Source organism: Pinus tabuliformis, chromosome 4_1 (assembly GCF_031772625.1).
Source record: "Pinus tabuliformis cultivar Carrire ecotype Pingquan chromosome 4_1, CPIR1, whole genome shotgun sequence".
NCBI classification, from domain to species: Eukaryota; Viridiplantae; Streptophyta; class Pinopsida; order Pinales; family Pinaceae; genus Pinus; species Pinus tabuliformis.
In genome coordinates this window covers 156,789,518-156,861,606 of record NC_142303.1, presented here as the reverse complement: position 1 = coordinate 156,861,606, position 72,089 = coordinate 156,789,518, and positions in this window count along the sequence as shown.

Sequence of the window (72,089 nt, the reverse complement as noted above, 5' to 3'; positions counted from 1 at the left end):
AATAGGCTATATCCTTTATCCATAGGAAGTCGTGTTTGCCGCCCTATTGATCGCAATGCACTAAACACATCATTCGGGAAGATTGACTGCCGTACCGTAAAATGTATTCTGCAGTTTTGCGATTGGTTTGGTAATCCCTCTATCTAGATTTCCAGAGTAGTCTCTTTCTTTCCTTTTCAAACTCCTTAAAGGAAAAGGTCCATCTGAGCACTTGTCACTTCAAGCTCATTAAAAATCGAAGGCGACTAGAGTTATCTTTTGTTTTTTCTCGACTCTTAAAAATTGAAAAAACAAGTTGTGTCAAAGCGTCTAAAATTCATCTAATTCAGAAACATTTTTCCCCTTGATTTTTAGTTGGTCGAGTAATCTGCAATCGTGGAAGAAGGTCAATTGAAACCCTGTTGTTCGCGGAGGCTTACGAGTCAACCGTCTTTGTCTCTAGAATCAAAACTGTTACGGACGAAGCGAACTCGTTTAACCGGTTTGAAATCCCCTGGTAAAGTTGGAACAAGTGTTCCGACATCATCGGAGACTCCGGTTACTCCAAACATTTCTGGTATCTCTACCTTTATAGAAGAAGTTCCGCAGCCACCAAAGGACAGTAGGGCTAATCCTAGTGTGAAGGTAAACACTTGTATTACTGAACCAGCTCCATCTACAGCTGATTCGAAAGATGTTATTCCCCAAACATCTGTCGCTGCAGAATCTATACCTTCTTCGACATCGGAAATATTTTACGGACCTGACGGTCTACCTCTTCCACCTGGTCTGATTGCTATAGAAGAGATTGTGGAGGATCCTCCATCTAGTACTCCATCGCAATTTGGAGTCGGGATCACCCTATATCCTTCTTCATCAGAAATTAGTCTACCGTTATCAGAAGCTCCTGTAGAATCGCTAGGAAATCTTTTGGATAGACTAGAAATGTCTGAACAACCGTCAACATCTAGGACTGTGTCATTTGACACAGCGACGACAGAACTTCCTGCTGTCACTCCAACAATGTTCGCCGGCATACCATCTGTCCCAACTAGCTCTCAATCGCTAGATGGGGCCCACTCAGGGGCTATTTCGGTAGTATGGTCCGTTTCCATTTGTTCATCCGGAATAATATCTAGGTACTCTTATGTTGAGTCTCAACAAATTGATCCTTCACGGTGTCAAGTTGGGCAGTCCAGTCCTCGAGGGCATACCATTCCTTTAAGTACCGGATTACCGCCATATGGGGGACAATATACCCTTTCATTGTCTCCTCTGGGAGGACAACCATACGAGAGTTCACAAAAAAATTCAGGTTATGCTAGAATTACATCTAGCGGTTGGGTGCCAATACTGCCTCAACAACCAAGAGTTGTATACTCGATGCAACAATGTTTACCTATGTCAAATATATCAACTACGCCGGCTATTGTGACGGTGTCGCAAGTACAAGCGTTGCCTGTTGTATGCCAACCTCAGGTTTCTAAGGTTGTAATGCAACAACCTCTTATCCCTGCGACTCAACCACAATCGCCAACTAGTGGAATGACACAGGCCCAAACGGGTACAATTACCCCTCATCTTGGTCAAACAGCTAGTATTGGACAACAGCACATGGCTTCACAACCATGGCTGGTGCAATATCAACAACCGCAATTCCAACAAGTTTACCAAGGATCTGAGCAACAAATCTTTGCAATTAATGGGCAACCGTATATTCAAAACGGTCAAAATCAACCATTCTACAATAGTTATGCCCATCAACCTTACCAAAGTTACCAGCATCAAATGCATTATGCTGGTATGCAAAGACCAACTGCTTAGGCAATTCCATCTTATCCTGGGTATGCTTCGACAAACCTGAATCAACTTTTACCCTTCGTGGCGACTTTAGAGTTACCGGATCTAAATCGGCTAACGAACGATCCAATTGCTTACGCCCCTTGGTGGCCAGCGATTTCGCATAAACTTCCATCAGATATTCCTAAATTTAATGGAAATCCTGGTGAAGACCCATCGAACCATGTGATGACCTTTCATCTATGGTGTTCATCAAACACCCTAAATGATGATTCGATTAGGCTTCGCCTTTTTCAGAGAAGGTTAACTGGTCCGGCAGCAAAATGGTATATCAAATTACCTAGAGCTTCGTTTGATAACTTCAGTACCCTAGCCACAACCTTTTTAACCCATTTTCAGTTACCCATAAGGTTCGAAACGGGAACAGAACTTCTTACCAATTTCAAGAAAACGATGGCCACTCACATATCCGATCATATTCATGAGTGGCGACGTCATCGTAGAATGGTAAAAACGTATGTTCCTGATCAGCTTTTAGCTGAATGGTTTATTAAGTCATTATTACCTTCCATTACAGAAGATGTGGCAAAGGGAGGAGTCGTCACTGAAGAGCAAGATATTTCTCGTGCACAATATTTAGACTTGATTTATACTCAGTCTGGCACGCTCTATTATAAAATCCCTGACGCTCCCAGACTAGAATTTTCCGTTCCTCCTCCTCCTAAATCGAACAATGACTCTCATGCCGGTGATGGCGTGATTGGTACGACAGACACGAAATCAACAAAGGCTACATCTAAAAAGGCCCGTAAGATTTCTAGTCAAAATGCAAAAGAAGAACTTCTCGCCTCGGAAGTAAATGCCGTCTCAACAGACAAAGGCAAAGAAACCAAGCAACAAGGAGGCAAGAAGAAAAACAAAGGGAAGAAGAAGAAAAACAAGGAATCGTCACCTAAAAAATCTTCTGCAAACCCTTCTGGAGATAAGAAACCAAGTCTTACATGTCTTATATGTGATGAGGATCATTGGGTAAAAGATTGCCCATATAAAGCTGAGCTCAAAAAATTCTTCAAGAATTCAAAAACCTCGGTGGTATTAACTGATCCATTTCCAAATCCAGGAACAAATCTGGTTGCCAGTGATAATGCTTCCCATCCAAAGTACTGATGTTGTCAGTTTCAAAACAACAAAATGATTCTTTGATAATGACAATAAATAAAGATTACGGGAATCCACAACTGCCGAACAACAAGGATAAAGATCAACCTAGTAGTTCGACAACAACTTCGACAGAAGTTGCGCTGCCCATCATTTCAGAGCTAACGATAAAACCACCAAAGGGAGTAGTACACAAGTCGACATTTAATCCTCATGCCAGAGCAACACAACATTATAATATAGTGGAAGATCTGGCCCAATCACCATCCGCTATGTCGACACTTGAGATACTACAAAATTGCCCCTCCCAAAAGCAGGCTTTATTATCAGCAATAGGTGGGATTGACCCAAAGGATTCTAATCTTGTGTCCTTTAATCACAAAGGATATGATCCTCAGTTACCAGCTCAACTAGCTTTCCTCATTCAAGTGAAAGCCCTCAACAAAACTGTTCATCAAACAATTATTGATGAGGGGGTATCTACATGTATTATGTCGATGAGTTTCTGGAAAACTTTAGGATCTCCAACCTTGTCGTGATCTTCGACGACATTAAAAGAATTTGATGGACGAACATATACCCCATATGGGATATTAAGTAACTTGCAAGTTGAACTGGGAGGGAAAACAGTAGAAATAGATGTTGAAGTAATCGACGGAAACCTCGATTACAACATCCTACTGGGAAGGCCCTGGATATATGCTATGGTTGTTGTTGTGTCGACCTATTTTAGGAAGATTACATTTCCCTTTCAAGGAGGAATTACAATCGTCGACCAACAAACATTTCTCCCCAATAGTTCCCAAGTTACGGGAAGCATTCCGATGATCCATGGAAGCCCCCATTCGCTTCAAAATATCGGAGTAGGCCTAGTAAAAGACCGTATATTAATGGGAACTTTTGCCCTCCCACCTCCAATGAATCTGGCGGAAGTGGCAACAATAGAAACCTGCAATATGATATCTATTATTCAAAAGATCTTAGAAATCGATATTAGCATGGATCATCTGCAGGTATTGCCTCCAAGCCCACTAGAAATATTGTAGCAATCAATGTTTTTGGCATGGGAGGCAAACCCAAATCAATGCTCATCAAGCATTTGGATAGATAGGTCTAAGGAATATGACACCCCTTCAGATCCTTGGTCGCAAGTGCATTACACCGACGAAGGAATTGTTAAGTCAATGATAATTGACGGGGCGCCATGGGAAGATTACCACCATCGTTCCCATCTTCCAGATTGTCGAGAAGATACTCCTGATGACCTTCATCATCCTTCAGTTTTTTATTTCCTATCAAATACTGTAAACACGGTGGATTCCGAGCAAAACTTGTCCAATATCGAAGAGACTATCGCCATAAATATCTCGACCAAAATAAATGTTGTAGAGAATATTTATGTTGGCAAATTTTGTTCTCCTTCAGAACTGGAAATATACAAAGTTCTTTTCCGCGAATTGAGAGATGTCTTTGCTTGGCCATATGATGAAATGCCAGGCATTGACTCGAGTATAGTTGAACATGAAATAAATATGTATCCGGATGTCAAACCAGTATGACAACGGCTACGGCAGGTGCACCCCAAGAAAGCCGCTGCCATCAAGGCAGAAGTTGAAAAACTTCTCCATGCTGGTTTTATTTACCCGGTTCCTCTAACCGATTGGGTATCGAACATTGTTCCTATAATGAAAAAACAAGGAATGATTAGAGTGTGCGTCGATTATAGGGATGTAAATCAAGCTTGTCCAAAAGAAAACTACCCTACACCCTTTATTGACCAGATAATTGATGAATGCACCGGATGTGAAATCTTTTCATTTATGGATGGATTCTCCAAGTATAATCAAATAAATATCCGCCCACAGGACCAGTCAAAGACTGCATTTATTTGTCCATGGGGCACATTTGCATATCGCAAGTTACCATTTGGTTTAAAGAACGCAGGGGCAACATTTCAGAGGGAAATGAATTATGCCTTCCATGACATCAAAAACATCGTTCAACCATATCTTGACGATCTTTCGGCTCATTCGCGAAAGCGGATCGACCATCCGCAGCATTTGAGAGCCATATTTCTACGTTGCTGACACTACAAGATACGACTCAATCCACACAAATGTGTGTTCTGTGTCAGTTTTGGTTGTTTTCTTGGCTTTGTAGTCTCAAAGGACGGGATTCGTCTTGACCCATTTAAGGTTTAGGCAATCATAAGACTACATGATCGTCGGTGATACGCTTTACCGCCGTGGTGTCGATACAGTTCTGAGGAGGTGCCTCACCCATGAGGAGGCCGAAAAAGTCCTGAATGATTGCCATTCAGGCACATGTGGGGTGCATCAATCTGGTTACGCTACGGCGCAATTTTTTTTTTATGAGCAGGATACTTTTGGCCAACAATGTTCAAAGATTGCATAACTACAGTCAGAAGTTGCCATGCATGTCAAATTTTCGATAGCAAAACCAGAAGACCACCCGCACCGCTGCAACCAATAGTTGCTATCGGGCCATTCGCCAAATGGGGCATAGATTTCATGACATGTAACCCCACCTCAATCGGGGGGCATGGGTATATCATAGTCGCGGTAGACTATTTTACCAAATGGGCCGAGGCGATGCCTACATTAAACAACATCGGCGAAACAACTGCCCTTTTCTTTTTCAATCATGTAGTCGCCAGATTCGGTGTTCCACAGGCCATAGTCACAGATCATGGATCGCATTTTCGCAATCACATGATGGTCGAATTGGCTGCCAAATTGGGGTTGTCCCACGACAGCTCTACTCCATATTACCCGCAAGCCAATGGACAAGTTGAAGCAATCAAAAAAGTCCTGAAGCGGATGCTGCAAAGGATGATTGGAGTCCACAAAAGGAGTTGGCACCTGATCCTGTACTCAGCCTTGTGGGCATACCAAACATCGGTAAGGAATGCAACCGGGTTTACACCCTTTCAACTGGTGTATGGCCTAGAAGCAATCTTACCAGTTCAGTGTGAAATCTCGTCCCTCAAACTCGCAATCGACCTTCTCCCTGGAACTTCAGAAGAGGAGGCTCGTTTCTTGGAACTAATCCAATTGGATGAAACCCGTCGTGATGCCGCTTTGGCTAACGAAGCCCATAAGAAACAAGTCAAGGCGCAGTTCGGCAAGAATGTCAAACCCCGTGTCTTGTCAGAAGGTGACTTGGTCTTACTTTATGACCAGGAATCCGATAAATTGGGAGCAGGTAAATTCAAGTCTTTGTGGATGGGCCCCTATATTGTTAAACGTGTATTAGAAAAAGGGGCCTACGAGTTAGTGGATTATGACGGGATTCCACTGGCGCAACCCCGTAACGGGTTGTACATTAAGCGTTACTACGCATGATTCAATGTAGTAACCCCTATGCTTTTGTTACATTTTTGTTTTTGCAAGGGTAATTGTTTTGGTCAAGTAATCCACTTTTTACATTTGTTGCAGATGTCAAATCTATTGGAATCATTTGTTGGATATGCTGACGGAGCAAGTCGTAGTTCGCGGAACCTATCTTCTGTAGCCTGGGCCATTTTTTATCCAAGCGGCGAGTTAATAAGTTTCAGAGGGGTATGTATTGGTCGGTCAACAAATAACATCGCTGAATATAGTGCGTTGATAGAACTCTTCTCTGATGCCATCACCCATGGCATACGCCGACTTGTCGTCAGGCTAGACTCACAACTCGTCATACTACAACTCACTGGTATCTACTCCGTCCGAAATCCAGCTATCTATCGCATGTTCCTAAGGGTCAAGATTTTGGAAAGACAGTTTGATTCTATTCGATATCAACATATTTCCAGAAACTTAAACACATTAATAGACTCATTGTCAAATTATGTGTTAGATAGACATTTGCAACATTTATAAAAAGAAGCATTTCATCAATATTTGCATTAGGATCATGTAACTTAACCAAAATAAAACTCCGAAAATCAAAAAAATATATATATATATATAATTGTTTATGGTTTACACATAATTTTCTGTAACCAAGACAAAATTGGTCAGATGATCAAAAACTCAAAACGTTAGGGGGCACCCTAGTCTAATGATGCTAGCGATAACAAGTCACCGCCTGCGCAATCATGCGTAAAAGCCTGGTCCATCGACTTGGCACGCCGGTAGTATGTCCCTGCAACCTCAGAGGCAGCTCATCAGTCCTCACCTCCGGAATACCAAGAGTGAGGCCTTCGACTTGATCCTGCAACGCTGAAAGAGTCTCGACCACATCAAGGTCGCGAAGGATAGCCCTTCCCACAGCCTCTCCTGCTGGAGCGGCAGCTGGCACTCTCAGGCGTACTACTGGTCGAATTGGTCCAACATCTGCATGAGCACATGAGTTTTGATTAGTCCTGATAGAAGAAAGCACAAGAAAATTATAAAAAGAAACGATAAACAGAGATATGGTCAGAGAATTTACCAATGGCACCGCACTGCTTGCCAGCCGGCAGCACCAAATCCGGGTCACCTCGGAAATCCATACCAGCATATGGATACTCGGAAAAAACCATCTCCTGACGATTGAACCACTCAAAGAAGGTATCAGAAAAGGAAGCCTGGGACTGACCAGCATGTCTGGCCACAAGGTCGACCCATCTCTGCATCCGTGGCTCAGTCGGTGGAGGTAAACCAAGTGAAATGTACTGCGGCTGCATCAGCGGGATCTTTTCCAAGGCAAAAGCGGTCAAAATAGAACCATATCCAAAGTTCTTCAATCTTCCGTTTTTTACCTTGGTCAGTTGTTCTTTTATCACAGAGAGTACTGCATCACACCAGTTGAACACCTTTGGTTCAAGGCATTCCAAGGCATACTGCATATAAGATATGTTGGCCACATGAAGAGCTGCACTACCAGCCAGTCTAGAAAAAGTGAACAGAATGGTCCTCAAGGACCTGTCAGTGACATCTCGAATGTTGATCTTGTCGTCCTTACTCGGCTGGGATCCCTCTCTGCAATACCGACGAATGTAATCTCTCACGGATTCACCCCCACGGGTCGAACCTGATAATGAGATAGGGGCACCACGCCTTGATAAGCCGGTCAAAAAATAGATGTCCACGATAGTCAAAGGGATGGATTTGCCCCTAATTTGGAATACCTGGTTGGTAGGATCCCATGCATCGAGAAAATATTGCAACAAGTTGATTTGTTGCCTCATGCTAGAAATACGGAAAAACTTGAACAGGCCACAGTTCCGCAGTGCATTTACCGTAACAGGATCATGTAAAGCAAGCATGTCCTCTTTTTCATGTTCATGTTCTCACCATGTAACAGGCATTTTTCTCCAATGAATATCTAAAAACAAACAAGAGAGAAGTCAGGATCCTGATTTGGTGAAAAACAGGGAAAATTTCCATGAAAAACTGTGCACAAGTTTCCCTCCTTGCGCCCATCGCACCCCTAGTAGTGTACCGGGTGGGATGCATGCTGACTGGCCAATGGCCAAGCCAGCATGCATCGCACCTTTCGATATAGGAAAGCTGCGATGGAGCCAGGGCGAATTCTTCAAACCCCAAGGGCTCAGAAAAACTAGGAAACATGCTCAGAATTTAAAAAGGAAAGAATGAAACCAAAGAGCTCAGGTTTAGCTCTTACCTGGTCCAGACGGCGCCAAGAATCGTCCACAGAATCTCCCAGAATCAACTGGTGAAAATCAAGGAGGAAAACACATCTAAAGCTCCAAAAAACCAAAGTTCAAATGAAATGGTAAAATGAGAGGTAAAAACCACTTTTAAATTACTTTTCACGTAATTCAAGTAAAATATTAGTGTTTTGACTCATTTTTCAAGCATATATTATTCGTTTCTAACTAGTTTGATGAAGCAATTGAATAGGCAGTACAACCTTTGAAGGAACAAAGTTGTCAATGGTAAAATCAAGGTAATCAATGATCATTATATGGAGCAGTTTTTATGTGGAGTTCAAGCTCGTTAAAAAATAAACGTAAGTAGTGAGAAAATGTTTCCCCCAGAGTTTAAGCTCATTCATTAAAAAATGAACCAATTTTCGGTAAATAACCATCGTGAATGCATTATCATCAGCCTTTGAAGCCTTGGTCATGTTCTCATCATCACCTCCACTCTGTATTGGCCGATCATTCACATCCGTTTGATTGTTTACCCTTTTTGAGGAACAGCTGCGAAGAGTGATCCTCTTAGCCATCCTTGTGACACTGCCGTGATTGAAAAATTCCAAACCTTACCTGGAATTAGTTGCTACCCAAATTTATCACTCGTTCCTCGAAAAACGAGTCTCCTTTAAGCTCTTTTCATCTGACTTGTAAAATATGAAAATATTGCCGAGAAATTGGCCTCTCCAGCTCGTTAAAGTGACCGGAAGTGCTATCCCTCCTTTAGATTTTAATCTTTTTGGACCTAAGGGATTATTACACAAAAAGATCGAGCGTTTGTTTTGTTCGGCTCGTTAAAACTACCGAAAATTCATCCCTTTTGTATTATTTTATACTTTTTTGGACTCAAGGGATTATATGACGAAAAAGGATTGTTGGAGGTTTCTTTACGTCCCTTTCAGACTCTCTAAAATTGAAAAGGACTGAGTTATATTTGTCGTTAAACTTGTTAAAACCGAATAGCGATAAACTTGTCCATACCGACAAGAACGAGTTTCACTATCGCTAGGCTCGTTAAAACATAGCGATGGGTTTGCCCGAAGGGAAAATTATAGAACAAGCATATGTTATCCTCCTCAATCTTGACAAAAATAAAGAGGTACTGGTCAGCAATGACTGGGAAAAAATTGGGAAGAAAACTTGAAGAAACTTTATTGGTAGCAAGTCGCTCTTGAACATGACACTTTCACTCTGCATCCGAGTCGGGTTGGGTTGTTCCGTTCACTGGTCATATCACCATTGGTCCATCACACCATCCACATTTGGGGTTAACGCTACCAATCCATCATGTCAGTGTCGCCGATATGTTCAAGAGAAGTCGCTCAGAGAATTCACCTGTGTCTCATCCACTGCAATACATTCACGCTCCATTCTTTCATGACCGCCACCCTGAACCCTGTATCATCAGATCGTTTTCACCTCCAAAATCATTTACTCCGTTCCGTGCCGTAGATGTGGGATTCATTAAGGCCCTCCTACGGCGGGTCGCTTCTTGTCGACATCAGCTCATTATCCAAGAAGTCGACTTAGGGACAACCCTTTCAGTACTTTGAAGCTTGCATGCCTCAATGGCAAGTTTCTCACTTCCGGTGACAGGTTTACATCAATGGCCTTCGATCGAAAGATTTTGCGTGGTGTTCGACGCCAAGTCCCTTATTCACACCACGTGAATTGTACTGTAGTACCTTGAGGGTCATCATCATTATCGGTGATTCCTCTCGTGCCTGTTAACAGCTTACATCATTGGCTGGTAATCAGGCGATGTCTTTCCATGTTCGACTTCAGAACATCTCTCACATGGATCGACTTGTACTTTGAGTGAAGATCGAACGAGATTGAAGACCTCGGATCTAATTTCATCCATCCGGGCTGCGATATATATTCAGGAAAATAAAGACATCAAATGTACATCATTGCTGCACAGATAATCATCCAACCTAAGGGATGATGGCTCCACCAGAATCATCAGTCTGCACACAAACGATTGTCTGTCTTATGTACATGAAAATGAATTTATAAAGCTGAGCATGGGAATGCCCGCCTCAGCTATATCATGAAAATATTATGAAGATAATGTCTTGTATTGTAGTGTATCTTATTACAGGCCGCCCTCCAGCTTGAAAAACTTCGAATCCTCATGATAAAGCATTTCACTCGACATCAAAAGATTAACGACCTCATGCTTTAGGGGGCAACTGTTATAGAAATTTTTGGGCACTGCAACCCCAATCATTTATGTCCATAAACCAAGGGCTCCTAAGTCCCTAAAAGTGTTGTTCCAACCCCTAAAAGAACAAGGTCAACTGATTACATCATCTCCCAGAAGTTCTCCATGAAAAACTACTCAGAACTGGTCAAAGTTGGACCATCTCACCTGCTCCATGGTCGAAGTGCACTACATCCCACCTAAATGCACACGAGAGGTGTGATGCATACTGAAAAGCCCTTCTATGGGGTGCGATGGGCGAGAGTGGACAAATGGCAGGGTCAATTTGCGAGGTGGAGGATCATGGAATCTTCCAGAAACTTCTCCTGTGACACTTGCCTCTCTGCATTCGCCTAGGGATGAGTAGGAGATCATCAATCTCCAAGTGGAATCAAGAACTATCAGAGAGAGGACACTAATAAAATCTCAGAGGCTGACTCACCTCCCTGCAATCATCTATATATGGATCCCTCATCCCAGAGATCCAGAGGCTGGAATTTTGTATCTTGTAAGGAAGTGCTGTTGGTTTCTTGGTGTAACATCATAGTGTTGGGTGATCTAAGCTTTTCATGAGGTGAAGAAGGGCTTTCTTGCTGAGAGGATGACGTTGGGTCAGAACAATTGGTTGTAATCCTCTTTGCTATTCTTGATATTAATAAAACTATTCAAGTTTTCCTCCACATTCTTGTATGATTGATGATATATGCATTTGTGTGGTCAATATATATCTGGTCCTATATTGTTTGTGATAGTAGATCTCTGTTCTTGGATAGTGTTATGCTGCTTTGATTCTACAGGTGCTCTTTGAAGTTGGGTAGATGAGGAAGTGAGTGGCAAAGATCTATCAGAAGGGAGAGGAATCAAGCAAGGAACCAAGCACAAGACAGAGGTTGGTCTCCTTTATTCCCCTCTTATCTACTTCTCATAAAGGGAAACGAAAGTAGTTTTAGTTTGTTTGTTTCTAAGATAACTACCAGTCTTAGTGGGACTAGCAGCTCTGCATAGACACTAGATTTCCTAATAACAAAATTTGAAAAGTGCATCTTTATTGGGTATAAGGAAGGTTTAAAGGGTTATAAGCTTTGGAACCTAGTAACAAGGAAGGTTGTGTACAACCGAGATGTGGTGTTCAGAGAGGTGAAAGATGTTATTAAACATGAAGTCCAACCAAAGGAACCTAAGAAGATAGAGTTTGAGCTTAAGAAGGAAGAATCAGACATCACAACAGAAGAGGAATTAGAAGATGAAGAGCTAAAAACTCCGGGTGTGAGAAGATCAGTTCGAGAAAGAAGGCAACTAGAAAGGTATAGTCCATCTGCTTTATGTTCAAATTTTTCTTTATCTATTACTGATGATGATCCCATAACTGTGAAGGAAGCAGTAGATTCAAAGGATGTCAAACTCTAGAAAGAGGCCGTGGTTGATGAAATGCATCTTTACACAAAAATGAGGCTTGGGATCTAGTGGAGTTTCTGATTGGAAGGAAACCCATTGGCAGCAAATGGGTGTTCAAGAAGAAAACAAATGCAGAAGGAAAGGTGGAGAAATACAAAGCTTGGTTGGTAGCAAAAGGTTACTCCCAGGTGTCGGGAATTGATTTTGGTGATCTTTTTTCTCCTATTGCCAAGGTAGCGTCTTTTTGATTACTTTTATTTATTGCTGCTTCTTTTGATTTTGAGGTAGAACAGATGGATGTAAAGACAACATTTCTTGACGGGGATCTAGAAGAGGAGATCTACATGAAGCAACTTGAAGGCTTTGCGGTGAAGGGTAAGAAAGAACTGGTATGCAAGTTAAAGAAGTATTTGTATGGGTTAAAACAGTCACCAAGGATGTGGTATCAAAAATTTGATACATTTATATGGGGACTTGGCTTCACCAAAAGCAAAGCAAATCAATGTGCGTATTTTAAATTAATTGGTGACTGTGTTATTTATCTGGTCTTGTATGTGGATGATATGTTATTGGTTGGAAATGACAAAGAAATTATCCAAGATTTGAAGACCCAATTGTCCTCCAAATTCGACATGAAAGATCTTGGTGCAGAAAACTATATTTTGGGCATGGAAATTAAAAGAGATTGGGCAAAGGGGAAGCTCTATTTAAACTAGAGGAAGTATGTCGAGACAATACTACAGAGGTTTAATATGCAAGATAGTAAACTGTTGAAAGTTCCTATTCTTGTAGGTGTGAAGTTATCTATTGAACAGTGTCCCAAGACACAAGAAGAGGAAGAGGACATGTCCCATGTTCCATATGCAAGTGTAGTAGGTAGCCTGATGTATGCAATGGTCTGTACTAGACCAGACATTGCACATGTAGTGGGAGTATTGAGCAGGTTTATGTTAAAACTAGGGAAGGAGCACTGGACAACAGTGAAGTGAGTTTTTAGGTATTTGCGTGGCACTAGTGATTATGGTTTGTGCTACCAAGGAAGACTGGGATTGGATAGTGTTTTGGATATCCATGGATTTGTTGTTGTGGATTGTGTTGGAGATTTGGATCAGAGAAGATCAACAAGTGGGTATGTGTTTAACCTATTTGGAGGTGCAGTCAGTTAGATGAGTAAGAAACAATCTGTGGTGGCACTATCAACTACAGAGGTAGAATACATGGTAGCCACTCATGCAAGCAAGGAAGCAGTTTGGTTGCAGAGATTGTGTTCAAGTATGGGGTTAGTACAGGGAGCTATAAGGATAGACTGTGATAGCCAAAGTGCAATTTTCCTGGCAAAGAACCCTACTTACCATTCAAAGACAAAGCAAATTGATGTTCAGTATCACTTTGTGAGGGATATGATAGAAGACAAAAGGATGTTGCTAGTAAAGGTGGACACTTTGAAGAATACTGTAGATGCATTGACAAAATTTGTGAGCTTTGAGAATTTCTCTTGGTGTAGAGAAACAATGGGCGTTGCAGGGCTGGATAAAAGACTAAGATCTCCTGTGGAAAGAAAACAACAAGTGGGAGAATGTTGGGTTGTGTTATATTCTTTCCATGACTAGACGATGTAGTGAACCAGGGGGTTAGAGGGGGGTGGAGCCCCCCCTTTGTTACGCCGATTGTGCAGCGGTGGGGTCACAGTTGGTTTGAGGGGGGTGAGTAGCCCCCCTCTACAGGGTCTAGGATAACACCCCGGGGAATTTTTTTTTGGACCCTATATTAGGTTGGGCGGACCTACCTATGATGTTGTGCATGGTTTTCGCACATGGTTTTGGACACGATGGTTTTCGGTCCATGGTTTTGGATGCAATGGTTTTTGGTCCATGGTATTGGATGCTTCGGCATGTATAAATATGTATTGTAACATTAAAAGGAACATAATGAAAAATCAAGTTGGTAGTCCTAGTTTTGGGATACAGGGGAAAATCTTTGTGTATATTTGTTTTATTTTCTGTGTTTTAGAATTCGTATGCAGGTAATTTCTGTACAGGGTTAAAACCTACACGTCTCAGTCCTAGGTTGACCTATGAATTTTTGGTATATTTGGCTTGCAGGTTGTTGACAGGTATATTTGGCTTGCAGGTTGTTGGAACGTATCAATCCTAGGTTGACTTATGAGTTTCTGGTATATTTGGCTTGTAGGTTGTTGGATAAAATCTTGGTTGGCAGCTACTAGGTTTGATCTTGGGCCTTGCCAAGATTACTCCAATGAGTTACCGATTCACCATGGTTAAAAAAAACAACAAAAACAACAAAAGACAAACAAACAAACATGTCCTTTTATAATTCAATTATACTTATTATTGTTATTTGTTGATATATTTATGTTCATAATTGTTAGAATGATGGAGAAATCTATAAGATTCTCCTATAAGTAAAACCAATTATGTTTGTTTGGACTTGTTTTTTATAATTTGATTATACTTATACTTATTATTATTATTATTTGTAGATATATTTATGTTCATGTAAATGTTAGAATGATTGAGAAATCTAGAAGATTATCCTATAATTAAAAATAATTATGTTTGTTTGGACTGATTTCTTAGTTGGTCCTTGATTAGTTGTTAGATCCTATATTCTAGGAATTTGTTCAAGCAGATTAGAATACAATATATGTAAGTGATTATTGGCCTAGTGAATGAAATTTTGAATAGTGCAGTCTCTTGTGTGAGTGATTGTCTCACTAGTAAGTTGAAACCATTCCTTGTATTCCATCTTCCATATTTTTTGAGTTGGTATCAGAGTGAGAGTCAAGGGCATGGATGTTGTGCCAAGTGAGTGAGTCGGGTGCCATAAAGAGAATTGATGGTGTTGTTTGGCTTGTCATCATTGGAGAAGTTGTTGGTGTAGATGTTGGTGTGTGTGGTGTTGAGCGTTGTGTCATTTGTGGAGGATATGTTGTTGCATATAGTTGTTGAAGATGGAACCAAGTTGGTATTGACAAATTTTTAAGGTACAAGTAGATTATAACCGTTGTGGTGTTGTAAAATACAAGACAAGTTATTTGTCATTGGCATGTTTTCTTGTGCACGACGAATCAAGCGGTCAATTGGGTGTGACATCCAGTGAGTACAAAATATACAACAAGCTGCGGATGGATTGAGATATTGAGGAGATATGTGGTGTGTTGTGTGAAGGAGGAGTTGTATTAGTGTGGTGAGCATGGATCAATGTGCATAGAGGACAAAAAAAGTTGAACATTGTGTTGTAAGTTGGAAGTTGTGGTAAGCGATGCATGTGAAGAGTAGAGGTTGCACCCTTTCATTAAATAAATTCATTGCTTAGAACGATTTGCAGCACCAAAAATTTTCCAAAGAAAATGCATGCCAGTGTGGGAAAGAAGTGCTACAACTCGTCCAATAATTGTTGTAAATCTAATCCATCCTGACGTGATAGCCCTCTGATACCCTCCTTCGTTGATCACTAGGAAAGGACTCCACCGAGAAAGCTACTCCTCCAACACAATACAGTTAGTGGGGCGATGTACCTTAAATGCTTCATCCGCTACCCTCGTTTGTGACTCAGACATTCAAGCTTTGAAACAAAACTCCCTCATGCTCCTCTGGATCCAACATTTGAAACTCCCTCACCCTCCAGCATTCAAAAATACTTTTCATTCACTTTCGAACAATCTTTGACCTCCCCTACATTCGACCTCTAGTATACCTTCAACAAACCTGCTTGCCAGAAGATAAACTTCTCTTTTCCACATACTCATCAATTAACTTGACAACTACAAGAATTTATATGTACAAATGTGAGATGAAATAAAGCTCCTTCTCATTAAGATATTCAAAATGTGTATATGCTTGATTCCCAAGTTTGAAGGACTATGGTGGATGTACAACTCTCTGTTTGCATTTGTTTGTTGTAGCTGTAAATTGTTATATAATGTGTGGAAGAAACCTGTAATTATATGCAGGATGTTCAATTTCAGGGTGGACTAATGGAAAAACAAGACTAAGTGCATCCCTATTTAAACCTCCCTTCCAACAAGTAGAAAAATTCACATATGCCCCTATAGAACCTACACAATTGAAAAATTTCAAGGTTGCATATGGCCTTTTGTGGGTTTTCTTTGGCTCTGGCATTAACACTTGTTAGATTCCAACCACCAACACCATCAATAACCCCAATAACCTGCTCATTTTCACAAATAAAGTGAGCATCCTCAACACCTATAGTCTCCTTGACCAGGTGTGGGAGGCTACATCTCATAGTAATTTCAGTACTTTATCGCTAAGAAATTCCTAGTCTGAAGCATTAGAAGAGTCATCATGATTACCATATTTAGCAAAACAATCGAAGGTCATGTTTGTTGTCTTGTGACCAAAAATCCTAGAGTTTCATCAATTGTTGATGCATTTGGTCACACAAGCCCATCCAATCTTGTTGTTGTTTCCTCAAAATACATAAATTTGATTACCTCCTGGATGATTTTCAGCTTGTTATTAGGGGTTATGAGCTTTAGTAATGTTATCGGGGGTTTTTTCTCTAAGGAGGAAAGAAAATTGTCCCTTAAAGGCATTAACATGTTTCAAGAGGATAAGAGTATCCTTAGGTCTTAGGTCTCTAGGAATGGACTTAAAATTAAACTCAGCCTCTTCCATAGGTCAAGTATGCACTATGCTCTGTCTGTTGCATCATTTGTTTCCTCATGCCAAATGAGTGGGTAAGGGGTCCTATTACCAAATTTTATTTAATCTTGGAGGCATACTCCTTAGCTTGAGTAATTCTATTAGGGGATTTTCTCTAAGGAGGAAAGCAAATTGTCCCTTATGGTGTCAACATATTTCAAGAGGATATGAGCATCATTAGGCCCTAGGCTTTAAGGAATGGACTTTATCGAAGCATGAACCATTTGGTTAAATATTCTAACATCCTCTGAATCTTTTTCCACAGCCTCATGTAAATAAATTAACAAAAGTCTTAAATCCTTTTCCTTATCCCATCTTCACATGTGTATGGCCACCAATGTTGGTTATTGGTGGTGGCGATAAGATTGCAACTATAAGCTCTATTACTACATTTTATGGTATTATTGTTAATATCTCAAATGGTGAGACCTATTTGGTGGATGGTGATTTCATACAGGAGGATAGGATATCTCTTCTAGGTTGTGTCACTGCCATGGATTGGCTTATTGTAAGCAATGCCTAGTTATTGTTGGCAGTTGCCATGAAAAATGTTTTCACCGTAGCCATCCATTGTGGCATCAAATCCTTTCATAATCCTCCCACCATTATATATTAGGTGTATTTTTTTCCCTACACATTTGCTAATTAACAAAAGTCGAAACTTAATTTGGCCATAAGATTCGCTTGACCAAGATCTAGTTGCAATACAAAAACAAAAAGGATTTTTCATCATTGGTTCCACTCATGTTTTGTTTTGGGGGATGAGAACTTCCTATAGATGCTTCAAGACCCTATAAACTTTTCTCCTTGTGGAATTATTCCTGTAACACCCACCCAACATTTGCCTGCTTTTACAAGCTGAAAAGGGTAAGCATGAGGTGAATTATGCATGCATCTTATAGGGACACATGATTACCCTGACATCAAGAAAATATCACAGGTTGTTGGTTTAGGGGGTCCTGACCCAGGTTCAGAGTTAGTTGTGCCAAACAACAAAACCCTACACTATTGGCCCTTTCGGCAACAACCTGCATAGCGCAAGCTGCAGTCTCACCCAAAGCAATATGGGGGGAATGCAAGAACCAAGTTTCTTCATCCAAAGACTAGTGTGATGTCTTCCAACGCCTTGGATCAGCCTCCACGTAGATCGACAAAATTCTAGGGAACGTCACTGCAACTTAGTTAAAGTGGCCTTCAAACCTTGGCGAAGGTTCACGATCAGTCCTTGTGGACCCTTAATAGTCAATTTACCTACTTACGTGCATCAAAAATTCACCCTAGATTGGAGTTCGCGTAGATCTACTTTATTTATCAGAAAACATAAGAGAAATGATTTGAAACTTTGTGGAAGTGGTTAAGCATTGATTTCATACATTATTAAGACAGATTCAATAAATTCACGTAGCATTCAATCACTATTTCATAAAACATGTCATTCATTGGTAGCGTATAACATAAACAGATAATTAGTACTTCTTTGGAAAATTGTCTTTATTGATCTTTAATTCACTGATTACAGACTCAAACTACCCTGCGCACACAGTTGTAGGGCTTCGCGCACTCAACTGCAGACTCTACCCAAGCCTCCAAGCACTCAGCTATGAAGCCTTCCCTTCTCTACATAAGTGCAGGAAGTAGAGCCTTCCTGCCTTAGCCCCTGCCCAAAACACTTCAATGAACCCAATTCCCTATCCAAACTTCTTGTTAAATTGTCCTAAGACTTGCTACGACTTGACTATTTATAGACTTTTCCATACAATTCCATGGTCTGCGAACCATAGGTGAATCTCAAAATCGACTCAAAACATTACTTAAAATAAGGGGATAAGCCCCTTTGACTCTTATTCATTCCACTTCCATATATCGCGGAGAATTTACATCTTTTATGAAATTGTATACAAAATTTGGATTAACTAACCCCAAACTGACCCAGGGGACCCGATCCCAACAAGCCCCCAACGCAAAGATCTTGACTCGCCCTCGATTCACTCAATTGGTTGTTCCACTTTCTGGCGGAGTTCGCTGAATGCCTTGGTCAGTGCCTGAAGCTCCGTGGTACTCTGCTTGTTGTACTTCCTGGACTAGTTTCTCGGTGGTTGGCCCCTCTACTGCCAGTTGCATAGTCCATTGTGTCTGCTGCATTTCCTTTAGTTTCTCAAGAATGGTCTGTGAAAACTGGCTAGCTTCCTCTGTCCAAGGCTGAAGCTGTGCGTTGAGCACAAACTTCTTCTTCTGCAATTCTTGTACTTGCAACAATTTTTCTTTTCCTTCCTGTAAGCACGCGAAACACTGGACTGGCTCCAATGTCCTCGTTATCATAATGATCTCATCATATTACTGTTGCGCTTCCCTGAGTTCTGTGCTCAACTGTTGCAGCGTGGGATTCTCCTGCACTGTATCCCAGAGGCCTAGTGTTAGGGTGAAGATATTGTCTCACCCTTGAACGGTGACATCTAGCTGAGCCATGGATGCTTTAATTGCTGCACCTCTTTGTTCCCGAACCTCCAGCAGTGTGGTTGGCTGCAACTTCAACTGCAGCTCAACTATCTGCATCCATAGGTCGAAATTCACCTTGTCAATCTTCTCCTTTGAAGCGCGCACTGCAGCAGCCAATTTCCTTACCTTGATTGAAGCCTCTGCATCATCGAGTATACCTAACTCATGTATGGATTGGTAGGCCTGCTCAATCATTGTGACCAGGTTCTGACGTTGTGTTTGCAACTCCTCCTGCTCCTTTAGGGCCTGAGTCTTTTCTACAAAAAGCTACTGGTTGTTGAATTTGAACTCACTGATGGAAGTGAGTGTGCGCTATTCTCTGATATTTAGCTCATCAACAACCCCTTGATGTAGCACACGAAGGGACTCGAGTGGTAGCACAGCAAGGTTTAGCCCCATATCTTTTACTTCGTGAAGCACGGTGCGAGCCTCGTCCAATTTCACACAGACTGACCCTTCAGGTAAAGGAAAGACTCTGAGGTCCTGAGGCCATTCCATCTTTGATACTACACTATTTCCCTGTGTGAGGCTTGCTTGCACACTGCTCACCTTCCCAACATCCGCCTAAATTTTGTTCGCCTAGATCTGCAGCTCACACATATCCTTTTGGACACTCCCGAGCATCTGCATGTATTGCTGCTCGAATTGTCGCAAAACCTCTATCATCATGTCCCGAGCTTTGTCGTCGATCTCATCAAAATCCCCCCTTTTTCAGCATCATGGGATCAACAAGCGTATGCTTATCAGAATTCTGTTTATTTCACTGCCCATCTTTCTACTCCTGCGCGTGCTTCTTTAGGATGAAAGGAATGGTTTTCTCCTCACCGCCACCTCCTTCTTGCTCTGATAGCTCTTACTCATCAGTGTGGTGGGAAGCAGACTTTTGACTTTCCTCTGCATCCTTTTGTTCTCACTCTGCCTACGCTTTGGCAGTGTGCTCTCCTCCATACGGGCCTTCTCTGCAGCAGCCATAGTAGCCTCCTTCTTCTTTTTGCAGTCGATGTGCACGCAGCTTTCTAAGTGACGTCCTTCTGCTTCTGCACAGTAGATCATTCTGTGCCTGTGCTTTTTCCTGCATCTAACTTCATAGGCATGCACCATTCCTGTGGTCAAAGCTACAAAACTTCCTGGATATTTATATCCGTCACTATATAAGGCAATAGGTGCCATTTCTGCTCAAGGTCTTTGCGCGCTTTGATCAAGACCCTATCAAAATTAGCTTTGAATTATGAATAGGCCGATAGCTGCGTGTACAAGATGGGAGACAACCTTGGCCACCGGTTAACCACCATGTGCATGTCCATATCGATCAAAACCCATGATCCAGGTGGATTTTGGTGGCCACCCACCTATCCCATTTGGACCCCCACAACTGTCTCTTTCAGTCTTTTCAGTTTCCTAAATTGTAGCACAATTTACTATTTTTAGCAGTTTATCGGGTCCTAAACTTCCGGAGCCGTTTTGAGGCCCTAAACGACGTTTTTTGGGAAATCTACCGCTAGTGATTTTTCTATAAAAAAAATCATCTTTTTTGTCGTAGTCCTCGGGGAGATCTTTCCAACGAGCTATCATGTGCATCAAACGGAGATAATATGACCAATTCGCGACCCCGGGAAGTTGATGTACCAAATTACCGAGAAACGGGGCCCACAATTTGGTGTTTCATCTTCTAGGGTTAGGTTTTGGAATGTGAAGGGTTTTCCATTGTTTCTCAATAATAAATAGGCCTTTGAGCCTCATTCTAACACAGTTGAGAGGCATGTAGCCACCACATCTCTTCTCAGAGATAAGCTACCATCACCCTAGTTGGTTTATTTCCATTGCTGTTTGTAAACATATTTCAGTATTATTCCTCCCCCCTTAGAAAGAAATGGTCCCCATTGAGTTGAGTTCCTCCCTGAGATGAGGAAGCTTCTACTGAGCTAGATCGCTAGTGAGTTGTTCTACAATCTCCGATGTGTCCAGAAATGGTGGGAAGCATGGTCGACGACGGTCCACATTGATCACTTGGTGCAAGCGAAGGGATGGAGGAATGCTGTGCTTCAAAGCATTGTTGCCCATAGCCTTGGTACTGGTGTAAGGACCATGTCAGAGTGGTCTGAGCTTCTGATGGGTTCTAGTAAGACATTCTTTCTGTCGAAGCAACCAAGCTTTGTTGCCCACCTGAGACTTGTGTGGTACACCTGTGGGTGAGGAGAAGTTGTTCCTATGTTTTGTCATGACCATATCCCTTTGCTGCTGCTGCTTGGAGGAACCCTTCGTAGGGGTCATGGATGTAGCAACAATCTTCCCCTTACTTTGGGAGTGAATCAGACAGAAAATGAATTTCCAATTCTGGGAGATGAGCTTGTTGCCTTTCTTGGCAGTGATCAAAGAGGTGGCGGTAGGTGGGGCTACCTCCGATATCCTGTATAATGAATTATCCAAAGAAATAATGACAACGTGAGGCCTTGACTCATACACAGCATGTTGCCTCCACAAGGATGGCTAGCCTAATAGTACATCGCAAACATCCAGAGGTGTAACATCACACAATACCTCGTCTGTGAAGGGCTTGATGCTGTAGGGAAGGCGACACTATTGGCGAACTTTGAGATCTCGTCCTTCGTGAAGCCACTCGATACTATACGACTGTGGGTGTGGTGTAGTCGGTAGGCCCAGCCACTTCATGACCTCTGCTGAAATGAGGTTCTTTTGGCTGCCACTGTTGACAATGAATTGCAGCAGCGAACCCTTCACCCACAGCTGTGAGTGGAAAAGACGTTCCCCCTCCTCTGGATCTTCGGGCTCATTTTTCTGGATCTTGGCGGTGGAAACAGTGGCGTTGGGCTCCACATCAATGATCTTCTTCCCTTTGCCATTCACCTTGTTAGGTTCTGGCTCAGGGTCGGAACATGCATCTGATTCGGAAGCCTTCAACTCGGCCACCAACGACTGCTTGGTCCAACACTCACTTGTGTTATGAGTGGGACTCTTGTGGAACTCACACCACTTTCCTGTGTCCTTCTTCAGCTTCGTGGTGTTGTTCTTTTCTTGCGGCTTCAAGGGGTTGTCTTGGGTCACCTCGCCTTGGGCTTTGTCCTTTGGGCTTCGGATTTGCAGATCCAAAGTCTCACTTCTTCTGTTTGAACTTTTGCTCGATTTTGACAGCGTATCAGTATGCTGTGCCGAGTGAGGAGATGTTAAAGAACTTCATCTCTTCCTGGATGTATCTGTGTAGGTAGCCACGGTATTTGAGTACCAGATGCAGCTCAGAATATTTGATACCCAATTGTGTGCGAAGGGTATGAAAAATGTTTGTGAACTCCGACACATCTTGGTCTCGTCCCTGCCGTAGTGTGGTCCATTTGATGTATTTTTCCTCATAGCTTTTGACAGGGTAGTATTGCTCCTTGATGGCATCCCGGAAGTCATTCCAAGTGGGTGCGGCTGAAAACAACGAGCCTGTACTTTCATCCTTCTGCTCGCAGTAGGTTTCCCAACAGTCCTTGACATGGGGGGCTACTTTAAGAAGAGCGAAAACAATCTTTTCCCGACTTGAAAAATCATGAATAGAAAAATACCCATCTAGCAAATTTAACCATTTATCTACGACATCTGCGTCTATTTGACCCTCGAAGATGGGGATTTCAAAATTAACTTGTACCTTAAAGGGTGTGGCATTTCCAAAGTAGCTTTTGGAAACCGATGTGTCACCTCTGGGTAGCTGCTGAAGGATCTGGGAAAAGTTGTCCATCATCGCGTTCCTTTGTCGCTTGAGGGCTTCTTCGAGCAAGATTTTGATAGGATCTCCTGCCCTCTCGTTTTTCTTCTCATACGCTATGGGAGGTCGTCGAGATTTGCAAGGCGGGTCTTGCAAAGGTTCAACCAGTTCAAGCCCTAACTCCTTATATCCCGACCTCGTTGGGGACATGCAAAGAAAAAACAGAGAAAAAGCAGACCTCTCTGATACCACTGATCCGGATTTAAACAGGAACACAACAAATTATAGAGATAACCATAACACAAATATGTAGCGGAAATAATACTTCATTTCATTACTGTAAAATACTGAAATATGTTTACAAACAACAATGGAAATAAACCAGCTAGGGCGATGGTAGCTTATCTCTGAGAAGAGATGTGGTGGCTACATGCCTCTCAACTGTGTTAGAATGAGGCTCGAAGGCCTATTTATTGTTGAGAAACAATGGAAAACCCTTCACATTCCAAAACCTAACCCTAGAAGATGAAACGCCAAATTGTGGGCCCCATTTCTGGGGAAGTTGGTACATCAACTTCCCGGGTCGCGAATTGGTCATATTATCTCCGTTTGACGCGCATGATAGCCTGTTGTAAATATCTCTCCAAGGACTACGATGGAAAAGACTATTTTTTGATAGAAAAATCGCTGTCGGTAGATTTCCCAAAAAACGTCGTTTAGGGCCTCAAAACGGCTCCAGAAGTTTAGGACCCGAAAAACTCCTAAAAATAGTAAACTGTGCTACAATTTAGGAAACTGAAAATATTGAAAGAGACAGTTGTGGGGGTCCAAATGGGATAGGTGGGTGGCCACCAACATCCACCTGGATCAACCCAAAATATATTTGTCTCCTTAACACACTCTGGATCTTTTGAGGCTCACAACAAGGCAAACCATGTTGCCTCAGGCAATTCTTCTTTGTGCAGAGGAAACTGGCTATCCTCCAGTAACTTCCAAGCAACCAAAATGATTGACAATAACAACCAGGCATAATGAAATGGTCTTCTCTCCTCATGGGCCTCTTGGCAGTTCGCGAGGAACTCCTGACATAGATACATGGCCCAGTTGTAGTAAACTCCCTTCACGCACTGAGATGCGAGCGATATGACTGGCATCAGAACTTCATCCACACAGAATTTTCTCATTACTTTGCCTGCTAGAATCTGGGTAGCCAACTGTACTTCTGAGTTTGATATGGGCGTGATAGAGTACCCTCACGACTTTTTTATCAGACCAAACTCCTTCTTCATCTTATCTACCAACTCTTTCTCTCCAGTTTTTCCTCCGAACTCTTTGGCAGGGTTCACCCCTTTAAGGTAATGTAGTGATCCTATGGATCAACATGTAGGTGATAGGGATAGGCTCTCCTAGCCATAGGCACCCATCATGTACCAACACAAGGATCTGGCACACACAAATCTTATTAATTGGGGAGCGATGATAATGCGACACTAACAACAGATTGAGCAACCCTGACTGCTCAACACTGCGGGCCCACTTCATAGGCTCCAAAATTGTAACCCCCGTGTCATCATTGTATATTTTCTTCATATACTTGTGATTCTCCAAGTGTGGAAACTTTTTATGGTCCGCGAGGTCTCAATCTTCCATTTTAAGCAACGGAATGTGTGCTAGCCTAGAACCCTCGAACACAACCTGCTCAGGCAACGACGGTGTCAAAACTGAAAATTTCCCTGTATCGGGATCCTTTTTGACTTTAGTTTTTCCCTTCCACAAAGGGATATTCTCAGGAAGCCTTGTCATAGGCTCCACCCCTTCGGCATCAACATCCTCAATACCCTGGAATTCTTCCTCTTCTAGGTCCACTACTTTTTCTGGCTGCTTATCCTTTTTTTTGCTTCACTTGTATCTCGGTCTGCTTCCTCGGTGACATGTGCATTGGCACTGGCTTATTCGGTTCTTCCTTTGCGGATCGTTTCTTTTCATTCATAGCAGGCTACTTTTCTTTAGCCACAGTTTGTTTCGGTCTAGGTGACCTTGGTGTCGTGGGCATAGCAGGCGTAGCCTACTTACTAGACACTTCCAGTCCTGGTGCGTCAGACACAGTTTCTTTCGAACTCAAGGCTTCGATGAGGTTAGTGGCAGCCATTCTTTCCATAAATAATTCTCGGGCTACTGAAGAACAGTTGGCAAGCGACAAAAATTATTCCCAGAACGCTCGGCTCATATGCGTCAAACATCAAAAGGCTCCAGCACTCATAATGCAAAGTGTTCTCTACTAGACTAACACGCGTAATTTATAGGGGAATTTGAATTCAAATCCGAACATTCCCCCCTCATTCGAATGATAAATTTTGTTTTGGCGACATATCTTCAAAGATTTTCTTCTTAATTTCTGCCACCTCGCTCCTCTTAACCACTTTTTGGTCGTCAAATCATGAATAGTAACTCCAACGGTCATTTTCCTGCTAGGTTGCGTGGTACCTTCCCCTCTCATGCAACGTACTGAGAACATCTCCATCTGGTGCATCCTTGTCAATCTCCACGCAGCTAGGTCGCTGCCTTGTTCTCCAAACCAGGCAATGTATTTTATAGTCCCATGCTCCCTTGCAACTTCCTGGAGCACTAAGACTGTCCTGCTACCATATAGTCATTGTGCAAGACCCTTCATTTACAACTTCAACCTGCTCCCATTCACTTTTCTCGGGAAGGGTTCCCCATTCATCTTTGGCTGAGCTGCACCACCATATGTAATTTCCTTGACAATATATGGAACTAACCAATGCATCTAGAATTTACTCGAAAATTTAGTGAACTTACTATCATATAATAGTACAAGATTGTTTACCTTGAATGTGCGAAGATCGATATGGCAATCATGCCATGATTTTTCGCGTTCCTTCTGTACTTGTTGATGGAATCCTGCAAAAAACCGGTCTTCTTCGAGTTCCATGAGCTGCGTGATCCGTGCTTCCAGGGCCTCACAATCTGCCATATTCGTTAAAGCTGTTATGAGTAGAATAGGCACAATCTATTCCATTAACATTACGACTTCGACCCCATATACTAATCTGAACATCGTTTGTCCTGTCAGCTTCTTACAAGTAGTCCTATAAGCCCATAGCACTGCAGGTATGCATACATCCCAATCATTCCACTCCATGTTACAGTCCTTTGTCAGCGTGTTCTCCAATATTTTGTTAAAAGCTTCAACAATTCTGTTTTCCTATGGGTGATATGGTGTACTCTTCTAATGGTAGAACTGGAATTCATCAGTCAATGCACTAATCGTTTCATTCAAAAAGTGCGTACCCCTATCACTCATCAATAATTTCGAGCATCCAAACCTTGTTAAGACATATTCAAACAAGAATTTTGTTGTCGTAGCCCCTGTACAATCCTTTATGGGTTGTGCTTCCACCCATCTGGTTAGATATTCCGTCACAGTGATAATGTAGCACACGCCGTTTTCTTTCCATGGTGCTGAATTGGCCCAATAAAATCAATTTCCCGTTTCTAAAATTCCTGCAAAGATAACTGAGGATGTAGTGGTAGCTCATCCCTTCGTGATGGTTTGCCAGTTCTTTGACATGCATCGCACGCCTTATAGTATGCCTTGGAATCCTTGTGCAATGTTGGCCACCATAGACTTGCGCTCAAAATATTCTACGCAGTTGCTTTGCCTGCATAATGGCCTCCTGCAGCTTCCCCATGAGCTTTGGTGAGAATGTTATCATGCTCAAAGTCCGACACATATCTCCGCAATATTTCATCTTCACCCATTTTGTACAAGTGTCCCGCAATGACTGAAAAGTCGGCTACGCACACTACTAATTCCTTATTTTGTTGACTTGTATACCCTTCCGGTGCCATCCCTGTAGTTAAGAAGTGAATAATGTCTACAAAATGGTCATTGGCTATGCACACCACAAAGAGCTGTGCATCTAGCAACCCTTCCTCCCGATTACTGGGTTCTTCGCCTGTTTCAATTCGTGAAAGATGGTCAGGTCCAACATTCAACCTTCCTGGCTTCACAATTACTTCAAAGTCATATTCCTCAAATAATAACGACCATATGCAAATTGTTCCCTCCAACACAGGCTTTTTGACCATGTATTTTAAGGTAGAATGATCTATATACATCTTGAAATGCCCTCCTAACAAATAATGCCTGAATTTTTGCAGTGCGTAGACCATGACTAGCCCTTTGCACTTAGTTGTTGAATAATTTTTCTCGGCCTTCGATAACTTCCTACTTGCAAAGGCTATAGGATGGTACATTTCTCCTTCACTGGCCCGTGTTAGCACTGCACCCAACGCAATGAAAGACGCATCCATATGTACATGAAACTCCTTTTTCCAATCGGGAAATACCAATATTGGCACAGTTACCATCTTTTCTTTTAACACATCTAAACTGCGCTGACATTCTTCATCCCAACAGAATGTCGCATCCTTCTTTAACAGTTTTTCCATGGGCATGGTAATTTGAGCATAATCTTTGATAAATTTTCTATAGTATCTCAATGTCTTAGCGTCAAACGTAGTTGCTTGAAGTTCCTAGGGGCCTCCAAGTTCAAAATTACTGAAAAATTTATAGGGTCCATCATCAATCCTTGCTTGCACACAACATGAACTAGCAAGATCCCAAAAGGAACACAAAATATGCATTTTTTAAAATTCAGCGTTATCTGGTATCTGCGACATGTATCCAACATAAGGCGCAGACTTGCTACATGGTGCTTCACCAAGCCAAACACCGTCCAATCATCAAAGTACACTTCCAAGAACTTATGAATGAATTCCTTGAACGTTGCTATGACTACGTGGGAAAATATCGCAGGCACATTCTTTAATCCAAATGGCATAATAGTGTACTAAAAGAAACCCCACTCTATTGCGAAGGTGGTCTTGCTTCTATCTTCTAGGGCAATCTTGATCTAATGATACTTGGAAAACCCGTCAGTAAAGGAATAGGCCTCCTGCCCTCCAACATTGTCTAACACTTCGTCTGTAAATGGCGTTGGAAATGGATCGTGAACACATGCATCATTAAGCTTCCGCATATCTACGCAAATCCTTATTTCTCCCTTTTGCTTCTTCTCTTGGACCACCATCGGGCTCACCCAATCAGATTCTTCAATAGGTTCTATGATGCCTACTTCCAGTATTTTATCCATCTCTTGGTGAACCTTTTCCTTATACTTAGGGTTAAGGTGATAAGGCCTCTATTTGACAGGCTTCACGTCCAACTTTAATGTGATCTTCATAATGCCCAAATCGTCGATTATGCATTTTAAATCTGAAAACTTAGTGGGGAAGAGATCCTGGTATTCGTGAAGTAATTCAACAACTTTATCTACTGTTGCATCGTCCCAATAATCTCCAATTTTTTCAAACTTCGATTATGCCTCAGTGCCAGTGTTTACGTGCTTCCATTTCAAGGATGCAAAGATGTCTGGGTTCTCTATTTGTGGGCCTTTGACTTCGTGATGCCCTTCTGCCTTGGAAATATTGATATTCCTTGGGTCTTCTTCCTCCTCCTCAGCGGTCACATTATAGCATTCCAATGTGCGGCGCAGCTGGGTGCTCCAGTTTGGTTGGGTCCATTCCATAGGTTCCTTCGGTGTTCTGAAGATGACCACTTTAATCTCTTACAACGCTTCATCGGTGCTTGCAAATCCGTCTTCAAATTTGAAAGTCAATAAGAAAACTTCCTTCAATACATCCCATTCCGCAGTGCCATGGCGAAGTTCTGTTTCAAGATATCAGTTCATGGGGATTGTATCGAAGGTATGACAAAATATGTCTACCCATTCTAGCTGTGGTTCGGTCCCCCATACTTTAGTCCATTCCAGGAGATCGTGTGGATCATCCTTTCCATTATATTTTTTAGTAATTGGTATTAGCATGCCCAAAACGTAGCTTGATCATTCTTATGTAATCTTGCCATCCATAAAAACTATCCTTATGCATACCCCACCATCATGTAGGCGTAGTGCGCAGTGCTAATTCTAATGCTTGAAAGCGGTGGTCATTAGGAACTTTGTGCTCAAAGTCATCTAAAAATAGATCTACGTTAGTTAAACCATCATAATAAGGTAACTTTCTTACCTCCGACGAAACACATCGCAATGAATTTTTCATCATATTGCATCGTAATGTAGAAACTTCATGTAAGCGAGTATGCCAATGCTATAATTCGTCGTCTAAATCATAGGTGCAAGAACTCTCCCGGTCCCATGCAATCCGTTCATCTACCTTTGGATTGATCCAGTCTCGATCTCACACTATTATCTTGCAGATTTGATCCAGCTCATCGTCACTTTCTTCATAGTCGCGGAATGGTTCAGTATAGCGCACTCCTTCTGCAAGATCCAACGACACTATAACTTGAAGCGATTTTCTTTCAAACGACATTTTCCTTTTCTTCAAATTAATGAAAACATTCATATCAATAGCCCAATCGATTCCCAGAAGTGTAAGGTAAGGATTACTATCATTGATAATTTCTATAACTTGAAAGTCTGTTACTGCACTCGCACCTTCAATATCAATTGTTACTCCATATAACCGTCCCATGGGGATGATTTTCTGTTGATTCGCCATCCTAAGCTGAATCAGAGACCACTGCAATGTAGGTCTCCCCATCCTTTCCCATGTATGTTTTGGTAGAACATTTGCATCGAACCCGAGATCCAAGATGACTTGGTCCATTTCATAATCACCTATCTGTGTTGTTAACCGCATCTCTTGCCCTATTCGTGCCTTATGCTTACCAATATTTTTGACCGCACGGTGTTCATCAGGGGCCTTTTTTTTACTAACACATTGATTTATTAATTCCTTTATTCCTTCCACAACATTACTATTGCGCAACAACTTCATGCAGGTTTCCAAAAATGTAGTGAGTACAAAAGGATCAACCTTTGCTGGCACACTGATTTCTTGCATCTTGTCTTGGCTTCCTGAGGTGGAGGCCTCAGCGAAGCTCTTCTTGGCTTCCTTAAATGTCTCCTTAGCGTGATTCAAATCAAAGTTGGCTTCTTCCTCTAGAGCTTTGTGGACACACCTGTCTTCTTCAGGCTACTTACCTTTATCAACAATAGTTGTCATTCCACTCCTTAGCACAATATTAACGCTTTGATCTTCCTTGCAGGGCTTAACCCTCATCATTTGTAAATTTTATGTAGGTTGTTGAGGTTGTGTTTTCTTCTCTTACATCTTAGCTATTAACACCATGAATTCTTCTATGGTATGGTCGAACTATCTACAGTATTGACATGATGAGTGTGTAGGATTCTGGAAATCTCGCGCAAAGTGCCCTGGTTGTCCACAGTTGTAGCAGATAATATGACCACGACCTCTACCAGGTCCTCCTCCTCGACCTTGAAAAGTTATGCATGCTCCTACATCACCTACTTGCATACGATAAGTAGGGGTTCTTTCCATCATCAAATCATAGCTTCGACAATGGTGCTCATCGTGGGCCACAGATTTGTAGAAATTATAGAACAAATATTGAGGTGTTTGAACAAACTTCTGAAGCAAGTGGTAGTTATCCGACACATTTGGCCCAATAACTTGAAAAGTGGCACACCATAGCATGATCCCCATGCTTAGCCCTGTTGGGGATTTTGGCTTTAGGGAAATTCCCCCCCCCCCCCCCCCCCCAATAATATATTTTGCAAACACAGGACAATGATCCTTATCATGCTCGTGGCCCTTGCACTTCAAACACCAAAATTTTGCACGCATGTCAAGCTTAGTCTCCTTGTCTTTCTTCAAACTCTGTAACTATAGGTGTAGGCTTGCTAATTTTGAGTTGATCTGCTGCACCCCTAAGTTCGTATCCTGAATAAGTGATGCATGCAACGTCATTGCGATCTCCAAGGCTTCTGCCTGTGTATCTATCTTATGTTGTGACAGATAAATTCTCAAATGGGGCAAAAGTGATGCTATAAACTAATCGCGATGCTAGCTATCTGAGATCTGCATGTTAGCCTGTCTGATCTAACACTTCAACCTTTGATCAAAGTCCCAAGGCGTCTCTTCAACCTTCATCATGATCTCTTTAAATTCAATCACCGACTGTGAGTCAGATTTGGGTTTACTAAACTCTTTGTTCAAAGTCGTCTGAGTTTCTACTAGCGATGCATGAGGATTGTCAGTGCAATACTTAATGTACCAGGTTAGCATGAAATCCTGCAAGGTGGTAACCAAATTATCCTTCTTTATATTATCATTGGTGATTTGCTGCGTTGTCCATACAACATTCACAACAAACCAAAACTACTCTAGATCTTCACTTTCTATTCCCTTGAAGATCATCATCTTCATTGCATTCACCATGTTGAATGGTGGTGGTGGAAGTGGAGGTGTGGGTGAAGGTGTATGTGGTGGAGGCGGAGTGGATGTATGATTTGTCCTAGGAATACCCTAAGTTATTAGCTGAACAACACTTCGCGGCGTAACTGCACAACCCCTTCGTTGTCGCTTGAGGTAGGTCCAACCAATGGGCTACACTCTGGTCCTGATCCTGCACGATTTCTAAAGAATCTTCCACTTCGTGTAGCTCCGAACATCAAGGTAATGGAACTACCCATTTTTCAGATAATAGCATTTTAATAAAAGTATTCAATGATCTTAAATACTTACCTCGTGGTCCTTTGAAGAATCTTCACTCTGCTTCACTATAGTTGACTGAAGTGTCAACTGCAAATTCTATAACAAATCCTCCCAGAATTCAATCGAGCCAATGATCGACAACCCATGTGATCTTGTTTTCATAGGCTTCTAGTCATCGCACTAAGTCTAGAGTCCACATATGGGACTATCGAGCTTCCACCTTCCTTGAATGTCTGCCAATTTAGCTAACCACTCATACAGTTCAATTGAGAAGGTGCAAAAGAAGATTTCGTGTATCTCTGTATACATATATCTATTCAACCAATCTTCCTTTGATAGGTGTGGATTCCTGTTTTCTTGTGCCATGAACTCATGAATATTTCAATCCAACCACTTTTCAATTTCTTTCTTGGTCGGATTCCAATGATGCGACATCACACATCTCTTTTAAGCGGATCCCAGTCCCAGTGACGGAACCATTTGTTGGCTTAGGGGGTCCTGACCTAGGTTCAGATTTAGGTATGCCAACCAACAAAACCATACACTACTAGCCCTTTCAGCAACAACCCATGTAGTGTAGGCTGCAATGTCAGCTGAAGGGGGGATGCAAAAACTAAGTTTCTGCATCCAGAGACTAGTGTGATGTCTTCCAGCATCTTGGATATGCCCTCGCGCAGATCGACAAAATTCTGGGGCACGTCACTGAAACTTAGTTAAAGTGGCCTTCAAACCTTCGCAAAGGTCCATGATTAGCCCTTGTGAACCATTAACAATCAATTCACCTACTTACGCGCACCAAAACATCACCCTAGATTGGAGTTCGCGTGGATCTACTTTATTTATCAGAAAACATAAGAGAAATGACTTGAAACTTCACAGAATTGGTTAAGCATTCATTTCATACATTATTAAGACAAATTAAATAAATTTGCATAGCATTCAATCACTATTTCATAAAACATGTCATTCATTGGCAACATATAACATAAACATATACAAATGGAAATACTTAGTAATTCTTTGGAAAATTATCTTTATTGATCTTCAATTCACTGATTACAGACTCAAACTACCCTGCGCACACAGGTGCAGGGGTCCGCACACTCAGCAGCAGACTCTATCCAGGCCTCTCTGCACTCAGTTATGGAGCCTTTCCTTCTCTACCTAAGCGCAGGAATCAAAGCCTTATTGCCTTAGCCCCTTCCCAAAACTCTTCAATGAACCCAATTCCCTATTCAAACTTGTTGTTAACTTGTCCTAAGACTCACTAGGACTCGACTATTTATAGAATTTTCCATACAATTCCATGGTCTACAGACCATGGGTGAATCTAAAAACTGACTCAAAACTTTACTTAAAACAAAGGGCTAAGCCCCTTTGACCCTTATTCATCTATGCACTCCGCTTCCATATATCGCAGAGACTTTACATCTTTTACAAAAATGTATACAAAATTTGGGTTAAATAACCCCAAACTGACCCAAGGGACCCATCCCAACACGGGTGACCCTTCACTGAGTTGGAACCCTCTTTTTCACCCACTTTATCTCCCAGTCACATGCATGCTGGGTTGTGCATGTAGCTAAAAGGCTTCATCTGCATGCACAAATCACCCTCCATGCAGCTACAACCAAAATTTATGGGATCTAAGAGTGTTTTCAGAAGCCTTGTTCCATATTTTCAAGGCTAGCCTTGATCTGAACTTAAATGGGAATGAAACAAATTAAAAATATAACCATAAATACTATATATGCAGCAAAAATAACACTTCATTTCATTAATATCAAATACTGGAATATGATTACAAACAAAATGGAAATAAAACTAGCTTGGGTGATGGTAGCTTATCTCTGAGAAGAGATGTGGCGGCTACATGCCTCTGAACTATGTTACAATGAGGCTCAAGGGCTTATTTATTATTGAACAATAAGGGAAAACTCTAAAAAACCAAAACCTTAAGCCCAAGAGATGGAATTCCAAGATTTTGTGGGCCCCGTTGGGGTGAGTTGGCTAGCCAACATCCCGAGGTCGTAACTTGGTTATATTATCTCTATTTGACACATACGATACCTAGAAAGATCTCTTTGAGTAATACATTATTTGCGATGGTCCCCTGCCTATGGCTATGGGCTTGTTGTGGACGTCAAAAAAATTCCATTTACGAGGTCAAAACTGCTCCGAAGTTTAGGACCCGAAAAACTGCTAAAAATAGTAAATTCTACAATAAATAAGGAAACAAATGAAACCAACTGGAGGCATAGGTGGAATAGGTCGGTGGCCACCAATATCCACCTGGATCAAGCCTACCTCTTTAGGAAGCAGTGGTCCCCATTGCATGCAGAGCCTCCATTAGGTGAGGAAATATTTGTTACACTTGGTCCGTGGTGAACCACTTGCCTTGGTGAAGGAGTTGGCCCGCTTTGACAACTAGATATAGCTAGATCCTATGTTGGTGAGTGTTCTTGATCTGCATGTCCATGATATGATCAGTTGTAGTCTGTTCCATGCAGTCTGGGTTTAACTCTATTGGTGCAAGTATTTCTACATCGGATGTGTCCAACAATGGTGGAAAGTATGGTCGAAGGTGGTCTACATTAAACACTGGGTGCAAACCAAGGAAGGGCGGAATGTTGAGCTCAAAGGAATTATTCCCTACATCCTTGGTGATGGTGTATGATCCATATCAGAGTGGGTGAATCTTGCGGTGAGGTCCAGCGAGGCACTCCTTTTGCAAATGTAGCCAAACTTTGTCGCCCACCTGGAACTTGTGTGACACCTAATGTTGATCATGGTGCTGCTTGTACTTAGAATTAACGTTGTCCAATATATCATGGGCTTGCTGGTGAATGTGCTGAATGCACTCAATGAAGTTGTTAGCCCTATCGGCTTCAAACTGGACGTGAGACAAATTTGTTTGAGTGGATGCAAATGGTATGGCCACATCACTGGGACATAATCGCTGAAATCCCAACCCTACCTGAAAGGGTTTGTGGCCTGTTGAGCTATGGATAGCTTTGTTGTAGCTGTGCTTGACATAGGGGAGGATTTCATCCCATGTGTGCGGATGCTTTGAGTTGTACATGCCTAGAATGTGCATGATCATCTTGTTTATGACCTCAGTTTGGCCATCAATTTGGGGGTGGAAATCCATGGACTTAGTACGTTTGGTATCCAGTATTGACCAGAGACTTGACCAGAATGCACTTAGGAATCTATTGTCCTAGTCTAATAAATGGACTGTGGGATCCCAAAGTCCACCTAGACTCACTCAAAGAAGAGCTTAGCAGTGGCCTCCATTGTGATACTCTTCTTTCAGGCCGCCATAATGGCCATCTTAGAGAATTTGTCGATGACCACGAAAATGCAATCATTGTCATGCTTAGTAGAAGGAAGGCCTGACATGCAATCCATGGAGATGGATTCCCAAGGTGGTCCTATAGGTTGGAGTTGATTTCAACATGGGTTTGGAGGTTGAGTAGAGATGGATGCAAGGCATGGTATGATGGATTGTCATATGTTGAATATGTTGCTACTACAGGTGGTTGGATTGCTTCTACAAGTGTTGCATATGCTTCTACACGTGTTGGAAGCATTAGAGTTGTTGCTACATGTGTTGAGATGTGGTTACATGTGTTGGAGGTGCCTCTATCAATGTTGGAGGTAGTTGGATGACATGATGTTGTTGCTACAAAAATTAGAGATGCTGCTACAGGAGTTAGAGATGTTGCTACAGGTGTTGGAGGTGTTTAGCCATGTTGTCATTACTACTTGAGGAGCTGGAGGTGTTGGTCTTAGTGATGAGGTTGGCATACTATGGACTATTTTTCACTGACTTTTTGCAGGAGTCCTTGGCCTATTTCATCAATTGCATACTTGTCACAGAGGCTTGGAGGTGTGTTTTGGAGTTGATGAATATGTTTTTGAAGTTTGGCAGAGCTTTGAGCTAACTTGGTTGTGTTTTTCCTTCATCCTTTGCCTAGTTGCATGGATGGTGAGTCATGGGAGTGACTGAGACTTTATAGTCGCTAGAAGGCAGACTTGTGGGAGTGACTAAGGAGCTCCATTCGAGTTTGTGTAGTGTTTTTCATGTGACTGAGCCTTTCCATGATTTTTTCTTTGCATTCCTCGTGCAAATCGGTTAATTTTGGTACTATAGAGACATTCTTGATCGAAACTTCTCGGCATATGGTCAGAAAAGTTAGTGAGGCCTCTAGAAGCTAATCAAAGTTGAAAATATAAAAAAAAAGTGCAGTTAGTGTCTTGATCAAGTCAATGAGCTGAATTCAAATCAAATCAAACATATGAACAGAGTTTGTGGAGCTCAGTAATTCTTGGTAATTATTGGGTTGATCACCCCAATTCATCTATATATGGCAGGAAGCTTAATGTGAAAATTCTATCACTACAGCAACTGATTTACTTTTCCTACTTATTCCACAATAAGTTATTTATGAAATTACTTTAATAAACATTAAAATAAATACTGTTGTAGAAATCACACCGTAATATAGAAATAAACATATGCATAAGAATCAACACATTGACACAGTTATTTTGGAGAACAGTCCCCGGAAAAACCCAATGTGGGAAAACCGGTGCAACAAGGGTAAGTTTTTATTATTCAGCAATTCTTTAGTACAACAGAGTGCCAAAATGGCTTACCCACAGCAAGAAAAAATTCTCCAACACTTCTCCCAATCCCAACATCAGCCCAACTAACCTCTGTGTGGCTCTCATATCCTCTGCGTTAGCCTTGGGCCTCTCTGTGTCACCCACACAGGCCCTGTTAGTGATTTCGCAGTCTCCTGCTGCCTTTGCTTTTGCCCAAAATGCCCTTCATTTGCCTTTCTTGCCTCAACGTTGATCTCTAGTGGTTGATCCCATCTCTCTGTCTTGTACTTGTTGCCTCCTGACTGTTCACTAGACCACTAGTTCAATTTCTCAACTAACCCCACTCCAGAAATTGAACTCACTGGTCTCCCTCAGTGTATTCTCCAAGTGACCCTCAAGCCTCCTCTTATACATTTCTCATTGACAAATCAATGGTCGAGATTAAGTCCCTAATCAACAGCTAAGATTAGATCTGGCTTCATCCATGACTTTTGGACCATTCTAAGACAATTTTATATTAATTCACATTAATATTTTATTTCCCTAAGTTTAGACTTAGGGACTTCATTAAAAATATTAATTAATTTTAATATATCCCAAATTGTTTAGAATCTAACCAAACCCTTTCTGGGTATTGTGGATCTCATGTGCCTTAGCCTCTCCACCAATTTTTGTGGCTAGAGCACATCCGATGCTACCTAAAATAGACATTCCCTCTTAGCGAGGATTGTGCTCTAGCAATACTCCTCACTGAGCATCACCCTGATCATCTGGCATCGGTGCTTGTGCTAATGCTAGGCCTGCTTCCCATCATCCTCTGCATTGCTGCATCCTTTATTACTACCCATGGCTCTACCACTACCACTGCTGCATCTTTGTTGTTGCTGGTCCTTTCTCCCAACATTGCATCCACACTACAACTCCCTCTGCATCCATGTTGCTATCACTCCCATTTCTACTTTGGAAACGGGTTCTTCACCATCTCCATCTTGTCCTTGAAGTAGTCAAACTTTGTCCTTCCAAGGGCCTTGGTGAGGATGTCCGCCACCTGTTCTCTTATAAGAGTGTAGCTCAACTGTATAGCTCCTCGTTGGACATAGTCTCGAACAAAGTGACACCGGATATCAATATGCTTCAACCTATCATGAAACACTGGATTCTCAGAGAGCTTGATGCAACTCTGATTGTCACACATGATCCTTGTCACCTCCATATTCTTTTTGAATAGGTTCACAAGCAGTTTTCTAAGCCATATGGCCTCACACGAAGCTGTGCTTGCTGCCATATATTCTACCTCAGATGAGCTGAGAGCCACGGACTTCAGTTTCCTATTGCACCAAGAGGTCATTCCTTATCCTATGTTGAAACAGTACCCAGAGGTACTTTTCATATCCATTGAACTTTCTACCCAATCTACATCAGTAAATCCACTCAAACTGATATCCTTACCTTTAGTGTACAAGAGCCCATAATCGACTGTTCCCTGTAAATAACTGATAATATGTTTGGCTGCTGCCCAGTGTGCCCTCTTTGGTTCCACCATGAACTGATTGAGGGTGTTTACAGCATAGCAAATGTTTGGCCTGGTATTAACCAGATACATCAAGGACCCTATGAGCTACCTGTATAGGGTGGGATCGACATCCTTGTCTTCGAATGCATCAATATTCTTCTAGTTGGTGATCATTGGCGTAGCCATAGGTCTACGATTCTCCATCCTGAATCTTTACAGGATTTCTATAGCATACATCCCTTTCCCAATGAATATTTCTCCTTGCTCCTACCAAACTTCCAACCCTAGCAAGTAGTGCATTCGTCCCAAATCCTTCATATCAAATTCTGTGGCTAGATTCTTCTTGCAGTCTCCAATGAGTATGGATGATCCTATTAGAAAGAGATCATACAAATACAATACTAAGATTAGCAGCTCGTTCTCTACAACCAGATAGTAGAGATTAGGATCCGCATCACTCTTGAAAACTCCCATCTTCTGCAAGCAACCATCTATTCGACCATACCATGCTCTCAGTGCCTGTTTCAGCCCATAGAAGGCTTTCTTCAATCTGCATACATGAGACTCCTTCTCATGAGTTTCAAAGCCCCCTGGTTGTTCAATGTATGCCTCCTCTTCTAGTACCCCATACATAAATGATGTTTTGACATCCATCTAATGGATCTCCCATCCCATCTAGGCTGCAAGAGATATCACGGTCCTAATAGATGTATACCTAGCTACCGGGGCGAAGGTATCCTCATAGTTAATCCCTTCTTTTTGAGCATACCCCTTAGCCACAAACCTGGCCTTGTATTTCTCAACACTATCATCTGCAGTGTATTTGATCTTGTAGATCCATCTTGAACCTACTACTAATCTGTATTGAGGCCTTGGCACCACCTCCCAGACATCGTTTACCATTATGGAGTTGTATTCCCCTACCATCACATCTAGTAAAACCCCATGTTGAGATAACTCCTTGAAACTAGTAGGCTCTCCATCCTGACCTACTAATGCCTGATATCTGTAGGGTCATGCAATAGGTATAAATTTACCCTTAATTTCACTATCTTTTTCCTCCTTTTTATGCATTTGTGCCATGATGTAATAAGGTTTTGATAAGATTTCGGTAGAAAATGAATGAAACTGATTTTGATGCGATTGGCCGTCAAAACTAACTTTCGTTGCTTTTTATGTAGAAATTAGCGAATGTAACAATTAAGATTCAAACTATTGAACAACAAAGGCTAAACAGAGAAAACAACACGCGTCTTGCGCAGTCAAATCAAGAAGCGAATCAGGAGGATTAGCGCAAGATAGAAGACTATCTGATAATAGCATTTAGTTGTGAATTTCTCAGGATCTCCTGATCCCGAGGAATCACATTTATCTCTTTTCCTCTTTGACTATAAGAGGGGAAAGATGAATAGAATAGGGGACTTAACTTTTCACCTTTTTACTTCAATTGTAATTTTAATATACAGAGCATTATTTTGAAGGACACATCGTGCTGTAATGACATTTGGACTTGACGAATAATATATAATTTGCGTTGTTGTTCATTCGTGATATTCTGAAGTAATCAAGCAGTAATCACTGGTGGCTTGGGCCCGATCACTAGTGGATTTCACTGCTGTTCCATGTTTGATTGTTTACCTTTCTTTTACTGCAAGTTTAACTACTCTATTTCATAGCTTTACAATTGATTTACTTTCACTAGTGTTGAGTTTGTGTATTCACTGCGTTAATTCTTATTTCTATTGATTGATTTCATTTATTTATGTAGTGGATTGATTTGATTATTAGATAAGAATCATTTCTTGTTAATTGAAAGCTAGAGTTTTATTGATGATATCAGGTGTATTACTTTTATGCAAAAGTCTAGATTCAGCTGAAAGAGCTATGTTATCGCTACGGTGCACTCGGTTGATGTAATTACAGTTAGAAATTTCGATCAAGATTGAATTGTGATTTCAATTAATATTGAGTTTTGATATTTGAATGACTTAATTTCCTTGAAGTTACAAGTTGGTAGTTTATGGTTTGATTCATTTACTCTTGTATTGAAATCAATAAGTTATTTTAAAGCATTACTCTCTATAGATTCAACGATTTACATCACTTGCACATATTGTGTACACTCTTGAAACAAAAAGACTTACCCAGGTTGATAATTAATGTGAGGCATTTAAGAGTTCTAAAAGACACCTTATTTGTGCCCAACATTTTGGCGTCGTTGCCGGGGAGAGTGTTTCCATTTCACAGAAGGTGATGTGTGTTTTATGTTTGTGTGCTGTGAAAGAACTGGGTATTAAAAACGGAAGGTAAGAACCTGTGTACGAGTAAGTAAAGTTCTTGCTCCCTCACCCGCTTTTCAACACAATTGCATAGGAATAGATGTTTGATGTTTGTTTGCTGTGAAAGAACAGGGTATTAAAAACAGAAGCTAAGAACCTGTGTACCAGTAATTAAAGTTCTTGCTTCCTCGCCTTCTTTTCAGCAAAATTGTGTAGGAATTAAAGTAGAAATAAATGTTTGAATTTCTATGTGAATGACTAAGAAGAAAAGAGCATAAAAAGATTTAATTCCTCTGCCCAGATCTGAAAAATCTAAGGGATCGGTGCCCCTTGGACGATCAACCTTCATCGACAAAATCATAAGGAAACTTGAGTCTCAATCATCAGTAGGACCCTGAATTTTTTCTACAAGAAATCCTACTGTAACCCTTTAGGTCGCAGGATCACCATCTGCAGCTGACACTGAGATTCACAACAAGACTAAGGGGTTTGAACAGAGTTTTCAGAACACTGAAAATTTGCAGTTTAGCCCTTTACAAGAAGGGAATTCTTGCAACCTCCATGAAGGAGAAGGAGAAACAAGTAGTGCTGAAAAGATTAATTCATCAGAACCCAAATCTCTTGAAGTAGTAGTTGAACAGAGGACACCCAGTATCCCGGACCAAGGTAGTGTTGTTAAAATCATTTTAAAAGACTCGTCTAGCTCCCCCAGAAATAGAGCTCTAGCTCTAGAAATCTTTGAAGAATATTGGCATATTTTTGACAAAATGGCCAATAATCTGCGACAGCCTCAGACCTCTACATTAAAATACCCTATTATTGATACAACTTTCAATGCTCCCATGAAAGCCATTCCATTACAGAATATTCCTACCTTCCATGGGCTAACTTCAGAGGATCCTGACGCATTCCTTTTCGAATTCGATGTTTTATGTAGGGGATATGATTACACTACCGACCCCCAGAAGCTAAAATTGTTCCCCTCTACTCTGAAGGGAACAACTTTGCGTTGGTTTATGGTGCTTGGTGGAGGTACTATTAATCACTGGGACCAAATGAAAACAACCTTTCTAAAAAAATACCAAGATTATTACCGAACTAAAGAATTGAAGGATGAAATCTTTCAAATGGTAGCTAAGACTAATGAGACTCTTGAATAATATGTAGAACATTTTCAATATAATCTGCAAAGATATCCTTAAGCAAATTTGCCTCCTAAAGTTCTTAAAACTACAATGATGAAAGGTATGAAAGACAAATGGGTAGAAACATTAAATTTAATGGGGAAGGGTGATATTTATCAAGAGGATTATAACAATATTATACAATTGTGCATCAGGTGTTCCAAAGGAAGTACAAGGCTGAAACCAACCGGACGTGATGTGATCACCAGAGACAACAAAGCCACAGGAGGAAGCATTACATGAGTTTAAATCGACAATCTACTAGAAGATTTCAAGACTAATATCCTGGGGACCCTGACCACACAATTGGATATTATGCAAGCCAAACAAAAGCAGGCCGAAGTAGAACAGAATCTGGCTATTTTTTGTCCACGCTGCAGAAAGAAACACAATCATAGAGAATGTCCAGTAGATACGATTCAATCAAAAGAGGAAGGTAGTCTTCAAGGAAGCAAAAGAGGAAGTGGAACCAGTATATTTGATGAACCAACACTGTCAATGGCAAACACGTCCGACAGGTATGCCTATAGAACCATCTACGTTCTTTCCTTCTTCGAAATTTAATTCTCAGCAGTATTCAGGAGCAACATGGTAGAACCAACCACCTTTCTCTACTTGGCCACCTCAAACATTTTCTATGCCACCATGGCCTAACCAATCAAATCCAAATAATAATTTTCCAAATTCCTCTTACCCTCCACCCCCCTATTCCTCTCAATGGTCTCCTTCTACCTCGCAAAATCAGAACTGGCAACAAATTGGCAACGATCCACAAACTAGCCTATGGGAACAGTTCCTTTGCCTCAACCAAACTTACCAGCACCTTACACGTTGTAGCAAAATCCTCAACCTAATATACGACCGCAACTCCCAACTCAACCCAACCCAAATCCTAACAATAGACCAATCCAGTTAGTCCAAATTATTGAGAGTCTGGACCCTGAAGTTGAGATGAGAGAATGTAATGAACTTAAGTTAAGATCTGGACACGTAATTGCTCCAGATGAGGACAAAAATCTGCAACCTGAAGTTAAAGAAACATATCCGAATAAGCCTTAGAAGACTGTAGATGACCAACAAATAAAATGGGGAGGAGATATAGTCAGGCAGAAATATCCCGAGCAAGTTATAATTACTTCTCCCCCGTTCCCAAAAATATTGATAATACCTCGACCTATTGAATATCCTGACTTTGATCTTCTGGGTGAACTCAAAAATCTCTGTATAAAAATACTCCTCCTCCAGGCCATTCAAGATATTCTGATATATGCTAAAACCATTAAAGAATTGTGTCCAAAGAGTTCTGTGAGGAAAACAAAAATAACACCAACTGTACATGTTGTCGGAACTTTGTCTGATTTATTACTAGGCAAAGAGACACCTGTAAAATATGAAGACCCGGGAAATCCCATTGTCACAGTACAAATAAATGGAAACTCTTTTCCCAATGCTTTAGTTGACTTAAGGGTAGCCATTAATATTCTTACAATAGAAACTTACGAAGTGCTTGGCATCACAGCCTTAGAACCAACCACTACCTTGCTGGAACTAGCTGAGCATTCAATAATTAGGCCAGAAGGAACATTACAAGATGTGATGGTTTCTCTGGAATCATGGGAATATCTGGTAGATTTTTTGATTATTAACCCCAGAAATCGGCTATATGGACATCCCTTAATACTAGGAAGGCCTTGGCTAGCAACAGTCGATGCTTATATAGCCTGCCGAACAAGCAGTATGACCATAACCAGAGGAAATGATGTAAAGAATCTAGCTTTATGCCCTCCTTCTCAACCAAGCCTAACCATTGTAAAAAATAGGAAAAAACCAACAACATAGTTAAAAGAAAATATCCATTCACCATTGATTGTGGCAGATGCACTTGAATTCAAAAACCAAACAAAAGAGAATGTCATTAACACCTTTATCAGTCACCCTGCTGCAGTGTCTAATTTGAGATGTCACATGATTGAAGTAGTCCTTGATAATGAGATTGAAGAATATTCCTTTAGAGACATTAATGACCAACTGATACAAACAACCACTGTCTATAATAGTAAGCCTATTGAAATCGAGCAAGGGAAAATCCTGAACATTAATAGTAATATGAGAAATGACCAGCAACAAAAACTTATCCAAGTCCTTAGGAAATATAAAGGGGCTTTTGCATGGGATTACCCAGACATGAAATGGATTGACCATTAGTTATGCATGCACCACATCTACACTGAAAAAGATGTAAGACCCATTCGATAGCCACAACGTATATTAAATCCTCATATAAAGGATATTGTGAACGAAGAGTTTCAAAAACTGTTAGATGTAAATTTTATTTATCCTATATCTGATAGTAAATGGGTCTTTCCATTAGTAGTTGTCCCCAAAAAGAATGGAAAATGGCAGATATGTGTTGACTACAGAGAACTCAACAAAGCAACACAAAAAGACCATTTTCCCCTTCCATTTATCGACCAGGTCCTAGATACACTAGCAGGAAAGAAATTCTTCTCTTTCCTGGATGGCTTCAGTGGCTACAACCAAATTCAAATTGCCCCTGAAGACCAGGATAAAACTACTTTCACCTGCCCCTAGGGAACATTTGCTTATAGGGTATTGCCTTTCGGATTGTGCAACACGCCTGCTACATTCCAATGAGCCATACTCAGTATTTTTGCAGACTTGATAAATGAAGGATTAGAGGTGTACATGGATGATTTCACACCCTATGGAGATGACTTTGATCAGGCATTACAAACATTAGAGAAAGCTGTGTATTGCTACTAGACTATGCTTAAGTCATGATAAATGTCATATGATGATGACAGAAGGCCTGATTTTGGGTCATTAGATTTCAGCAGCTGGAATTCAGGTAGATCCAGCCAAGATATAGGTAATCCTCTTATTAGCTACTCCCTGCACTCAAACAGAGGTACGTAGTTTTCTGGGATTTGCTGGATATTATCGCAGATTTATAAAGAAATTTTCACAAATTGCTGCACCATTATATGCCTTGACAGGAAATGTTGATTTTATATGGACTGATAAATGTGACATTGCCTTCACAAATTTGAAATGGTTAGTATCGACAACACCAGTATGACAAGGCCTAAATTGGGATATACCTTTCCAGATTTCATTAGATGCATCAGATATAGCTATCGGAGCTATTCTTGGCCAAGAAGAAGACAAGAAACCCTACGCTTTATATTACATCAGCAAAAATTTAACTCCTACTGAGTTGAATTACACAATACCAGAAAAGGAGTTTCTAGCTGTTATTTATGCTATTAAAAAATTTAGACACTATATAACTGGATACCCTGTATTTCTATATATTGATCACTCTGCTATTAAATATTTAGCCAAAAAACCTATTACAAATGGAAGAGTGAATTTTTGGTTACTACTTTTGCAGGAATTTGACATAACAATAAGGGATTGACCAGGGAAGGAGAACCTTGTGACAGTTTTCCTCTCTCGAGTGCAAAGAACCAACAATACCGTGGCGGTAGAGGACCAGTTCCCGGATGAACATTTGTTTGTTGTGGCCGTAAAAATGCCATGGTATGCAGACATAGAAAATTACTTAGCAGTGGGAAAATTACTCAAACATCTGACATCCAAAGAAAGGAAATTGATTGTGCAGCATAGCATTCGTTTCTCCTGGATTGGAGGATACCTTTTTCACACGGGAGATGATATGCACATCCGCAGGTGCATCAAGGAGGACGAAATTTATGATATCTTAAAATCCTGCTATGATGGACCTTGCAGTGGACACTTTGCAGACCGCAGAACTGGACATAAAATTCTATAGATGGGCTACTACTAGCCCACTATTTTTAAAGATGCTACTAATTTTGTCCAGGCATGTGATAGTTGCCAAAGGATGGGTCGCCCTGGCCAATCTATGAAATGCCTGTGCATCCACAGCTAGTGATAGAACCCTTTGAGCACTGGGCATTAGATTTCGTTGGGCCGTTCAAACCGCCATCCAACCACAAAAAGTATAGATTGGTTGCAACAAATTACGTAACTAAGTGGGTGGAAGCAGTAGCCTTAACAAGAGCAACAGAGGAAACTGTTATTAATTTTCTTTTCGAAATTTTTATGTGGTATGGCTTACCCAGAGAAGTAATTACTGATGGGGGGCTAGAATTTGTGGGTCACAATATTGATGCTGTAGTGAAAAATCATCACATCATGCACAGAATTACTTCTCTGTATCACCCGCAGGTGAACGGGCAAGTGGAGAGCACCAACAAAGTTATCGAAGTTATTCTAACAAAGACAGTCTCATCACATCAACAAGACTGGACTTCTTGACTGCCAGAGGCCTTGTGGGCATATCATACAACTTGGAGAAACACTATTGGATACTCACCGTATCAACTGGTATTTGGTAAGGAACCCATTTTTCCCATAGAATTTGAGATACAAACACTAAAGACATCCCAAGAAATAGGACTAGATTTAACTAAAGCCCAAGTTAATAGGTTACAACAGATGAACGAATTAGATGAAATTCGGATACTGGCTCTACAAAGTACGGCACTTATTCAATAGCAAATAGCCAAATGGCATGATGCCCTGATTAAGAAAAAGACATTTCATGAGGGCGACTGGGCACTTCTTTACGATTCCAAGTTCCGGGACTTCTCTGGAAAACTACAGACTAGAAGGTTAGGCCCTTATGAAATAAAGCAAGTACACGACAATGGCACTCTTACGCTGGCCACCATTGACAGGTCTGGTTCTTCTTTTAAAGAAAATGGGCATTGGGTGCACCTCTACCAAAAGGAACTTACCAAAGAATCTTTCTATTAGCAGATACGTGAGGACCCCACCATGCAAGTTTTAGCTGCAGAAGGAAATCCTTCGGCAGCTTCATCTTTATAAATTTTATTTCTTCTCTGTAAAATATGTAAATATGATTGCTGATTTGTTTTTCTTTTTCTTTTTCTCTACCTGTTTTGTTGTTCAATTTATTTTATTTTATTTTCTAAGTAAAGACTAATTCTATTAAAAAAAGAGGAAAATATAGTTACAAAGAGGCAGAGGCCTCAGCCCGCAGCATTAGAGTGGTGAACCTGAGACACTAAGCCTGAGCTAACCCAAACTTTGGGAAAAAGACACTTACAATATGATAGAAACCTGCCAACTAAGCTTGGCATATACTGATAATATATGGAGCTGAGAAGAGGATAATCTTTTTGAGGTTTCAAACAAACCCAGCCTATCAAAAAAGTCATAGACTTCCGGGTTACAAAAAAACAGGACCAGCTTGCATGACCACCAAAACAGAGACTGAATAACAAAAACTAAGAGGGGTTGAACCTAACCCATGACCTCCAGGAAGAGACATAGCAGAGAGGTGAGCGACCACGTAGCATTACTGGTCCATTTGTTCCTCGATGATGGGGCACTCATAATCGAACCAATTGACACCATCCCGCTCCATGTCTCCCAAGCAACTGCCACCTGGAGGAACCAGCAAGGGATTGATGCCACTGGAGCTCGGAGCAAACGCCATTGAAACATAACACGACGGCTTATCATTCTTTGTCGAACCATGGTGAGGCCGCCAGGAGAGTGCACAGAATCGTCTAGACCGAAAGGAGAATGCCGGGAAACAAAGAGCGCATCAGGAATCTGAAAGAGGCTTAAGGAACAAGACTCAATGTGGAAGGAGGGCCCCCCAACAAAAGTATGAAGAATCGCCCAGCGTCTGAGCAGAATTCTGGAAATCGAAGATCTGCAGGGGAGATCAGCAGGAGGTCTGCAACAGAGATGAACCGGAGCACAAACAGTGAGATTGAAATCCAAAATTTCCCTGAATAAAACCTTACAAACTTCATCTTGGTGAATGTGAACAGTAAAATCCATCTTCCGTCGAATCTGCCTTTGTATCTGATTGCCCTTGAATTGCTTCATCTTAAGCCAGGTGACGTTGTGGGAGGATGCGCTGGCTGGCAGGTGGTAGAGCCGAGTGCCGTCTCGCATTAAGTTCCTCATTAATAACTTCGTGAATCACCTGCATCTGGGTGGTTTTCTCCTCCCTGCTTAAGATCATTCTTCACCAAATTATTGAACTCCATTAGTTGGGCTTCTGGGACTGAGCTAGATAATGGACCTGAGCAAAGTTCTAGTTCACAGTTAACCCCAATGTTTGCCAATAGGTCCGCTACTTTATTTCCATTCCTTCGGATGTGCTTGAAGGTTACTGCTCTATGAGATGAGAGCCAATCCTCAATAAGCTCGAGCCTTTTTGCCAATCTCCAACTACTGCTAACTTTTTCTGATGGGGCGCCTTGCATGATTTTGGAAATCATATGTATGATGAGTTGTGAGTCACCCTCTATGATAAGTGGAAAGAATCCATTAGTGTGAGCAAGAATAAGTCCTTTCCAAAGACCTTCCAGCTCCGCCGAATTATTGGAGTCCCATCCTCTTGTACCAAAGAAAGTATGAAGCGGAAGGCCTCTGCAATCTCTGAAGATTCCTCCGAACCCCACATCCCTTGGGTTGCCTTTAGAGGCGCCATCGAAGTTGAGCTGAAACATATGCATCGGAGGGGGTGTCCAATTTCCCGGAGGGCATTTGGAATGTTGAGATGATTCTCTGGCCCTAGGTTCTTGATTCCACTGAAGGTTCCAATTATTCCAAATACTTTGTTCTTGGGGGGACGAGGGAAAGTCTACCTGAGACCAGTTGTGGAGAAGAAGTGTTTCCTTGATGTTATGGCATATAGTGTTCCACAGCTGTTCCAGAGGCGTAGCTTGATCATTAAAGATCCTCCTATTCCTCTCCTTCCAAATAGTCCACACTAGAAAGCCCGGAATCAGTTTCCAGAGAGAATTCAGGATTGTACTTTGATAAGGATTCCTGTCCCAATTGCTGATAGTGGCTGTAATTTCCCCCTGTTTGCGGCCCTCCTTCTGACAACGAAAGCTGACTTTTTCCCAAAGCTTGCGCGCATTAGGACAGGAGAGCATAAGGTGCGTTGTGGTTTCCTCATCTTGTCTGCAGATTGGGCACATGGAGGGTCCATGATATTTCCTTTTCCTGAGATTGTCCCATGTTAGGATCCTGTTATGACTCAAGAGCCATAGAAAAGTGGATATTTTTGGCCAGTTGTTAGAGTCCCAGACTTTGCTCCATATTGGGTTTTTGACCATGTTCTCCTTCATTATTAAATTGTAAGCTTCCTTGGTGGTGAAAGAGCCTTTTTCTTCATAACCCCATCTAAGGATGTCCTTATCAGTCGAGCATAGAATTTTCCTTTTCATTAACTCTGCGGTTAGAGATTGTTGGGCCTGTTCAGATCCATTCCTTAAAATTTGATTCGCCTGGATCCATTTCCTGTAACCTTGTGAAGAAGAAGGAAGCCAGAACGAGTTAATTTTTTCATGGGCCTGAATATCCTGCTCCGGAATCTGCATGTGAGTGAACAGATCCTTGATCTTGGGTTGCTGCTGCCAGGAGTCTTCCCAAAATCTTGTTGTGTTTCCGTCCTTGACTTCCCAGAAACTATGCTGCTGGATTAAATTTCTGTGCTGCTTGGCTGAGTTCCATATGAGGGATCCTGTACTGTTTTCTGATATTCTGACAAGCTCTTCTGTTGGACAGTTATTAGCATATTTTTCCTTCCATAAAGAAGCCCATGGGGTGAAAGATGCAGTCAGCCATCTCCACCAAATTCGAGCCCCCATAACCATGTTGCTATGATAAGGATCCCTGAGGCCAGTTCCCCCAGCACTCTTAGGAAGGCAAACAGTGTCCCACTTAACAAGGGCCCATTTTCGGCCAAGCCCAGAGCTGCCCCATAAGAAGGATCGTTGCATGATCTTGATAGCTTGAAGAACCCATTTGGGGGCCGCTAGGATAGAGAAGAGATAAAGCGGCAAGGATTGAAGAACAACTTTAATAAGAATTAATCTGCTTGCCATATTGAGGGTTCGGTGAGTCCAAGATGTAAGGCGAGCTTCCATATTTTCTAGAAGGATCTTCCAAGCGGAGTGCTTCAAGGCCGAGGCTATTAAGGGAGCACCTAGGTAGGTTGAAGGCAAACCAGAAATAGAAAAACCAAGAATGCGAGCAATGGCTGCTTGGGTCACTGGAGGAGTGTGAAAGAAGAATAATTGAGATTTGACTTTGTTAATAGAAGCTCCAGAGGCATTCGAGAAATCTGAAAGGATCATTTTGAATTGACGAGCTTCTTGGACTAAAGGATGACCATACAACATATTGTCATCCAAAAATTTCTGGTGGGTAAAGGTGGAAGAGCTATGGATTGACAGACCTTTAAGGAGGTGAGAGTGCTGAGCGTATTTAATATACCGGCCTAGACCTTCTGCCATAATAACAAAAAGAAAGGGAGACAGAGGGTCTCCCTGTCGAATGCCTCGAGAGGGATGAAAGGGGGAAGAGGGAATGCCATTAATCAGAATCGAGAAGAATGATGAAGAGATAAGGCTCATGATCCACCTGACCCAGGGAGGAGCAAAGCCAAAAGCTAGAAGGACTTCTTTGATGTACTGCCAGCTTAGACTATCAAAAGCTTTTGAAAGATCAATTTTCAGCAACATACCTGATTTTTTGAGATGTTTCAAGGAATGTATAATTTCATGAGTCAAGATGATTCCGTCCGTGATTTGCCTGCCTTCGATGTACCCAGATTGCTCCGGAGAGATGATTAGAGGGAGCAGCAATTTGAGTCTAGAAGCTATGACTTTGGAGACAATTTTGTAAATGATGTTGCAAAGGGCAATAGGTCTGAACTTGTCCGGGGTGCTATGATGTGCTTCCTTAGGAATAAGGGCTATGAATGTGGCATTCATTCCTGGAAGCATCCATCGCATGGCTCTTGATTCCTCAACAACTTCCCAAACTTCCATTTTGATTAGGTCCCAGAAAGAATGGAAGAAATTTGAGGTAAAGCCGTCCGGACCAGGCGCTTTCCCATCCTTCAACTGGTGTGCAGCAGCTTCTACTTCCGGTAGGTCAACAGGCCTGAGAAGGAGTTGGTTATGCTCCTCGGAAATAAGTTTTGGTATGTGCCTTGTAATTTTCCTTATGTCCTGAAGTCTGTCTGTGTTGGGCTCCTTGTGCACTTGCTTAAAATAGTTTAGAAGCTCACTCTCAATTTCTTCATGAGACTCCACTCTTCTACCCTGCGCATTCTGGAGATGGGAGATGTTGTTGTTCATTCTGCGCTGGATTGTGGTTCTATGAAAAAATTTGGTGTTTTTCTCGCCATCTTTGAGCCATCTGATTCTAGATTTCTGCCTCCATAACGTTTCTTCCTGTCTTGCTCTCTCAGATATTTGTGATTCCAGCAGTTTTTCTTGTTCAGCTAAGTCCTCTGATCGACCTTCGAGTATGATTTTTTGTTGCAGTTGTTTCATACTCTTTTCCAGATCGTTCTGAGCCTTGAATATATTACCAAAGGAGTTATGATTCCAATGTTTTATTTTGCTTTTGAGATGCTTGAGTTTTTGCTGAAATTGAAGCATTTTCGTGCCTGTAGAAGAGGGGAAATTGTTCCATTCTGTTTTAACCAGGTTGTGGAAATCCTGATTAGACAACCAGAAGGCCTCAAAACGAAATGGTTTGCACTTTTCATTGCCTGGATGGGACCAATTAAGGGCGATTGGCCAGTGGTCTGATCCAGCTATGGGCAGAATAGAAGCAGCAAAGTCGCCTCCTATATGTATGGCATTATCTGATAAGAGGAATCTGTCTAGGCGCGAGGCTATCTGATGCGTCCCAGTTCTTTTGTTATTCCAGGTAAAGAGTCCGTTATTGAAGGGAAGGTCGATCAACCAATTGTTTTGAATGAAATCTTTTAGATTGATCCCTTCCTTAATGCTGATGATTCTGCCCCCCCTTTTCTCCTCCAGATTTGTAATCATATTGAAATCGCCCCCAGCTATCCAAATAGGGTACATCCTGTTCAGGTTGATTTCTGAGAGGGTGTTCAGGATTTCAATTTTGTGTGCGGCCTCCTGAGGAAAATAAATTTTTTTTAGAAGTCCATGTGTATTGGTTCCTGTAATGTGGAAGAATGCCTGAATGAAATTCCTTGTGGCATGAAAGTTGTTAAGGCTGATGGAACAGGGGTCCCATATAATTGCTAAGCCACCAGACGCTCCATCAGCATCAACTGCTACAGAGAGACAGCCCGGCCATGCTTTTATTGCAATCCTTTCCAGTGCTGACGAGTTACATTTAGTCTCTTGCAAGAAGATTATTTGAGGTTTCTCCTGCATAATCAAGTTTTTGAGAAGTCTTCCTTTTCCTGGGCCATTAAGGCCTCTAATATTCCAAGATAACAGCTTCATTGGGAAGTGTTGGGGAGGGTATCATAGTACTTTGTCAGCTTAGAGTATCCGCCTGACTCTATTAACATTTCTCCTATTTGGATAGTGCGTTGGAGGTCTGTTTTCCGCCCTCGCTTTTTGTTATCTTTGGATGTGAGTTTCCCATCCCATACACCTCCTGTTTGGACGCCAAGGGATTTGTGTCTTTGTGCCTTTGAGAGGATCACTTCCAAGTTTTCTAATTGTCTAGCTGGAATCTTGTCGTAACTATTTGTTTTGCATGCCATCTCTAGTTCTAGAAGATCCAATTCCCCGATGTCTATATTCTCCTGTTCCTCTTCCATTTGCTGAGGTTCCTCCAAATCTTTAGAGAATTCTGAAAGTGTTGTGGATTCATAGTTAGTATTGTCCACCTCCATTATTTGACTGTTCCATGCGGGGATATCCGGCTTATCAGGTAACACCAGATTTGAGGGCAGAGTAATTTCATGAGGAGATTTGGCTTTGGAAGGAGCAGAGAATTTATCAGTCGAGGTATCCTTCTTAGAGGACACAGGATTTACCAGGCTGGGATCCGAGTGGCTTGCTAAAGCCTCAAAACTGTTGGAGGTCGAGGGCTGTGAGGTGCTTGCCTGAGGCCGTTTAGGATTAGACACGGGTTTCTTGTGGCCTTTTCTACGACTAGCTACCTTAGTAAAGCTATCGGACTCAGGCTTTTCTGGAACTAAGGGGTTTGAAGGTTTTTGAGTAAGAGGACAGTCCCTGTATAAATGTCCCAAGGCATGACATCTTCTACACCTGAACGGCACATGCTCATAGTCAATCAACTGAATCCATTCAACATCCTCATGATTAATACTCACCTTATCCGGAAGAGGCTTATCGAGGTGCATGTATACACAGATTCTTGCAAAAGAGGTGTATCTTTGAAGTTTTGATTCCTCTGCCACTTTAACAAACTCGCCCAGAGCATTTCCTATAGCTTGTAAGGAGGATTCTTCCCAGTATTCCACAGGTAGAGAATACAGTCTTATCCAAACTGGAGCCCAGCTAAGGTCCTCTTTGTCAGGGTTGAAGCGTTCTACCCAGCCTCTGAGGTACAGTCCAGCCGCATTGAAGAAATACGGCCCTCCATCTAGAACCCTGTTTCGATCCTCAAGACAGTTAAAAATGGTAGTGAAGAATCCTTTAGGTCCCAGTTGCAGAGTGATATGTCCTTTGGGATGCCATTTTGCTGCTATCCACCCACGCAGTGCTTTTTCCATTGGCCAGAGTCCTATAAATTTGCCTATTAAGGCATGATCTCTCATATATTGTATCTTGGCATTGATTTGATGACTCAGGAGATCTACCCTTGGTCGCTCAGTAGCAACTGGCTTACAGGTAGCAGAGGTTACTTTGGGACGCTCAGAGTCCAAGTTCCTCTCCAGAGGATGCAGATCCGTGTCGTCCTCTCGATTCCTTTCATTTTTGTCATTTTCTCGAGTTGCTGCCGCTCTGCATCTTTGAATGGGGGAGGCTTCGAGCCCTCCCCCTGGGGGGGTATCATGGAGACCGCGACTGCGCGATCAAAGACTGGAGGTTATTTTGCTGATAATGTAATCAGGTGCGCAAAGGATCAAAGCAGTCTACCATTGCAGGCATTCACCGAAACCCTAGAACACTGGAGTCGCAGCCCCATTCATGAATTGTGATGATGGTTGCATCTGTTGTTCAATTTATTGAACAAGTGTTGTTCAATCTATTGAACAACACTTTCTTTCTTCACATTGTTTCGCTGTTAATTTAATTGAACAACTACTATTCAATCTATTGAACAACTGCTATTCAATCTATTGAACATCACTTTTTTTCATTTTGCGTGTTTGTTGTTCACTTAATTGAACAACTGCTGTTAAATCTATTGAACAACACTTCTTTTCTCTTTGCATGGTTTTGCTGTTCGTTTAATTGAACAGTTACTGTTCAACCTATTGAACAACACCTCTTTTCTTTTTCATTGTTTTGTTGTTCATATAATTGAACAGTTGTTGTTCAATCATTTGAACAGCCGCGGTCCAACCCAATTGAACATCAATTTTTTTTCGTTTGTGTGATTGCTCTTTGCTTATCTCAACCCCATTTTTCTTCTTTTGTTTTTCATTTTGTTTTCTTTTCATGGCATGAAGTACACTGCTTTTATGAGGACAAAGAATTTATGGATTTTATTGAAAGGAGTTAATACCATTAACGTTATGATCTTTAATAGGATAGCTTCTTGATGATAGATTCCTTTCAAGGAAAGGGACACAGTTATTTGTATACTACTTTACTGCATTGTTTTCTACTGTACATGATATTGATTGATAATCTTAAAAACCATGTTGGTTCCACCCTTCCTAGTTATAATCTTCTCTGTCTATAACAAATAAGACTAGCGATATACTTTTTCTATTGACATGTTCAACTTCTTCCACCATCCCTACTCTTAAGGAGTATTGAGCCTCCGTCAACTCATCATAAAAATGTGTAATAACAATAAAATTTTGTTTTTAGATGGAGGATAGGGGGTCTCATTATGAGCTAGCCTACCCTGTTCATAAGGTTGTAGAAAAATGACATTCCCACTATGGCCACCGCACCAGGGTTATGATCCATTGGATAGCTAAAATATCCTTGGAGCAGGAGGTCTCATCACGAGCCGACCTGATCACTTTTTCTACATCCCAGTGAATGGCAGTGTGGTTATCTGGTTACCACGCCAGCACACTGATCTCTTCTGTAAAACAAAACTGGAGCTCTCCATTTATAAATTGAGGATCTTAGCTCATATGGGTTGAAAAGCAACCTTGTCGAGGCTATGGACGCCTACTGGCAGCAGAGGCTCTGCTTATGGTATTGAAGTTATATCTTATCTTCAATTACTACTATAATACCCTCTTCATATTCTTTCTTTTTATCGGAGAAATTATTTACTTAATTTTCCCCTTTTTAGAACCTTTATGCATGAGATAATGTTTTTCAATCAATCATATCATTCTCGGCTAGAATACTGTTAGCAGAGTACCTTTTTGGCATATTGCTGTCCTTTTTTTTTTCACATAATTTATCATCAATCCAAAGCGTCCTATCTCTTATTCATAGCTCTCGTTACACACTCTGCTCTCATTATAACCATACCTCTTGTCTCCCTATCATTGATATGCGTACTCTACTTCATTTACTGCCATACTGTTCATTCCCTTGCCTTGCCTTCAGAACAACACTTCCCATGTTTACTCAGTCGTAGGAGACCTATCTTTTTAAGGAGGGGGAAGGATTTCCACTATGCCTAATCTGATAATGAGATCTAAGACAATTAGTAAGGTTTTACAGACTCATGTGCATGGATTTGTCTATGCTATTTTATGCAATGGATCGATAAGATTGTGAAACACATAGACAATGAAGAAATAAACAAAACATAATACACAACACATAACACAAAAAATTTAATAAGGAGTTCACCCAATACTCCTAGGCTACATTTCCTGGTCCAGCCTTCAATGGTGGCCTCTCTATTATGTCTTCAAGCAGAGTTTTTACAATAGTATGAGCTCATTTTTAGACTCGATACACAACAGATGGAATAGTAAGAGTTTGCTTGAACCTCTCAAGCTTTCTTTGAGTACACAGACTCTCTAAATCACTCTCTATCTCTGTCTCAACTCTGTCTTGGCACTACCTTCCATACTGCCTGTCCTATTTGCTCTCTGTCTGTGGCTTTAAAGCCAATCTAGGCTGCGTTTCTCCTTCCCGACTTTCTGTATCCCAAGCCTCTGTCTGCTCGAATCCCTCTTACAATCATGGCATAATTCCAAAAGGTGAGGTGGCCACCTATTCGCAATTTAAGAGTGCCTCGGTCCCTTGAGATCCTTCAAAATCCAAAACGTAGTCGTTTTCTATTTAACACAGGAAAATGCATGCGTAACTATGAAATGCCGCCAAAAATAATTCATTTCAAACTTCAAAATTCCTTAAAACCACCCTATTCTCCTATCGGGTTTTCCTGTAAGTCACCATTGCATGTCGCAATAGCCTCGCTCCAAGGTTCCCCTTTGCATTTTTGGAATATGTTAAAAATCACGAAAATGCATAAAATGGCCTTTTCTCCGGACTTGAAACAATATGTAATAGCCTTAAGGGACCCTTTTAGGTTCGACTTATTGCATCAGCCCTCATCCTTCGCATTTCGTTTAATAACCTCAAATCTTATGAAATATTACCGATAAACCCGTCGGGTCCGGTTCATTGGATTGCACATCATGGTTGCTCTGATTGCGATATCGCAATCACTCATCGCAATAACCCCCAGGCCATTGTAAGCGCTCTTGCCTTCCCCTATAACGATCCTATGATGTAATATGGGCTGTCGATCTGCGCGCTTGATCGACGGTCCAAATTAACTCCGCAAGTCGCCATTGCAAGTGTCATGTGGTCTTTGTCGATACTCGCTATCTACCTATGCCGATTGCGATTACCATTCAGATCTGGACCATTGATCAACCAAATCTGACAACGGTTGTGCATCCATTGGTCCACGCCTCCAAACTCTGTTTTATTCATGGTTTTCTCTCGTTTTTACCTCCTGATAGTGTTCTTTCAGCCATTCGAAGAGTTCTTGGCATGCGATGGTTTTGATCTTTGGCATGTTTTTGAGAGATTTCAAGACTTAGAGAGTGTTCTTGGATCCATTTTGATCAATGCCTTTGCATGCACTATATTTATTCTGCTTATTGAACTTGATATGTTGCTATGATATCCCATGATCAAATGACATGTGGCAGTATGATAGTCTGAGAAGTAATATTATTAATTATCATGGACATTTCGCTTGACATTATGGAATTTAGTTGTTACGTGCGCTTGTTGTTCCATTTTTACCAAAGAAATTGTTGTTATCTGCTGCGTTCTTCTGTTGTGTTAATCTTTGAAATTGTAGGGTGAATATTGGAAGATCCGAGCATTATGGGTGGAAAATCAGTTTGCCGAGAACCCTTAGTGTTGGAGATTTCTGACAGAGCCAGGGAAATTCTGGTGCGTGTAGGATGGATATCATATTTCACCAGACTTCAGGCCCCTAGCGAAGAAATCGCTATCGAGTTTTTACAACACTTACAGAATGGGCAGTCCACAGTAAAAGGCATAAGAATAACAGTATCAGAGGCTGTGATAGCTGAAGTTTCTGGGTTAGCAGCAAAAGAAGCATTATGGCCTAAAAAGCACATAATGTTGCATGACACAGTGGAGATTTTTAGAGACGCAGGCGAGGAATTAACACGAAAAAGGCAAGGGAATTCAACCATCCTCTCTGGGAGAACCATGGCGCGAATTGGAAAGTGTCGTCAAGAAGTACATCACCTATGATGGTTGACGGGATGTGGTAAAACCATGACAACTTAAACTCTTAGCTGTTTTAAAGCAGAAGCTTACTGTCAATTTACCATTTTTCTTACATTCATTATTGCATGACACAACTGATAGAATAAGACGGGCTAGACATCATGAGATTGTTGTTAGTCATCATGGTTTAATTAGATTGATTGTTAGTCACAGTCTTGCCCAACAAAATTTAATTTGGGACAATTTTATAGTGCTGCTAGAGATAGGGAGAAACCCTGTAGTCCAAACCCCTGCAACTGTGGAAATTGAACAGCAGAACCCTGTTCCAAAGAGGAAACGAACTACTCATACAATAATAGGACCCCATAAGCGCAGGCATTCAACGAGGCTAAACCCAGTTCAGAGGACTTTCGTAGATCCTCAGGGTAGCGCCGAATGACCGACAGAACCATCTAGTCCAATTACTATGTAGGACTCTGAACCAGAACCAGAGGAAGAAGGTAATTCCGAAGTAGAACAAGAGGAAGAACCTAATTCTGAACAGGAACAGGAGGAGGAACCCAACTCTGAACCTGAATAGGAGAAGGAACCCAATTCTGAACCAGAATAGGAGGAAGAACCTAATTTTGAATCAGAACCTGAGGAAGAATGCAATTCTGACCCAGAACAAGGGGAAACACAACATTCTTTTCAAAATGATGATGAACTAGAAAATGAAGTAGGGCCTTCTCAAACACCACCTATGAGCCCCCAAGATAATTTCTTGTAGGACTTTGAGGAAGGGATGGCCTAGGTTCTTGCAAATTTGAATGCATATATGCAACTTGGAGGATCACTTGACTAGAATCTAAACAAAGCTCAATCCTCAGAAGATTCTGGTCACACAGAAATTTTTCCTTCCCCAGAAGCTGCACACCGGGAAGAGGAAGTGGACACAGAAGTAATGCATGAATCTGATAACCAGTCAGGTGACATGGTTATATTGGAACATAGCCAAGACGAGCACCAGGAACCTTTAGATATAGAGGGTATTGATAAACCTGTTTCTATAAAGGATGCTCCTCAGAAGAAGCGAGTAGCTGAAACAAAGTTAAGGAAGCTGAGAAAGAAATACAGAAAGCTCCAGAAGATGGTTAAGCGGTTACGTCGGAAATTGAAAGAGACTGCAAATAGGGAAGTTCAGAGCACTTGTTAACACCCAGGTTGTTCCCTATGACTCCCAAGGGAATACGGCCGGGGTAACCACTAACCAATCTTTGGATTACAGGCCCTAGCCTGCCTGAAATCCGAGAGGGCTCTCTCTTTAAATTTTAGCTTTGTTTTGTAAAGATTTTAGGCTAGTTATGAGTTTAGTTTTTGTTTAAAGTTTTGGCTGTGAAATGTTGTTGTGAGAAGGGCATGAAATGTTTGGGAGATATTAGTCCATTGGGCATATGGAGTCAGAGATTTTGGGACAGTCGTGGTGCCTATAATGGGAAAGTTTTGCTGCAAGGCTAGATGACTATTCTTGATATAAATTCTGATTAGTGAGTGAAACAGTGGGAGATGGAATTACAGACAGTATGATAACAAATTGAACAACAATTTCTAATTAGTAGCATACATGAATTACTAAATAGAAACTGTGAAAGATTCAGGGTTTATTGGAGCAATTAAGAATTCCAATTAAACAGCTGAGCCTGTAGAAAACATTTATAGCAAAGACAGATTGAAATCAGGGTGTCTCCATGGACAAATCCTGAGATATTCTTTTTCTTTCTTACTAAGTTTAGATTAACATGTGAAAGATATGAGTTGAACTGATAATAAACGTGAAAGAGATAGAGAAAACTTATTATATCAAGACACAGCACTAGAATCATACAGCATTCAGTAGTTCCAAGACAGCAAGCATCAGTAAGACCAATTTTCTGCAAACCCAAAGCCCTTTTTCTATTAGTTCTCCAGAGATTACAGCCGAGTTCTCCTTTGTAACAAGAAAACAACCACCCCCAAATGAACTGCGTGGGGGAGATTTTATACAAAAATATCAAGTAAAATATCTAGGATGATAGTTATTGAGCAATAACTATCTATACCAACTTTGTGCAGTGAAGTTATTTACAAAATTTAAAGCCTGTAGTAAAGGTACATAACAGCTGTTTGCTGTTTGTCAGTTGATGATGACTTTTGGGCCCAAGGGCCGGCTGCGTTAATTTTTGGACGGCTCCTGTTGACGACGGCTGCCGTAGATGACACGTTGCGGTTCTGATGCCTTTGGGATGCTGTCCTGTAATCTTTTTATTGATTCTCTGCTTGCTGTAAAATGCATTTGATTAAATTATTTTATCAAATCACAGCAGAGTTTTTATCATATCTGTCCACCATTGATCAGTGGGCATCTGATGCCTTTGCATCTTGTGTAATGTTTCATCAGCATCTGTATATTTGTAATAATTAGGGGGGACTTCAAATAGATGATTGATTTCATGTTCTATAAAGAACAAATTTTCTAGTTTATCATACAACTCTTGTCCTGTGGGCGGCCCAGTTTCTTCCGAAGTGCTAGATGAGGTAGTCAACTGATCAGTGATGTAGTTGTTGACTCTTTTTGCATATTTCTCATGAGAAGATAGCCTTCCTACGCTGTTTAGTAACATGGGGAGTCCCCTGTCATATAGTGCTGTGATCTTGGCACCAAAAGTATTTACCTCTGCTTGAATGTCCTGACATTTTCTTTCTAGTGCCTGTACATAGTTTCTGAGGGTGAGTACCCTTTTGATCAGTAAAATTGTATCAGTTCTATCTCTGATACCCATGTTCACTAACTGTATGCCAGTTCTGTTGTTCAACACATTGATCATTCTAGTAGCTACCTCTGGCATACTTCCTAGAGAAGCTCTGGCTTTTTGACTTTCTGCATAAGCCTTGCCCAGCAAATCCATTTGCTCATGGACGGTCTCTATATAGCCATTGGTCTGTGATTGATTGACCAATCTTTACCCATATGATTTTCTTGAGCTCTGTTATTGCTTTGCCCATGGCCATCTCTTTCTCTAGCTCTTTGATCTTTCTTTCCAAGGTCCTTACTTCCCTTGTCTTTTCTGCCACCTGTTGCTTAGATTTATCATGTTTCTCATTGAGTGTGGCCAATTTCTCCTTGGCTTCATTCAGCTCTGCCATCTGGGCTTCTAGGACTTGGATTTCCTTCATCATCTTTTGCATGTCTAGGCTTGGAGCCTGTTCTGGTGCCGTTGCTGGTGCTGATGTTGATGGAGCTGTTTGGGCTGTCTGATATGTGGGAGGAGCAGTAGTTTGAGGGGACTCCTCAAGGTTTATGACTTGCTGAGGGGGTTGAGATGGCTGGCCACCCTCTTTCTGCTTTAGTGCCTCCTGTGCCTCCTGCAGTGCAGCCTCTGTTTCTACCAATTTACCTTCTGTTTGGACCAGTTGCTGATGTAGTGTTATCAGCATGGCTGCTGTATCCTGGTCTTTCCTCTGCTGAGCAACCTCTTCTGTTTGGGGGTGAAAGGTTGCTGGGATCTTCACCATCTTTCTCAAAGCTGCAATATCTGCATCTCTTTCTTTTAGCAGTGCCTGCACAGCTTTGGGATCCTTTGGGTCATGCCCGAGCTCTATAATTATTTCCTCCAGAGACCTGATCCTGTTGTCTTTAGCCTGGGAGGATGCCTTTTCTAACTCCAATTGTGCAGTGGTATTATTCAAAGAATTCTGCAATCTATAATTCATCAATGTATTATCTGCTAGAGTAGCATACACCATCTCACCCGTTTGCTTGTGAAATTCAATTTGATCCATTGGGTGGATTTCCTTGGACAAGATTTCCAAGTTTGTTCTTATATAATCAGCTGCAGACTGTGGCTGCAGCGCTGTGGGCTTGAAATGGCTCATTATCATTTTTCCCTCTTGCACATCATATGCAGACATCAACCTCTGCTGGTTTGTAGGAGCCATTTTCAACAAGTGGTTGTACAGCTGTAACCTCAATGGCTCATTTCTGGTTTTTATGTCTATGAATTGTTTCTTTATGCTAGACTCACCCTTTCTTTGTTGCCCTGAGGAGCTGATCTCTCCTTCAGGTATTCTTTGCTGCTCTTGCTGTAATGAGCTAGCTGATACCTCTGTGCTGGGGGGACCCATCTGTGTTTGACCAAAAGGCATCTCCTCCTCTGAAAAAGGATCGAGCCTTTGTCTCTTTTCCCCTTGCTGTGATGTTGCGGTACTAAGGGGAGTCTGTTCCTCTCTATCTCTCTTCTTACCCCTCTCTTCATTGATAGGGGTTTGGAGCACCGAAGTCTCCACTGTAACATTCTGTACTGGGGCCTCCTTTTCTTGCATTTTCTCATCATTAGGACCAGGAGCCTCTGCCATTTCTTCCTGCTGTTCAGGATGATTTTCAGGCTGTTTTTCTTGGGCTGATTGCTGGTCTGTTTCCTTGCCTTTACCCTTGGTTGAAGTCTCTGCTGTAATTGGGACTTGGACTGCCTTTTGTTGAGCTGTGGATGATGAGGCAGCTGCTCCCACTTGGGTGCCTAGAGGAGGAAATACCTGTGAACGAAGCTCTAAGTCAGCCAACTTTTGGAGATTTCTTATTCCTTTTTGAGCTAATTCTTCTTGTGTAGTAGCCTCTTCTAAGGTGCCTTCCCTCCATTCTAGTTGATTTGCATATTTTTCTATGTGAGGCAACCTTAAGTGACCATAACTGGCCAGCCTATATCTGATCCTTCTTAAGCTTATGAAATGAGTGGGGTCATATGGTTTCCAAAGGAAGCTGGTCTGTAAGCTAAGGCCATTTAGCATTCTATCTGCCTCTTGCCAAGCTTCTTCCCTTTTATTGTAGATGAAGGGGCCTAATTGGTTTCTGACTTTAAGCTGTGCTTTCTTGCCCTTGCTTGAAAAATGGAGTACATCAGCATTCCCAAATTGCATGAAATACTCAAGGGAAAACAATCTCATAGGCACATATTTTGGCAATCTGTATGGGGCCAACTCACACCCATATATTCTGATAACTGTGTGGTTTTGGTAAAAATACCAATCCCCAATGCTGTATACCTTGGACAACTGAAGAATTCTCTGCATCTCATCGGTTAGTCTTGGAGGAGGTGAGCTCATAAGCAGAGACATGTCTGGGTGGATGAAGAGGTCTATAAACTCAGAATAAGTGTAAGGGGAACAAGACCTGAGGTGGAAAACGGAGGACCAATAGACCACTGACCTTGGATTGCCTTGTGCATCCATTCTTTTCACAGAAAAAGGAAATTTCTCATGCTGATAGTATAGGATTAAATGATAGATATAGGAGGTGTATCTGAACACCCTATCTCTTTCCAAATCTATCAATTGCTCATGTATCTTATTGGAGATGTAAGTGGCATAGTCATAACAGATTGGGGGCTTACTAGGAGAAAACATGGCCATTATCGCCAGCACAGTTTCATCAATAATTTCTATTGAATTATAGCCCAATATGGGACTAATCATGTCTGCAAGGTCTGTGCCCAATTGATTTAAGTATACAAAATGGATAGGAGGGTACTTCATGGTCTCAGGGGTTGAATTAATGAACAATTGATTTATCTTGGTGATTTGAGCATCTGTCAGTTTAACTCCCTGTTTTATTAGATCCATCAGTGATAAAGGAACTAATTTCTTAGCAGTTTTGAAGTTTAGCATCTCTCTAATGGCTGCAGGGGTGACGTAAAAAACAACTGAGCCTGAAGGGTCAAGCACAACCCTCTGAGTGGGGTCATAGCAGGCAGCACACCGATGGATTAGGTTAGGAGACTGGTTGACCTGAGGGAGCTTGAAGGTGGGGAGGAAAGAGTCCCAAATGCCCAATATATCAGTTCCACTATTATGCTTAATTTTCAATTCATTTAGCAAGTGAATGTGATACTTGCTATTCATTAGCATTTCCTCTGATATTTGGTAATCCCTATCTACTAATGGTTGCCAATCCAATTCTCTCTGAGGGGCATTCGATGGAGCAACATTCAGGGCAACAGGTGCTACTGGTGTATCCATGTTTTACAAGCGAATTTGGGTTGAATTTCGACTATTTTGGGGGAAATACACCCTGCGCGGTAGGTTAGGTAATTTACTGAATTACAGGCTGTTTCAGAGCAACAGGGGTGTAATTGGGCACAATTGGCCGGTTAAAAACTGATGGAATTGGTTTTAAGGCGTAGCAGGTCTATTTCTTCAGGGGAAAGATGGTCAATTTCAATGGTTTTTTAACAATGCAGGACGAAACAGAGCGCGCAGTTGGGGAATTGACAAATACCTGGTTTAATGGCGGTATTTGAGCTTGGTTGCAGTTGAATTCTGGGCAGCAGCAGCTCTGAATGGTCGTGGCAAGGTGCGGCAGCAAAGGACGTGAAAATGCATGCAGGAGGCAGAGCAGAAAAACACAGAAAAATGCGCAAAAATGGCAAAATTCGGCCAAATATGGACTTTTTGGCGTTGGCGCGAAAATTTGGATGACGTCATCAGGTGGGGTCAGGGTCGGGTGACATCAGCATGACGTCATCGGGTGACGTGGTGGCCTGTGAGTGGTCCATGGGGAATGCATAGGTGGCGTGACAGCTCGGAGCGATGGCGGGCGGGGGCGCTGATGCGGCGGTGAGGTGGCGTGACGTTGGCATGACCGGTCAGCGGAAAACCGGGAGTGGTAAGCAGTTTCATATCGCACCACTATTCATACGGAAGCGGGATTGTCAGAGGTTGGCCCGATCCAGTAATATGGAGACGCGTGCCCCCGTGTGTACGTCAGCGGACGTCATTTTTCGGAAGCTAACGACAGTACATCGGGGCCGCTCCGAAATTGATAAGGGCCGTCGGATGGGAAAGCCCAGATCCGACAGCTGGCGGGAGGCAGAGTTGGCCGGACGATATGGAAGGGCGGGGATAATAAAATAATATTATTTTCTGAAATATGCGCCCAGCGGAACATTATAAAAAGTGGGTTTTGCGGGTTTTTACAGAGTTACGTGTCAAAAGGGATTATGCACAGGTTTATTTACAAAGAGAGTTTAGGTTATTAATCCAAGAAGATCTCGGATTAATCCCAGGATTAATTTTTCAGCGCTCTTTGGGTCGCGCTTAATGTTTTAGCGTTTGAACATATTTAATCACCAATCATAGAGCTATAATGCTCGGGGGAGGGAATATGTAGATTTTTTGGGTTTTTTGCATAGTTTACATAGTAATAGGGGGAATAGGGGGTATAGGGAGTTAAATAGTGATAGATTAGCAGTTAGTATGAGTGGAAAGGTGGATGAGGGTGGGAAATAACTAAGTTTTATATGAAATCAACTTAGTTTAGGAAGTAGATCATGATGAAAATAATTTTTACACAAGAAATGTGGCTTTTAAAGAAACAAGAACCAATGAAAGACTTTGACTTCTTCCATGAGCACAGGTAGTATTGGGATGTTAGTAATGAGTGTAATGGGGGTAATCAAGGGGTTAGACATGCTCCATGGTGATGCTGCAAAAAACGATAGAGAAGAGGAGCTTCTCTATCCAATGAAGTTTTCTTGCTTTAGACCAACAAAATTGTAAAGAGTTGATACTTCTGCAACCCCATCTGCCTACCCATCTACTTGCCTAGCATTTTTTGTTTCTTCATAGAGGGTGCACTTGGACTAGCAAACCCTCACTTGTTCTTTTCTTTTCTTTTTTCTTTTTTCTTTGCTTTTCTATCTACAACTAACCTTATTACCTCCAAGGCCCCAGATTAAGCAGTTGGGAACCTTAATTCTCTACCTAACTACTGGCCTGCCAAGATTAAACAGTTTGGACAGGCTTCTTTCTCTATTCTAATGACAAGAAATTGAAACATGGTATGATCCAGATTAGGCTGTTGGACCATCCATCAAAAATTCAGTCAACATCCAGCTATGTACACATATTGCATTCTCTTGGAAATATGGGATCTTTGCATCACCAAAGCAGAGCATATTTGGAACTTTCTTTGCCAATCATGAAATATGAAACCTATTGGTATAGGTATCTAACAGTAGCTCCACATGGGGATGGTTTTTCCATTTGAAAGACCAAGAACAGCAGGTCAGAATGCCTTGGCCCTTGACTTATTTTACTAAAACTTGGAGTTTTCCTCCTTGAAATCTCAAAATTGTGCCCTTTCCATCTTGGTAGATCTTTGAACTTATTTGCCTTCTGCTGATAACTTACAAAACTTGGGAAACTACATTTTATACATGTTAACAGAAAGTAATATATACACCCTATAATGTACAAGGGAGAGTCAAACTATGTGCATGGGAAGTAGTCAAAATAGTGCTTCAACATCCTGCCATTCACAGGACCTTCATCCAAGTCAGTTTCATCCAGATTTTTTAGAAAGTAAGTGTTGTTTCCTTGTACTGCTTGGATAACAAATGGTCCTCTCCAAAGAGAATCAAATTTTCCATGTTTTCCCTTATCTTCCCTTCTTGAATCCCACTTGAGGACTTTGTCACCAATGTTGAAATCTTCAGCCTTAGTCCTTCTATCAAAAGCTTTCTTTAACTTTTCTTGTAAAACTTGAACTCTGCTATAAACTTGGTCTCTAGTTTGCTGCAAACATATTATTTGATTGATCCTTCTTTGCATGTCATTGGGCTCAGCTTGACTTTCTTGAAGTAGTTTCATAACAGGAACCCCTAGTGATGAAGGAAATTTGGCTTCTAATCCATAGACTAACTCATATGGGCTGACCCCAATGGATCTCTTGGTTGTTAGTCTGTCTGCCCATAAGGCATTCACAAGCTTCTTATGCCAATTCTTCTTATTTTTTTCCAACACCTTCTTTATGATGTTTACAAGGCTTTTGTTTGATGATTCAGCTAGGCCATTTCCTTGGGGGTAGTATGCAGTGGAATGGCCCAAAGTAATATGAAATTTGTGGCAGAAGTTCACCATCTTCTTGGATCTAAAAGCAGCAGCATTGTCTGTTATTATCTTGTTGGGGCAACCGAATCTAGACAATATGTTATTCTCCAAAAACTGAATGATAGTTGAATCATTTGACTGTCTACATGGGATGGCCTCAATCCATTTGGTGAAGTAGTCTGTGGCTGTGAGGATCCATCTATGTTGGCTTGAAGATGAGGGATGAATTTCCCCAATGAAATCCAAGCCCCATTGTTGAAAAGGTCTCTCTGTTGCAATTGGCCTCAAAGGAAGTGGCAGTAACTTTCTCTTTCCCTCGAACATTTGACACTTATGGCATGAGGTAGTGAAATTTTTAACATCAGAGAACAGAGTGGGCCAATAGTAACCAGCCCTCAGTATCTTATCCACAGTGGACTTCGAATACAAGTGTCCACCACAATCACCTGCATGAAATTCTTTCATGACATTGTTAGTCTCATTCTCAATTAAGCAGTTTAGCAATATACCCTCATGGTTTTTCCAAAGCAAATTGCCATCCATGACACAAAATCTTGCAGCTTTCATTTTTAGGAACCTACATTTAGTTCTGGACAATCCTGGGGGAGCACACAGGTTTTGCAACACATAACATATATCAGAATACTAGGAGGATTGTTCAAAGGCTACATTGATCTTTGGAGTCGCCAGCTCCGGTTCATTGTCCATTTGATTTATGTCTAGGGCTTGGAAATTTGTTTCAGACATTAGTTTGGCCAAACCTTGGCCCTTTATCAGTTTTGTAGGTCTTATCTCAATGTCAAATTCTAAGATGCTTGCAATCCACTTTCCTCTTCTACCCTCTAAATTTTCTTGAGTCAAAATATCCTTGACAATAGCATTTGGTACATAGGCAATGACATGAGAGTATAGGATGTAAATTCTGAAATCTTTGATGGCTTTGACCAAAGCATAAGCTTGTTTTTCCATGATTTGGTATTTGAGAGGTGCATCTCTTAGTGCTCTGCTAAAGAAAGCAATAGGTTTTTCATTCCCTTGATCATCTTTTTGTAACAAGACAGCAACAATTTTGTGTTGGGAAGCAAAGGAAAATATAATGAAGTCTCTATCAAATTGAGGGTTTGTTAGGACTGGGGTTTGGGTGAGGGCTAGTTTGATGCCTTCAAATGCTTGATTTGCTTCCACAGTCCACTTTACCTTAGAATCCTTTTTAAGCATGTTATTAAGTAATCTGCTCAATTCTGCCAAGTTTGGGATAAATCTCCTTAGGAAGTTGATCTTACCTAAGAAGGCTTGTAATTCTTTTACATTTCTTGGATGAGGCATTTGTAGGATGGCCTGTATTCTGTCTGGATCAATTCTAATACCATGCTTTGAAATAATATGATCCAATAACTTGCCTTCTTCCAAACCAAACAGGGATTTCTTGGGATTTAAGGAAATTCCATATTTCCTACAAGTTATGAATATTTGCCTTAGATGTTTCAAATGTTCAGAGTCAGATTTTGAAAATGGTGTAAGATCATCTAGGTAAACCACAAGGAAATCATGAATCTCTTTGGCAAAAGCAATATCCATTGCTCTTTGAAAGGTAGCTCCTGCATTTTTCAACCCAAAAGGCATTTTGACATATTTGAAGGTTCCCCATGGGGTTGTGAATGTTGTTTTGTCCTGATTATCAGGGTGAACTAGGATCTGGTTGAAACCTGAGAATCCATCAAGTAAAGAAATTCTTAAGGCCCCCACTACTCTTTGCAAGATGTGATCCATCTTGGGTAAGGGGTAATTATCTTTTAGGGACACTTGATTCAAGTTCCTTAGATCAACACAAAGCCTTATTTCACCAGTTTTCTTTCTTGTAGGGACCAAATTTGAAATCCAATCAGAAAACCTGATTGGTGCTATGATGCCAGCTTTAAACATTTTTTGTACCTCTTGCTCCATTGATGGGAGAAGCATAGGATTGATTCTCCTCAATTTTGGTTTAAAGGGTTTTTTATTTGGCTTGAGGGGGATAGTATGTTGAATGACAGAGGTGTCATATGATTTCAAATCCTCATAGCTCCATGTAAAGACATCTTGGAATTCTTTGAAAAGGTCAACATATTTGGGCTTTTGGTCAGGAGGTAAGGAAGCAGACAATTTTATTATTTTGGGTTGTTCAGCAGTTCCGATGTTACATTCTTCTATGGCAGCATTGAGGGGCTGTATTTTTGGCTTCCTAAGAATATCATTTGAGTCAAAAATGTCTTCCAAAGGAGTGAGGCCTGTTGGAAGAAAATTATCTTTCAATTGTATAACTTCAGCTTCGGCATCAACTATTTCCTCACAACTGATTTGTTTGATTTCTTGTATGTTTTCTTTGTTGAAAATTGTTGGATGTAGCATTTGGTTTGCTGTTTTGGGTGAAATATTTGTTTGGCACTGCTCACCTAGTGTTTGTGGATCATTTGCAGCCTCTGTATCAATGTTTAGTCCTGAAAATTCTTGCTGCAAAGTCAAGAAATTATTTATTTGTGTATCACCCTCAAACACTTGCCAATCCTTGACATTGTTTGGGACAGAAGGTCTGTGTTTTATCTCAGCTGTAAAGCAATGCTTGGGTTCAAAAGGTAGTTTACAAGTGCTTGCAAATGTGGCCAAACTATGAGCATGAAGATTGTGTGTTCTAGAAATTTTGGTAATTTGAAATTCAGTGAAAGAATTTAGTATTTCAGCAGCAGCAGACCTATAATATCTCAGTCTTTTGTCATTGGTGAAAAAATTTCCCTTTACTTGTTGGATAATTAGGTCTGAGTCTCCTAGGATTGAAACTTTTGTGGCTTGTAAGGATTTTACTAGTTTGAGGCCTAGTAAAAGAGCTTCATATTCAGCCATATTGTTGGTGCACCTGAAGTTTAGTCTATAGGCTCGGTCCTCTGCATGACTGTTTTGTTTGTTATGTATCCAAACCCCTGCTCCTGCCCCTAATTTGTTGACTGACCCATCAAATTCAAGGAACCAGAGGACTTCTCGGTTAAGGGAAGAATTGTCAACAATTATGGGACTTGGCATCAACAACTTGAGATCTTGGCTTACATTTGGTTTTTCTTCTTGAACAGTTTTGCTTATTGATTGCTCAACCATTATTTCTAGAGCAGCAGTTTGTTCATTGATATACTGATCTTGTTTGAGTGTCTTGGTCTCATCATCATTTGTAGGACCTGTATTATCATTGAAGAGAATATAGGAGTCTATGTCAGAATGGACAACATATATGGGAAAGTTTTGAGGTTTTTCTTCACTGCTGACCATATATTTCATGAGTGTTTCTCTGTATAGTCTCTTTGGTTGCCCAAAGACAGAGATGGTAGTGCATGACATGTCTAATTGAAAGGAGCCTTGAAGTTTAGCACCCCATGATCTTGATAATAACATTCCATATTTTGGTGGGATATCAGCAACCACCACATCCATTAAAATTGTTTTATTTGGATATTGAACCAAGGAAACACATAAGTCCTTTATCAAACCTAAACACTTAACTTGGCTGGAGTCAAATGAAAATAGGTCCTTGTATGGCCCTGTTATGTCTAAATTCAGTCTCTCCATCACAGATTTGGGCATAAGGTTATGGGATGCCCCAGAATCAAACATGGCATTATGTAGTATCTTGTCATGGATATGGAGGCTGACATAAAAAGGTAAAATTCCATTACCTTCTATTTTTCCATCAACCTCAGGGCCAAAAAGTAATTCTGGGGTATCATCCAACACATTAACATCATCTTTATTGTTTGTCAATTGAAAGGACTTTTTAATTTTCTGTTTGTAAATGTCATGTTTGGCTAATTCAGCAAGGGGTATAGCTATTTTCAATTTACCAATTTCAGACTCAAAGTCAAAAGGTTTTTCAGTTTGAATTTTAGCATTTTGGTTAACCATTTTTTCTTTGTCATTTGACCCTTTAGAGGGTTCCTCTTGGTTCTGTGTCTGATTTTGGGGTTTGTCCTTTTTACCCATCTTTTGAGGAGGGTTGTTTGAATTGGTATGTAAAGGAAGTACAACTGATGGCTGTTGATTTGAGGCATGCGTTTCAGTGATATCCTCTACTGTGACTTCATTAGTGATAGGATCAGACTTGTCTTTGGATTCTGAAATGGTAGCTTTCTTAGATTGCTGGTCATCTTTTACCTTTTCAGGTTGTGACACATTTATGGTTTTACTTCTTAGTTTGTACTATTTATGAACTTCAAAAACAGCTGTATCATATCCTTGCTTAAAGTCAAAAGACTCACCTGATTTTGTTTGAAATTGCTTTACTTCATCTTCTTCCTGATCTTCTTGAGTTAGGAAAACTTGTTGTTCATCATTCAAACCCATCAAATTGATGTGGGTGTCATCTATTTGCTCATTAGAAGTAGATGTCTCAGCATAATTTTCTTGGAAAGGGGGTCTGACCTCATTTTCAGGGCTTGCCTTTCCAGCATGTTGATTTTGGTTTCTCCTAAAATTTGGATTTCTGACAGGATTGTTTTGTGGGCTTTCCCACGATGATTTTCTCTCAACTGACTCCACTCTCTCACCTAATCTTTTCATACCCATTGATTATTGCATCCAGTTTCTGATCCCAGCCCGAAGGCTCTTCTTTAAAGGTAGTCTTTCTCTCAGTTCTTGTCCTATTTCTCTTTGCTATCAGGTTGGCTTCTACACTAACTGCTATGTCCTGCATTTCAGCTAAAGTCCGGGGAGCCCTTTCTCTTAATTGGTATGCCATATCTGAATCAAATCCATCAGGGAAGGTATATAGGGCCAGATCCGGTGGGGGTCTAAGATTTTGGGGAATAGCATTGTAGACATTGTTAAACCAAGCACAGTAGTCCAAAACAGTTTCTTGTGGACCTCTTTTGATTGTATTGTATTCAGCTAAAATATGAAGTGGGTCCTTTTTCTTCTCCCATCTGTTGATAAATGTTTGATAGACAGCTTCAGGATCAACTATTGAGTTTGCTGTAAGTGACCTAAACCATGTTCTTACATCTCCTGTTAGGCTTTGTACAAAAATCTTCATTCTAACCCCATCATCATCTATTTCATAGTTTTCAAAGTAGTCCTGCATTTTCTTAGTATGTTGAAGGGCTGGATAAGAGTCAGTACCATCAAAGTATGAGATCTTGCTTTGGTAGTCTTGAGGCATAGGAGCTGGATTGGCTGGTAGCTGCAGTGGAGCATATCTATTAGCCATGTTTGGAGGGACAATATGAATATCAGGGATGAATGGGATAAGTGGAGGAAAGGGGATAACAGGGATATGTGTAACTAATGGAGGAGTTGAGAAGGCACTATGTGGGGTGGAAGAAGAACTAGGGGATTGTTGAACTGTGGTATGAGGATGGCAAGAAACCTTAGCAGGGGTTGGAATCTCAGTGTGAACACTTGTTTTAGAACTTGAATCTGAAAATGTTTCTTCTATCCTTTGTTTTTTATGTATTCTTGAAATCAGATTTGGGTTTTGGAACTCAGGTGATGGATTTGGATCAGGATTAGATCTTGTATGCCAGGTTTTCTTTTTAGGAGCCAGCCTTCTAAGATCTTCTTATGGAAAGTTTTCTAAGATGTATGAATGTTTAAAGGGACTGACCAGGTATAAACTAACTGTGTGAGACTTAAGACTGAATAAATATTGACTGAGGAAGCTTTTATATACTCCTGAAAACGCAAAGCAGAGGCAGTTTCCAAGGCTTTCTGGCTTTCCCTCAGACTTTATCTACATCGTTAAATACCAAACAGAGGTTTATGAAATTGATTGTTCCCCAGTGGAGTCGCCATTTATGTTAACACCCAGGTTGTTCCATATGACTCCCAAGGGAATACGGCCGGGGTAACCACTAACCAATCTTTGGACTACAGGCCCTAGCCTGCCTGAAATCAGAGAGGGCTCTCTCTTTAAATTTTAGCTTTGTTTTGTAAAGATTTTAGGCTAGTTATGAGTTTAGTTTTTGTTTAAAGTTTTGGTTGTGAAATGTTGTTGTGAGAAGGGCATGAAATGTTTGGGAGATATTAGTCCATTGGGCATATGGAGTCAGAGATTTTGGGACAGTCCTGGTGCCTGTAATGGGAAAGTTTTGCTGCAAGGCTAGATGACTATTCTTGATATAAATTCTGATTAGTGAGTGAAATAGTGGGAGATGGAATTACAGACAGTATGATAACAAATTGAACAACAATTTCTAATTAGTAGC